Raw genomic sequence first — 72,089 nt, forward strand, 5'->3', positions numbered from 1 at the left:
CAATTTTACAAGACTGATTTTCACAGAGGTTTCATTTATGATTTTCATAGTACTAGATTTTGAGAAATTTTGATAAATGCTTTTGCAAACTTTCATTTGATTTGCATAGTGCTTTGTAAAAGATGTTGGAGAGATTTTTAAAGGCAAGTAGCATTTCGATCCATCTACTTTTCAAACTTAACGTTATTTTCCTTAAGAGAGATGATAGCTGTAATTGTGAGTATGCAAGCGCCATACAATCACTTTGGAAAAAATGAATAAATACGGAACTCACATAAAAAAATTTGGAAAAAATGAATAAATACGGAACTCACATAAAAAAATTAATTTTTTAATAGTGCTCGGCATTTGCGCACTTCACGACTGTATGTAGCATTACTATATTCTTAATCCTATGGATACGGTTGTTACATATTATATTACATATGCAGAGCAAATGGGGCTCAAGGATTGAGAAAGAAGCTCCGATGGCGAAGACGATGTGAAGCTAAGATACTTCACATTTGCATACGTTAGAGAAGGTCCATAAAAAAGTATGTCATCCAATAGTCTAAGGCCAAGACCAGTGGAGATAAAAAATGAGATCTAAAACAAAGATAAACGTGGCTTTAACTCATGACGGAAGATATGCCTTTATCTACCGTTATTTGAACACACATGCCTCAAGCTAAGGAAAAACACTTTTTTAGATGCCACAAGAAGTTGGACTCGATTATGAAAAGAAAATTTGAAGTGGGAGACGAGGCTGCATGGAATCGATTTGGCTAAGAATTTTTGTTGACAATGCTAGAGATAACAATCTGAAGTTCGAAGAGAGAGATTAACGCAACTACAATGATAAGGCCAGGCAACTTTAGCTTGGGGTCGGAGGTGCTGAAGCTCTCAATGGAAATTTTAAGAACTGTGCATGTAGCTACAGATAGTTGGGTGACAAAGAGAGATAATTGCTACTATGTTATCTTCACTTTATGCCATCTTCTATAGTTTCTTATTTATTTTTTTAATGTCGGGAAATCTCTCCAAGTCAGAGCCTTTTGGACTCATCCTTGCAAAATAAACCTCGGTCCCGTGTACCGTACTCTCAGAAGTTTCCCTATACGAAACCGGTTAAATTGATAGCTTTTTAACAAGAGGTGTAGCTCCAAATGATTGTTTGCACCTATGAAGTGTTGAACTTTGGACCTTGAAGAGAGTGATACTCCAAAACCAAGGCTTTAACCACTTGGGCCAACCCCTTGAGGTTTATGTCATTTTCTATTGTTAGACTTATATTGTTAATTGGGCCACACCATTTTTTTTATTAGTCATAATTTAAGTAGTTTTTCACAAAGTAGTTGCAGTCTAGTACTTTAGTTTTATTTTATTTATCCTTCTTTCAGATTACCCTCAAGTTGTCATTAGTCTTTAATTTTTCTTTATTTTCTCTTATTTTCTGTTAATCCAAACACAAGTAACCTGGTGTCTTAATGAATGAATATACGAATCGCCAACAATCTAGTACTTTCGACTACTCATATATTATAAGTTTTATCAATGGCCAAGAGTTTAAAAGATGTAAATTGATTGAAATGATCAGTTGGGGTTTCAATTCCATGTGGGCAGGATGTTTGGCCCCCATAGCTGTATTTTAGCTGTCAGCTTAATCTTTAATGAATTTTACACTTCATTTATCAAAATATTCTACCAAAGCATATATACATTATACATCATGATCAATAGTTAAGCAAGTAGAATGCCTATGCAGCCGGCTTTGAAACATTCGAGAAAAAGAAATTTATCATGAAAGCAGCTACTTTGGCCAATATGGTTCGGTCATTGCATTTTACTTTCCCATATACTATGGTTGCTTAGATGAGTGGAAGTTTCCTATATAAGAATATTTTGATGCATGTCGAACATAAGATTTCTATATTTGATGAGAGTATAATGATGGTACATGATACTTTATTTTCAAAATTATCAGCAAAATAGGGTTAAACAAATGCATGAGAACTATTGAATGCACGTGGTTTGGCTACTATGCATGTTCTACAATAGCCAGCTAGAAATCTTTGACATGAACTAATAGAGTTAGGGTTGAGTTTAATTGGATCCAAGTAATTTGATATGAACCCGGTTGACTTCGATTAATAAACGTATTATTTTCGAGTCAATACGTAGGATTCGTGAGTTAATCCGAGTGTCCCTTTTATTTGATACACTATTTTCATAATACACAATTTTATTTGATAGTCTTACAATACCCATAGTACAAACCTTTTTCAAAACATCTTAATAATTTATGAATAACACTTTCGTGATCTTTTACTCTAAATATTGATGAAATTATAAGAATACCTCATGCATACATCCTAATAATCAAGCGAGTTTAATAAAATTACCATTGTTGAAAAGTGAAAACTAGGGCCCCGTTTGGATACAGAAATACTCTCAACCCATCTCATCATTATAATTTTCTTAAATTTTCATATAAAATATAATAAACAATTCAACTTTTTCAAATTCTAAAACAATAATAATATTAAAAAATAATATTTTAACATTATTTTATTTAACTCATCTAAAACTATCTCATTTCATCTTATCTCAAATTCCAAACAATAATAATATTAAAAAATCGTAAATATCCTTTTGACTAGTGCAAGAGGATAACCAAAGTCCAATTCGATCAATTCTCCCTCCACCGATCATGAGGAATTCAAAAACTGAAAAAACTAATATATTCTCCACTTCTTTTTTGGATTTGTTTTTTGTAAGAGTTTTATTGGCTTTCAAATTTATAATATATTTTTAATCTTGTGGATGTCGCCATAGTAGTAATGTATGCTGAGTGATGAAGCAAATGAGAAAATATTTCGTGAAAATATAAATAATAATATTTTTTTTTTATTTTTTGAGTTGGAGGAGGGGGTTTCAAACTCCAAACCTTCATTTTGAAGGTTGGAGTTATGTCAATCAGACCACATGCCTTTGGCGCGAATAATAATGATTTAAATGAAGTATATTCGTTAAAATACTTGCTTCAATTCCTAGAGAATAATAAAAAGAAGGTTGATTAACACAAATTTGATGAGTCAACAAAATTCCGAATGACCCAAACCCGGTTGACTCATATACTAATTCAGAAGTTTAAACGCAAAAAATATACAGAAGTAGGAAATTAGAAGAGGATGGAGAAACACTTTATCGATCACATTAAAAAAAATTTCCTTAATTTACACTCATTTTCCATAAATGCTAATGATCCACAGACTTTACAATAAGGTTCTTGTCGAGGTCGATCAATAAATTTACTGTATTTATTGATATGGCATGCGCAACTATGTTGCCACAGTACAAATTAATGGGAATTTATACAAAAGGCTAATGCAATTGTGATACAACAAATCACTTGAGAATGACCTGTAGTCATTGATTGCTATTAACAAAACAACTTAACAGACTTTCACAGAACTCCGTCGAAGCCACAACTCATACATAACCATGTAAAATGCATCATAATCAACCGCGGGAAAATGCCACTGGAAATGTTTGCGCACCTTCAACACATTACTTCGCAACATCAAATATTCTTCAGAGCTAATCCCTTTCAGGATTTCTTTAAGCAATGGGATATCTAAGGTTGCAACAACGATCGAGAAGCGTTTCCAGTTTAATATGTCTCCAAATGGGAGATCATAGTAATTGGCAATACTGACAGGAACACAACCATAGTATAGTGAATCTGCAATGCGAGCTGTATTTACTTCAAAGCCTTTAACATGGAGGCAGAACTTGCTCCCAAGCAACTCATCAGCATAAGGAGTTTTGAGACGGCCAAAGTGGGCAAAGATCTCAGTGTCATTTCTCCACACTTGGATAAGTTTTTCTCGGACTGGGGAGTTAATTTCTCCAGCAAAGAATGCAAGCTTCTTCCTGTAATTTCATTTGTGATGGCAGAAAGATGTGTTTCAATTGATTTAGAAAACACTGAAAATCATAATATGCTTTCTTTTCTCCTTGACAAATAAGGAAATTCTTGATGAATAAGTAGATGATGATTGATCCTATACTACTAGCAGATATGTTTAATCTACTGAACTGGGAGAATTCTTAACTGGTTCTAACTCCTCTAGCTGTGAAAAGGATCGATCATAACTAATTGCACAGAAATATAACAAAAGGCAGGCCAAGTCAGACTTTTTCCTATAACTAGAATGATCATGAACGCAAGGAGCCTCTGCTCCAGTTTCAAATCCACCAGTTTGCTACTGTTTCTAAGTAGATGATGCCAAGCCAAAAAATATACAGCAGCTTGCCCCATCATGTGCCATACTCTCCCTCTCTACTGCTTCAGGATGAACCCCACTTCTCTCCCTCTCTAGCAGTACCACTCAGTCTATACTGTTGCTGTTTCAAACTAAGCTCTTCCACCTAAAGGTATAGTACTAAATAGGCAAAAACAAGGAAAACCATTCTCCATGGTTGACACAATTACTAGTGGAACTTTAATCCCAGACCTCAAGAGCCTTTCCTTTTTTATAAGAGCCTTTTCTCTATCAGAGCCCATACTCCAAAAGGACTAGTCAAAGTAATAATTGGAGCCTTTTTTTTTCGTCCTATACTTAACAAAGCATTATAATCTCCCCCCTTAAGCCTTAACCTCCTTGTCACACCATTCTATTATAGCTAGCTAGTTGTGATACCCCACATTCAAGAGTCTAGATGGTGAATGAGATCCCACATTGCTTAAGATAGAGGAGTTTTTGCCCTTCATAATAATTCTAAGGGCTCCAATTGTACCATTGACTTGTTCTTTTGGAGTATGGGCCCAAATGCTTCCTTGGGACCCTACAAATGGAATTAGAGTCAAAATGTGGGACTTAAGCCGTGCCACCTATGATGGAAGGGCCTGACGAGGACAAGAAGAGCTTAAGAGGGAGATTTTGATACCCTATATTGAGTAAGTGTGATCCCACATTACTTGGGAGAAAGAGATTCTTGCTTTTGATTTTGATTTGCATCACAAAATATTAGTGTATTATCTGCAAAGAACAAATGTGAAATGTTAAGAATGTCCATATGAGTATCCCCACTGAAAAGCCCATCTAAATCCATCTCTAACCTTAGCAGACGAGATTCTACTTAAATCTTCCATGACCATGAAAAATGGTGAAGGAGATAGATAGTAGGTCACCATATCTCAACCTACGGGAACTATTAAAGAAGCTAAGTGAAGTGTCGTTCGCCAAAACGGAGAACCCAACAATGGAGACACAATGTGATCCAACAAACACCATTGTTTCCCAAATCCACACCTCCCTAATAATTGTAGCAAAAAACCCCAATTTACGTCATAGTCGTTTTCTATATCCAATTTGCAAATGATGCCTAGATCACCAGATCTCGAATGAATGTCCAAGCATTTGTTGGCAATGAGCATTGAGTCAAGAATTTGTCTACCTTTACCAAATGCATTTTGAGGTTTTGAAATAGTCTTCTCCAACATCTCACTCAAACAGTTAGCAAGAACTTTGATACAACTTTATACACCTCAGTCACAAGGCTGATAGGGCAGTAATCCTTTATATCTAATGCCCCTACTTCCTTGGGAACAAGCACCATAAAGGTGCAACTAAGACTTTTCTCAAACTTCCCAATTGGATCACCTGGAACACCTTCATAATATCTTGCTCTAACACATCCCAACTGGATTGGAAAAAAGCCCTAGTGAAGCCATTCGGGCCTGATGCACCACTTCATGAACTTCGTTTTCTTCAAACAATCTCTCCAACCATACCGCTTTTTGGTGATCAATCGTCTTGAATGCTAAACTGTCAAGCTTTGGCCTCCACTCCACATCTTCGACAAGCATATGTTCATAGAATTAGGCCATGTGGTCCTGAATCAAATAATAGTATAAAGGGATAAGACCATCAATGTTAAGCACCTCAAATAGCATTGTTCCTTTAATGGGAATTAGCCATACAGTGGACGTAATTAGTGCACTTGTCCCCCTCCTGTAGCTATTGTTACCATGATGTCTCCTCCATCAAAGTCACCCTCTCAAGTTCCAACACAACTTGGCCTTTCCATGAATTTCTTGGCATCAGAGAGAGCTCTACACTCTGTCACACTATCTAAGCCTTCTAGTTCCTCCAAAGGACTTCTTTTGGCTATCCAAGTTACCAAATACTTTTTTTTTTTTATTGGTAAACAAAATTTTATTGATCAAAAGGAGGTAAAAAGCCCAAGTATACAGGACATATACAAGAGCAACGCATGTGCCTGCTAGTTTAGAGATACAAAGAATTCATGAAAAGACATGCCATGAAAATCAATTACAATCGACCAATGAAGCAAGGTATTGAAAAACAAATTTCTAAGCTCTTTCATCGATCGCTCTTGATCTTCAAAATTTCTTGTATTCCTCTCCCTCCAAATGCACCACCATAGACATATAGGTATCATTTTCCATATGGATGCAATTTGAGGGTTGCCCCGAATACCTCTTGCTCCTTCCATATCTTCAAGTCTCTATTTAAAGCCTTCAATTCACCTGCAAGGATAAAACTTGGGGTGCCAAGGACCTAATAGGAGGACCACCACTGTCGACCACACAGCCTTTTGCTTTCAGCCACATATTCTCAAATTTAATATATCTTCAACCCCTTCAATGCCCCCTGTAACATCCAGACCCAAACTTTATAGGCTTTGATAAAGATTTAATAAGTTTGGACCACAGGCTCAATTTTGTTAAGGCTAGGATAATTATGAACTATTAATCCGAACCTATTATTTGAGGATCTAGTATTGAGGAGACAGGATTGGATTGAAATTATGGACCTATATTAAAAATGGAGTAGGTTCGGCCCAATACGATGCCTAGCCCATTAGACATATATGGATGTATTTTCTAGCCAGAGCGCATTTGATTTGTTGGCTGTTAAATTTGTGAGAATTGGAAACCAACAATTTTTGGATAAGTTAGAACTAGATTTGGTGCCAAGAAACCCTCTAGATGAAGGTTATCCATACTACGATAGTTTTAGAAGAACTTATCTCTAAGGGGAAGTTCACAGTACGCTCCTTCAACCAATCCATCTCTAAGCATAATGCAAATCCATTTTTGTGGATAAACACTTGGAAGACAAAGGCCCCTTAAAGGCATCATCTTTTGTATGGACAACTTCTTTGGGAAATGCCGTATCATAGTATTGGATTGGTATTGTATGTGTAAAAAGAGTGGAGAATCCATCGATCATCTACTAATACATTGCGAAATTGCCACAACTTTGTGGAATGACTTTTTGGCTAGGGTGGGTGTAGCTTGGGCCATGCCAAGAAGGGTGATTGACCTCTTAGCTTCGTGAAGAGTCTTCAAGGCACTTCTCAGATTGCCACTATTTGGAAGATGGTTCCAATCTGTCTATGGTGGTGTCTTTAGAGGGAGAGGAATGAGCAAAACTTCGAAGATCGTGAGCGGTCATTGGATGAACTTAGAACTTTGTTTTTTAACACATTGTTCCAATGGTCGATTATAATTGATTTTAATGGCATGACCATTCATGAATTTTTTGTATCACTAGAACATCACTCCGACGCATTGCTCTTGTATATGACCCGTGTACTTCGGCTTTTGGCTATTCTTACAATCAATAAAACTTTATTTACTGATCAAAAAAAGAACTTATAAAAAACAGGTTGTTTTAGAATTCTGTTACAGCCTGCTAGGACTATTTGAGATAGCATTAGAGCTGTTCCAGATTCGGAGAAGTATAATTCAGCCCCATTTATGACTCTTAAATAAATCCAAGGATTAGAAACATATTTTCCCTATAACCCCTAGCCGTTAGGATTCATAAAACCTTTTAAAAAAAAAATAGAGTTAAATTCGTACAGCCCTATTATTAGGTTTTCCAGGTCTCATTAAATGCACTGTATGGCCTGAAAACCAGAAAAACAAAGCCTACTGTGAGTCTAGAAAGTTTTTATAGCAATCCCGCGTGGTTCTTCAAGAAAACCAATCCCTGACCCTAGATAACTACTGCAAATACCAAGGAAGATGCCAGCCTTGTTTCTTGAGGTTCTTGCTTATTTTTCAAAGAAAACCCTGGGAAAGTTGCTGCAATTTCAGGATATTGAAAAACCAGCCTCACCCTATCAATTCTAACCCTTTTTCAGCAACTTACAGTAGGTGATTATTGATGCGCTTGTTATTGCTAGAAGCAAAAAGGTAAGTAGCATGATCATACCCTTAGATGTATGGTAAACAATGTTTATTTAAAGTATTCTGTATGTATGACCCTTTATTGAAAACTCCTTTTTTATGTACCAAGGTATGATGAAAGTGACTTTTGAATGTCATATTATAATATGTTACATGCATCATGATATGTTTTCACTAATGATATTATTAAGAGTTACATGCATCATGATAAGAAAGATAAAAGACAAAAAGTTTTAGGAATGTCCATAAGGGATGCATGGTACCAATGTAGTTATCGGTGGGCGTACAAGCTACAGACCTAAGCATGGTCCACCCTAGCTATGTTACTGATTAGTTAAGCGGTTCCCCTTATGGCTGCATGTAACGCCCCAATGGAAGGCCCATCACACTGCAAGCAGTGGAATCAGTACACAACCTTGCACATGGGGGGTTAATGTGGGTTGGCCATAAAGATAATGATATGATTAAAGCAAGGGAAAGACAAGTTTTATGAGTTATGCATATTACATGTTACATGTTTATGTTAGTATGAGTATTAAGTATGCACATTTTTCAAGGAAACCCTGTGTTTATTATGTTTACTGTATGATGCACTAGTTATCGAGTATTCGACTCATTTGGGTTGTTTCTTTATTTGTTTGTTTTTATGTTTTTAAATTATCCAGGTAAGAAGATGGTGCTGATAACCTTACAGCCAGGCATAGATCATGTTTCAAGGGATTTTTAAACTTAGTTAATAAGTGGTTTTACACATAAAGAACAATTTTAAATTCTCTTGCTATTAGACAATTTTGATTTAATTATTATTCAAGGCAATTTTTATGTATATTTTCCAGTTTATCTTTTAATGAATGAGATACTTTTTTTTATCAAGTTGGTTCTCTTTACTGGGCACAATTAAGAAAGTATGTAACACTCCTAACCTACAGGAAGAGTCTGAACATACTGAGGTAGTCTTCTTTGGCATAGTTCCGGATAATGCATTTTCCAAGCTAGAGAGTAAAAATCTGTCCAATCTAGACCCAACATGATTATTGGGCCATGTGAATGTTCCACCCACAAAAGGAATATCTATGAGGTCCAACTTGGATATAAAATCCAGAAACTCCACCATAGTTGGGCAAATACAAGTCTCTCCCGATCTACTGCTTGGGAATCAGGTAGTATTGAAACCCCCTTGGATACACCAGGGCATATCCCACCAACGATACAGGCCTGCAATCTCTTTCCACAAAAAGCATCTTTCATTGTCCCGATTTGACCCGTAAATTCCAGCAAAGGCCTACATAAAGCCGTCTTCTACATTCTTAAAAGAACATGCCACTACATAATTCCCAAGATAATCCTCAACTTTCTACACTACCCTTCTATCCCACATAACTAAAAATCGGGGGGTATTACAAGTTTACATGGACAGTATCAACTGAGAAAATTACAACAGCCCTTGACAGGGGACAGCGATCTGGCAAAATGCAACTGACAACCTTTACAGATGAGAATGATATTCCTAAGCAGACAAATGCAGCTATCTCTCTCCCTCTCTCTCTTGAAGGAAACTCTAATGATGCAAACACTCTCATCTACCCAAATGACTTTTAAATTAAAAATAAAATTATAAAGTCAACACAAGCAAAAAAAGGTACCAAAAACAAGGCTACTGAGATTGCAAACTATCCACAACCTTAGTTAAGCCATGACATAGAGGATGAGAGTATATTCCCAGTTCAAATAATGTCCACTATAAAAATAGATAAAAATTGAGAAACAGAAGTTTAACTAAATAAATAAATGAACATACCTCTTAGATGAAGCAAGATTGGGAGGGTCTCCTTGTCTCGGCCAGATTTGGGGAAGGCACGCATCTTTATGAGCAATATACCCAGATTGATAATAGCTTGAAGAACACACAACTTGAATGGAATTGAATTTCACTTCATTTGCTTTATCCATTGCTGATCGTCCTATAGAATGACAAGCAACATAAAAATGATCTGCTCCACCTGTCCGATTCCAATATGGGTACTTCCGACTAATATTGAAGATGTAGTCTCTTACAAAATCTTGGATACCTCCAACACCAACTCTGGGGTCATGTCGCAGCCTTGCAATTGAGAAAGGCAGAAAGAAAAGATCTGCCTTGGTTGAATCATTCGTGATGAAATGGCTTTTCAAAAGCACCTTTTTAAAGTAACTTTCACTTGCATAATTGCCACTGGGTACAGAATCCACCGGCAACAGCACGTTTGCAAAAGGATCATTTCGCTTGTGAGGATAAACATATATCTTAAAGCTCCTATTCATTTCCTTGTAGTCTTCCTGGAAGACATCTCTATCAAAGAACACCTCGTTGTTAGTCGCATGGTTTCCTGAAAAAAAAACAAAAACAAAAACAAATTTCAAGAATTTTTGGTTCAAGAAATAAAAGCTCATACACTAATCAAAGTTTCTCCAACCACCCCACACTGAACCCACAAAATCTGTTTGCACTTCACATAGTCAACTGAACTGTAACACCCTTTTCCCACTAGGGATACAATGCTATATATTGATCATAACATAGCACAAAATTCAAAATATTCTATCAACCAAAAACCTATGCAACCTTCATTAATAAACTTAAACAGGGTAACATGTTGATTCAGCCAATAAAAAGAAACTCATCTAGAATAGTAAAGACTCCAAGTTGAAAAGCATCCTTTATGTAAAGACTCCAATCCTAAAGTCCATGACCTGTAGAATTAGCTCCAATACCATATAGAATAGTAAAAACATAAAGGCACAAGTGAATCTAGTACGTCATACACTAAAAAAGAGTTTTCAAAATATACTTTACTGTTTTTAAAACCATAAAAACACAATCAAAACATTGTTCACTCAAAAAATATTTCATTTAAAGTCTTGGGTAGCCTCCACACAATTATACCCCGTGTGTGTGTGTTGATGATCACAAGGAATCCAACTCCAGTACAGTGGCCATACAAGTGAAGTCATGTCTAAAATAGGGACACCACTTGATAAATGATGGCACACTTGAGTGGACCAAACTCGAGTGAGTTGTGAATGGCGTTATATGATGTAAATGAATTGTGAACGCTATGGCATGATGCATGTAATATTTATTATGCCTCGAAAAACCATGCAAATGTTTGATATGAATTTTAGGAAACTCATGTCACTTCACATGTTCACATGTTAATACTCGTCATCAAAAGCTTATTTAAAAAAAAAAAAAAAAGATAAAAACCATGATATATGAACAAATGACTCAAACATTAATCTGATGGCCATAAGAGATGCATGGTACCAATGCAAAGAGAGCTGGCTGTGCAAGCCACATGGAATCATGAGGAGGTGTGTGGTCCACCACAGATAAGATTATTCGCTAGCAATCTAGCGACTGCCCTTGTGGCCACAGGCTGTGAAAGCAGTGCAGAGCCTCACACATAAGAGTGGATTGGACATAAAGCAAGTGAAAGGCAGATTGGTACTTGCATGCTTAATATCTTTGTTTATTTATTGTTGCATATGCTATGGACCTATTCATTATTTTATTATTCCTAGGTCATGAGGGTGTTGGTGAGCAGGCGAACAAATTGAAGATGATAATACCTAGTCCAGTCAAAAATATCTCACACATAGGATAGTTTTGTTCTTTCATTATGTCATGCTATTATCTAAATTTTTTATTACATTCTGTGACTGCACGGTTCAATATTTCTAAGGTTGGAATATAAATAATTTTACTGGGACTAAATTAGGTTTAATGGGCTATTTTGGATAAGCCCACAAGAGAATTTATTTTGGATGGCTATGAATTTTAATAGGCCCATAAGCCCAAAAGTTTGTTTATGAGGGCTCGTTAAGGTTTAGTGGATGATTTTGGATAGTATTAATGGGCAATTTTTTTGGGAAGCTCAATGAGATTTTTTGGATAACTTTGAACAGGCCACAAGAACAAATTCTATTATGATGGGTTAATGGTTTTATTGGGCCCAATAATTGGATTAAAGCCCACTTAATACTTATGGACCAAGTGGGCCCTATTTAATTGGTATTGGGCCCAAGAATTTATTTTAAAAGCCCAAAAATATTTATTGGACGAGTTGGAGTTAGTTTGGACTCAAGACCAGACCCATTGGAATTTATTTGATACTTGACCCATGAAAATATGGGCAAACCCAAGAGATTATTTGGATCATTTAAAGTGGCCCAACCCATTTGTTAAGCCAATACAATGCCGAAGAAAAACTCTAGATCCCGTATAAGCCCCTCATGCATGTAACCTCCTCCATCACAAATCTTGGGCTTTCATTTTGATAGCAGCCCCCTCTCACCTCCTCTCCTCACTGTAGCTCCCTATCCTCCTCTGGTTTCTCAAACTCATAGCCAATCCAGTCGAACAACTGAAACTAGAGCAACAGAAAGTAGCGAACAACAGCACAATTCTCTCTTCCAAGCCGCTCCTCCAGCCACCTCCAAGGGACGCTAGACGCCACTGCAACCACTAGAAACAGCCTGAAACATCTCCCATGTTCTTTCCCGTTGCACAAAACTGCCAACCGCCACTACTGAAAGCCGCAACTACCACGTCTAAGTTGCATCGCGGTGGGAGCTTCACGTATGAGCTGCTCCGCCTCTGGCACCATCGGATGCCACCCCAGGTCTCCACAGCACGTCAGAAACCAGCCACTCAGCCAGCCCAGGTTCCTGCACCGTGAATCACCTCTCAGCCTCTCTCCTTCATGGTCATGGTAAACTCACTTGCACCACTCTACCGTCGCCTACACCACACTGCCTCCTCCACAACACCGTGAGCCAGCTGAAATGCATTGTGAGGCAACCTGAAGTTAGCCATGAAAGCCCCTATTTTTCCTCCTCAAAGCAGAGCAAACCAAGCCACTCACTTGGTTGTTGCACTTGAGAACTGCCATTACCCAGCCGGTTGAAGACCAAGCCGCAACATCATGACCATGGCCTCTCCTCTACTCCACCAAGTAAACATTGTCAAAACACTGAGAAACCAAGTTCTAATGGAAGCACTGTTATTCTTACAGTGGTTGATAGATTGACCACGTTTGGTCATTTCTTTCCTTTGTCTCATCCATATACTGCAGCTAAGGTGGCAGAGATTTTTTTCTCTGGAGTTTTCAAGCTTCATGGCTTACCTAAAACAATTGTCTCAGATTGTGATGTGGTGTTCACAAGTTTATTTTGGCAAGAACTCTTCAAGATGCATGGCACAACCTTGACTATGAGCTCAGCTTACCATCCTCAATCTGATGGTCAAGCTGAGGCTTTGAATAAGGCTGTTGAAGCTTACTTAAGAGCTTATAGTGGTTCTAAGCCCAAGAGTTGGAGTACTTGGCTTCCTATGGCTGAGTGGCATTACAATACATCTGTGCATACCTCTACAGGTATTTCTCCATTTCAAGCCTTGTATGGGATGCCTCCATCAAGATTGCTGTGTTATGTAGCAGGCACCACTGCTAATGAAGCAGTAGATCAGCACTTGAGGAATCGTGAGCAAGTATTATCCTTGTTGAGAGAGAACTTAAGGAAAGCTCAGAGTAGAATGAAGTTGTATGCTGACAAGGGGAGATCAGAGAGATCTTTTGTGGAGGGTGAGTGGGTTTTTCTCAAACTTCAACCTTATAGACAAAAATCAGTAGCCATGAGACATAATATGAAGCTTGATCCTCGATATTATGGTCCCTTTCAAGTCATTCAGAAAATTGGGACAGTTGCTTACAAGTTGAGATTGCCTTCTACATAAAAAATTCATCCAGTTTTCCACGTTTCTTGTCTTAAGAAGAAACTAGGGGACTAGATTTCCCCTTTGCCCACATTGCCTCCAGTTAATGGAGAGGGTGCTGTTCAGCCTGAGCCTGAGCAAGTTCTGGAAAGGAGAATGAAGAAAGTAGGGGGCCATACTGTTACTAAGGTCTTGATTAAATGGGTGGGAGCAGATATGGAGGATAAGTCTTGGGAATTGTTATACAAGTTAAGGTCTGTCTATCCTCATTTTATAGGCACTATATTGTGAGGGTCACGGGTGCCTTGGGGGCAAGGCCTTGAAGAGGAGGAGATTGTCACGGGTGCTTGGGGGCTGGTCCTTGAAGAGGAGGGAAGGTTATAATGTGAAGGCTTGTTTGTTGCTTGAGGGAGGTGGAAAGGTAGCAGCTGGGAATGGAAGCAATGGTTTTAACTGAAGGGGTTGATGAGTAACGGCTGTAACTACTTTTAGAATAAAAAGGGGAAGTTCGTTGCTTAAGTGAAACGGTACACTTTGTATTAATTGGTATAGTGTCGTTTTGTTTGCCTAGTTGTGTTTTGAGCCTTAAGTGAAACGGTGAGTTTTGCTTTTAAAGGTTGTAATGTGCGTTTTAAGTTTCAGTCATGGTCGTTTTAAGACCATCTTCATGCTCTGTGTGTATAAAAGCAGTGCAGCTCATGTGTAAAAGCCATTGTTTGATCATTGGGATTTTAGTACAATTTGGAGGTTGAGAATTCCTCGAAAATTCCCTGTCAAGATTCACAAATGGAATCTTGCGTTTGAGAATAATTCGGTTTTCGGGAGTGGATTTCTCTTGCGTGGATTCTGTGCATTTCATTGTGGTGGTTGTAGTGTTCTTGCTAGCAGGCACATTACACCCGTTTGGATACAGAAACAGTTTCATCTTATCTCATCTCATCATTACAACTTTTCCAAATTCTCACACAAAATATAATAAACAATTCAATTTTTTCAAATTCCAAAACAATAATAATATTAAAAAATAATATTCTAACAATATTTTATTCAACATTCAACTTTCATCTAAAACTATCTCATCTCATCTCACTATCCAAATGGGACCTAAGATGAGATGGGCTAAGAATAGACATTAAAAGCGTTAGGCCCAACTTGGATGATATAAGACTAGGCCTTTTATAAAGGACACGAGACATTAGGTCCAACTTAGTAGATATTAGACTATTGGGCTCAACTTAGTGAGATTCAAGACTTTGGCCCAATTGAGGAAATATCCAAAGATTGAGACCCACTTAGTGGACCATTGAGGCCAAGGATAGGCCTAATAAATTTGGACGTAAGACCCATGGATAAGTCCACTCCTAGGCCCACAACCAAGGCTTGTTCATATGGCCCAATAAAAGCTCAACCCATGAAGCCCAACCTTTGTATTTTATTTCATTCTTCCAAATGGGACCCACATACACCATACTATTTGTTTCCATTTGACCCAAGCCCCAAGCACACGCCCCTAGGGTTCCCAATTCAACCTTGGTTAAGTTTTTAACTTGAGTTAAGATCACTATTCATCTCACTCATGAATAGTAACTCAAGCATCATGAATTTGCATAATTTTTTTGAAACCTTTTTCTTAATATTTTTTTTTTTTTTAAATCTGAAATTATTGTCTTTTGCACTTGTTTTGCATCACTCTTAGACAAGTCTTGAAGACTAGGATTAACCCAACCCTTGTCTCTTGAAACCAAGGCATGTCAATGCCAACTAAACCACCAATCGCCACCCAACCAATGTCTCTAGTAAAGTGCTTACATGACATAATTTGATCTGGAAAAGAAATCTTAAAATTTGAATATAACAAATCAAATCATATCATTTAAATAATGTGGATGACGTGCTCTACATACTTGTTGAAAGTAGAGAACATTACTTATAATAGGGTGCTTGAGCATAATTATTACCCGAATATCTGCTTCTGGGATTTGCATAAGGCTGTAAAGACTCTAATGTCTTCTCAACGCCCCATATCTTCTTATTCTGGCTGAACTGTAACATTGCAACCAAAACAATCATAATTAAAACAACACATCAATACCTTTATTAATACCCAAAAGAACACACATACATATAAATGAGGACCAGTAAGACACTAACATAAAGAAAATCATAAAAGCATACATGTGATCCTGACACATTAGCAAAGTCGGCACTCAACCCAGCCATTGCACTGTACTGCACTAAATCAGCAGTCGAAAACCTTGTGACAGAAAGCTGGGCCAGCAGGGATAACAAAGACAAGATGAGGAAGGAAAGAAAAACCCATTTCATCTTAGATCTGATAACCATCTATCCTCATCAAACACGGAAGCGCATTCCAAAAACCTTACATCCGGTTCCAATTCCCAATCGGAAATCAAATTCAAAACAACCTCTGCATTTTGAAGAAAAGTCAGAAACGGGTATCAAAGTCAAAGCCGATTAGAACAACAAATTAAATTCAACGATCAAGTAAAATCACGCAACTCCTCTTAACTACGTCATGTTTGGTTACCCAGAATACGTTAGGAAAACAAAATAACGAGTCGACAGGGATGAAGGAACAGAAGAAGTAGGTTCAAGAAGCAGAAGTAGATACAAGAAAGTGATTACGATCATTTGGAATTGATGAGAGATAAATTTGAAAAGGGTTGGGAGAAACCTGAAATCCGATGGTTGCGTCGCCTCGCGCGTCTCTTTCTTTGTTTTGACTTTGGTACATCAGAACTGTATCAAGTCCCAACTACGACAACAAATGTAGTTGTACTGTTTCTAGTCCAGGGCTGTAATTAGGAGCCGTACTAACCCACCGGCCCGAGAATGCGTCTTCCGACAAGGCGATTTGGTTTATTTATTTATTTATATCTTTAAGTATTTTAAAAAAAATCATAATATTATTAAAAAAATTACTTTATTAATTACCAAATGAAAAAAAATATATATCGCAATGGATTTTTTTTTTTTTTTGAAAACCTCAACCTTCATTCAAAAGCCATCATTGTGGCATTGTATTACATTGTTCATGACATGATCAAACATTACAACACCTTCACCATTTACAGAAGGTTGTTCTACATCTACTAAACTTGGACAAAAATCAGATCTACTTTTATCAGCCATCACTAATTCACGGACAAAAGGGTTGACAAACTTAGTATCTATAACCTCAAAACTTTGGTGGATTACTTGCTAGGCTAGCTGATGAGCAACTTGGTTGGCCTTCCTTCTTACATGTCTAATCTCTCATCTTATATCTGTCAATACAGAGTGAACATCTTGCACTAGGCATTGTAGCAAACCATTGTCTTGTTGATGATGCCTTACTGCATTAACAACTTGAAGTGAATCTCCTTCAAATACAACTTTCTGTAAACCAAGTTCTTTGCAAAGCTTCACAGCTGATATTAAACCTCTTGCCTCTGCCATAGTAGCTTGTGTGCAGAAACTTAGTGGTTGCATGCATGAAACCAGTAGATCTCCCTCAGAATCTCTAATAGCAATCCCAACTCCAATTCTTTGGCTTCTTTCCCTTATTGCAATATCCCAATTTATCTTGATCCAATCTATCTCAAGAGGCAGCCATAGATCATCATGTATCTTATCCAAATTTCCATTATTTCACAAGGTGCTCTGTTTGTTATGCATTAGTTGAAACTCAGTGCACACCTGTTTTTCTTTTTACATCAGAATGGAAGGGGCTACAAAATAGTCTTCAAACATCATTTTGTTTCTTCTTGTCCACAACATTCTAGCCATTTCTGCAAACACACATATTTCCTCTTTACCTATTCTTTGTAGCATATGCATAAAGATATCCCTAAAGTCATCATGAGTGATTGCAGCTTTTTGCATTTTCCTGCTTCCAACCATCCATGCATCCTGTGCAGATGAACAAGTCCACAAAACATGCACTGGAGTTTCTTTTGTTTGGTAACAGATTGGACAAAAGGGTTCATCTACAATCTTCCTCTTGTATAAATTTTGCTTTGTTGGTAAAGCATTATTACAAGCACACCAAATGAACACTTTAACAACATTTCTGGTTTCCATTTGCCATATGTGCTTCCATAAATCTTTATTTTTCCCTGTTGTTGAAGACTTCCCTTTCTCCTGATCTTGCCTTTGCTTACACAATTGATAAGCACTCTTGACAGTAAAACACCCATTACTTGTGTACTTCCATACTGTATTGTCCCTTGAAAGAGTGGTCTGTGCTACAGGTATCTTGATAATCTGTTACCTATCTTCTTCCCAGAAAATATCTTTAAGCAACTGTATTCTCCACCATCAAGTATTAGGATCAATAAGTTCTGCTACTTTGGCATTTGAATACAAAGTTTTCACAGGAGACACCACTTTGCTAGAATTGTTAGTTGGAATCCACTTATCTTGCCAAATTTTAACATCTTCTCCATTGGCAATTCTCCAAATCATGCCCTCTTTAATAATGTGGATTGCTGAACTAATACTTTTCCATGTATAAGAAGATCTGAAACTGCTTTGGCCTGCAAAATAGAGCTATTTGGGAAGTAAATAGCCTTGAGAATTTTTGATGCTAATGATGTGGGAGTATTAAAGATCCTCCAAACCTGTTTGGCCAATATCAGAATGGATCTTGATGGGCTTAGCTTTTTCTCATATTTTAATGATCTTTTACCCTAAATATTTGATGAAATAACAATAATAACTCATGCATACATTATAAATAGGCGAGTTTAAAAAAATTGACCAAAGTGAAAAATCATGAATATTTTTTTACTTTTATATTATAAGAATATTAGATCAAAAGATCCTTCAAGATTGAAACATCAAAGATCAAATTTCTACAAGATCGTAGAAACTCTATCTCAATATATATTAGTGATTGGTGCAAGAGGATAATCGAATTCCAATTTGATCAATATTGTTGAAGGGGATAAAATATCACAAGTCCAGATAAATCAAGTTCAGCCCATTAAAAGGCCTCCACTAGAGGACAACAGAAGGAAAAAGGAAGAAGAAAAAAAAAGGAGACAAGAAGAAGATAAAGGAAAAGAATATGTCAAAGGGACAAGATTGAAGTAACGGAAAAGAAGAGAAAAAAGAGGAAGAGGTAATGAGTGGAATAAAGCTGTCATCTCTCACTATGCCCAAGGCCAGGATAAAAAGGGATCAGATCGGACGAGAAAATGGGGCTTCCGGACTTCTTCAAGACTTCGACTTCTCCTTTAACTTCTTCTGTAACGTTCTGTAACGCCCCGATTCCGGAGGTCCAGAGAGTTAACTTATGTTACCTAAAATCATCTCCAATAACACAATTATATATACTCCAGAGACTCCATTATAATATTAAGTTATTTGTTTACCACAAATATTCATGTTCCTCCACATGGACACTAAAGAAATACCTTAATAAAAATAAATTAAACTCTCAACAAAAAACTCGGGAATTGTAATATTCGAGTCCTACTATATGGGTCCTTACGTCATTTTATTAATTTTTTAAGTTAAATATTTTGAGATAGATATTTTTATTACTTTTAATTATTTTATTTTAAGATGAGTATGCTTTATTTTTTATTTTTAAATATGATTTATTAAAATAAATCAATGGTATTATTTTTAAGACTTTGAAATATTTTCCCTAAAACCCTTTAATTTTTTTCATTAAGGAAATGACCCAATTATTCTCTACTATTAGATTGGTAGGTGAAAAGTATCCTTAAGGTGGACAGATCTCCACCATCCATCTTCCAAGCTTATGTGATAAGGTTTGATAAAAACAATTAAACCCTTTTTCCCTTTTCACCCGTAGGCTTCTAAGACAAGCCATTAAGCTCCTTTCACCTCTAAGCTTCTCATACAAGCCACTAAAATTCTTTTTCCTCCTTGCACCCGTCGGTTCTAAGGCAAACAAAGAGAAAATTCATCAAGCCCTCACCCGTGCGTCTACGTCCCATTCTCTCTCACTCCATTCTTCTTCCAATCTCAACCCAAGTATCCATCGTTCCTCCTTCTCAAGAGGAAAATAGTAAGGTAAGAGTATCCTTAATCTTTCACCTTTGTGTATTTTGAACTTGGCCATGGTTAATCAAATGGGTTTTTCTTTTGATGATTGTTGATGTTTTGGTTTTGGGGTTTTTGAATTTTCTTTGTTGGCCGATTGTTGTATGGTAGTTTTTAGACTGATTTCTCATTTGTCTACTTTAATATCTATTCTAATTGGGTGGTAACCGAGTAGCAAAATGATAACCCATATGTGTTATGCTCTACTCTGTTTTTGTTCTCAGCCGTGTGTTTTGCATGGCATTTTTGTTGTAGTCTTATCTTGTATTTTCTCAAGTTTAAGCCATGTTTTAATTATGATAAGTCTTGTCTTTATGTGTTAAATTAATAGAGTTGAGGGTTATAATTTTAGACATACTTTTCCTCAAGGTTTATGGTCTAAGTAAGCCACTAAGAATTTTAATTAAGCTAGTAAGCTTGTTTTGAGAATTTTGAGTTGCCTAGTGTTGTACCCATTATTTATGCTATGTTTTCCAAAAAATGTGATGATTTTTTTAAGTTTTCTACAACTCTAGTATTGTTTAAATATGTAGTTGAGATTTTTGCTTAAGTGAGGAATGTTTAAAAGTATGGATGTATTAAGGTTATTAGCTGTCCAAGTGTTGCAGAATGTTTCTGCTATGCATTCTGTTTTGGGGCCAACCCTCTTGTGAGCATTAACCCTTGGGTTGGATTTACCTTCCATATGATGTTACAAAGCTATCAAATGCCCTCTTGAATGAAAGTTTCAAATTTGTAGCACTTCTTGTTCCCTTCCATTCTTAAATAAATCCCTACTATTTATATATTTCTAACCTATGATTTCTACCTATCCTTCATATAGAAAACAATGGCCTTTAAAGGGACAGCAAGCATGCTATTTACTTTCATGAGTTTGTTTAAAATATTTGGAATGAAGATTTTAATGTTTTGGCTTAGTGCCATGTATGGTGGGTAGCTAAATGGGTTAAGGTTATACATTGTAGATAATGCTCATTAAGTGAGAATGGATTAAGAAAAATACTTTAATTCTAAATTGGAATTAAAGTGAGCGTGTAAGGGTGTCAGTTAGTAAAGCTTAAAGTAAGATTGATATTAATGTGTTTATTCCATTTCATTGAATATGAGTTTATTTTCAAGTTCAAAGGAACTCACGTAAAGCTCGCAGGTAAGTAGCTATGACCATGCTTTTTACACCAAGTTCTCTTTATGAAAGAATGTCTCTCTCTCTTTTCAAATGTTCTTCTAAAGAAAGAGTAAATGTATATAGTATGTACAAGCCCTTTCTTGATAGCCCTTGTTAAGCACCCTATCGATCATAATTGTGTGTATATGTATAAGGTAATGCATACACGTAGGTTCTAAGTCATGAGATTTCCATATGTGCTCTCTCAATAAACTTATTGATTATTCCTATATGTAGTATAGCATGAAAATGTATCTTTTTCATAAAAATGCATGTGCATCAGAGTAAGAAAGATGATGAAAATGTTTTAATTTCAAAGGAAAGGAAATAAATGTCTCATGACTTATGCTTTAAGTGATGCTTTCAATGACGTGAAGAAAGTGTTTTAAAATGTCCCTATGAACTGATACTTTAAATGATGCGAAGAAAACGTTTTAAGATGTCCCTATGAACTAATGTTACATTGTCCCTATGAACTGACGCTTTATAGATGCCGTAAAGAAATGATGTTCTTGCTCATGCTTTTAAAATGATGTTTTTTCATGAATGCACTGTTAAATGAAAAGATGATGTTTAAGTTCATGCTTTTAAATGACGTTTTTCATGAATGAACTGTTAAATGAAAATAATTGAAATAAATGAAAGAAATGACTGAATGAATGAATGTCTTATTGTATGAAATTACGTAATGGCCATATGAATGAAAATGGTACCAAAGGAATGTGCAGATTGCAATGCCGGGTAAGTAATACTGGTAGTGCACCCAGTGTTGCCCCTGATTGAAAGAGATTCCAAACCTGTGGCCCTGGGCAGAATCCAGGTCCAAAGAAAGACCGCTAACCCCAACACACGGGGCGTAATAGTGTGTACCAGCCAAAGAAAGTGAAATATGAAAGTATGATTTTTTCTTAAAATGTTTATACATGAAAGCATAGTTATTTTTTAAATGTTTATGCATGAAAGTATTGCTTATCCTGTAACACCCGTCCTTGTGGTGGGACTTTTTATAAAATGAATTTGGAAAAGACGACGGGAATTACCATTCGATTTTTAACTTTTTACTTTTATACCCAGGGTGCAAGACTCTACGTTATAAAATAAAATGTGATTTTAGAATAAAAGAGGTTTACAGCAAAAAACATCAATTTTAATAATAAAAATGGCTCTCATACATTTAAACCCTCATGCCTAGACTTCCGTGCTCTTTCCCATGGGTCGTGTCCGTCCTAATGCGTACTTCTTTCGGTTCCTGTGGGGGGAGGGGCATGCATAAAAATTAAAATGAGTCGATGACTCGTAAACTTTACTTCATATAGTTAAAATATAACAACATAGGTTTTCATTCATGCATTCGTCATTCATACATACTATACGACAAGTAAGAAAGTTCAAGCTCCTCCACTAATGGAACATTTTTAGCAACCTCCCTCCATACGTTATATGAAATACGGGAGCAACTTATTTTAGCTCGAAGGTATTTGAGGCCCCTATAATGGTAAAAATGAAACAAAAAGGCATAATAAATGAGCGATCACCACCACATAGAATGTAATTTTATAAAGAGAATAAAGTATCAAAGAAAATTTTTTCAGTGACATGTATATATGTCATTGGGGCTATAGAAAAATTATATTTATTGTTATAGGGTGGGCATGCAAGTGTCATATATATATATATATATATCTCTACGAGCATTACACATTTCTTTAAGGATTGGGTGGCAATGCTATATCTATTTTATAATATGCACAAAAAAAAAAAAAAAATCCAAGAAATTAGATGAAGCACAATGTGCAATGAGGAGTAATGTCAAAACACCAAATAATGACCTAATTTAATTAATCAACAATGCACAATACTTTCCGCATGCAAGCACGCACTGGATCAAGCCATTAACAAAAGCCATCAGCATCATTATAAATATAACTCAAAAGCTTGAGTTTTCAAATCAATCCCAAACAATAGTATCAGAAATTAAATAACATATGAATTAAAACATGCATAATGAAAAAGATGAAAATGAAATTATAATACCGCTCAGTTATAATGTACTTGAGGAGATTCCCATCACAAAAGGTGCCGACTTCGATTCCCACCAACTGGCCGCAACTGAGATCGACAGTGTGGCGACACATCTTCTTGATATCATAGGGCATCATGAAATCCCAGGAACCAGAGAAGTACCATAGGTGGCCCATGTTGAGGGCGCCTCACATGGAAGGATTCATGTAGATGTTACGCCAGAGCAAGCACACCTTTTGTGCGCTGGCTAGGATCTCAATGAAGGAAAGCCTTTTGAGAATCGACTCCGTCACTTCCAGGGGGAGATCCAGCCAATTCCTGTAACGCCCCGATCCCAAAGGTCCGGAGAGTTAGCTCTTAATACTTAATATCAACTTCAATAACACAACTATGAAATCCATAAACTTTCAAAAAATATCAATTCATTTACTCAACCCAAAAATCTATGTTCCTTCATAAGGACAATAAAGAAATTCTCAATAACATAAATTAAAAATTCTTCAAAAGCTCAAAAATATCCTTAATTCATCAAATCAAAATAACCAAAAATAACTCAATTTACTACTACAACTCTCAAATAAGCGTTTGTACCCTCAGACACTTATTCCACTATGATCATTACACCTTGCTAAAATTTTCTACTCTTGTTCTCTAGCTGGACCATCAAAATTATCTGAAAAAATATTTGGAGATAAGAAGTGAGTTATCAACAACTCAGTAAGCAGATGACATATACTACTAGTGTGTAAATATGAGCATTTATAGAGTTCAGAATGCAGAACAAAATATTTTCTTTCAGAATATAGAATCAGAATATTATTTTCAAAATGCAGCGTCAGAGCATGTTATCAAAAATATCAGAACGAAAGTTAAAAAATATTCATAATCAAAATCTCTTTGGCATAGTATAAACTAAAACATCACATCTTATCTTATCATATTAAAACAAATACCATGTTTAACCCTCGTGGTAGAGTTGTGCAAACCCTGGTAGCTAACCGAACAGAAATAGAATGTGAATATTCCCCTTATCATTCTCGGAGCCCCGAGTGTGCACATAGGAAAGACCACGTAGAAAACCACTTTGTTTCCAAAGTGGGTGCACCAGAAACAAAAAAGTTGGTACCAACCCGAACAGAGGCCACAGTTTAGAATGTTATGTCAGAGGTTTTCAGAAATCACATCAGATCATATCAGAGTACAGAAAATCTTCAAAATAGAACAAAATCATATCACAACATAATTTATGCACAAAATTTCATATTCGCTCTCTTTTCAAAGTTCAGAAATAGAATGTCAAAAATAAGCTCATGTCTACACCAGTCATGACAAAAAATAATTTCTTCTTAAACAGAATCTCATGAGTAATGCAGAACAAATAACTGAGGTAGTTCAAATTTCTTTTCAAAATCAAATATGTATATTTTCCAAAAATAACCTCAACTCATATTATTTTAATACAAAGTCTAGCATAGGAACCTCTGCTTACCTAAACTTCTTAGCTTTTTTCAAAATTCCTCAAAAAATGTCGAACAATAATTATTCATCACCTATAAAATAATCACGTAATTTTCGTAAATTTTCAATTAATTACGTATTTCAATATTTAATCCTAAGCTTCTATAATAACCTATTTAAATCCTCAAATCCAAAATTCTCATTATTCCTAAAATACCAACACCGCTTTCTAAACTCATCAATATCCAACATAATAACTTCGACTAAAACATTAAATTCTAACTTATTTACGATTGAGATCTTACTATAATTTATAAAACTAAAATAACATAACTATATCAAAGTCATTATAAATAGATAATCATACTTTTGTTTAAATCAAAAATATTCTTTTGAAAGGATTCAAAATAAGATTTTGTACTTACCAATCACTTCAAAAAAATTCATCAGTATTTACAAGATAAATATTCCGTTAAAATATCAGTCTCTTACAAAAATCAACTTATCAAAATCATTTCTGTAAACATGAAAAATTTTAAAGTTTACAAATACTTATTAAAGGTTTAAAACACAATAATAAAACTTGTAACTCAAAGATAATAATGTAAATTTATTTATTTATTAGATCAACTATGCAATAGCTTTCGAAATTTTTCATCATTTGAAAACATGATCAGAGGGCATAACAGTTATTACTCCTATTCTATTAGGTTACAGACTTACCCATAAATATATATATATAGGAAAAACCTTCAGGCCGGATGGGTGCCAAACGTCTATTTGCACCAGCCAATAAGAATATACCACATAGGCATTTCATGAGAGAGTAATATGAAGTGAAATACACTGGATCCCTCTCCCTCTCCCTCTCACTCCCGATTTTGAGTTCTGAGTTCTTAACCAAACACAAAATCATCTCTCTCTCTCTCCCTCTTGACAGAACCCATTGGTACGACGGAACCCATCTGTGCGACGGAGCCAGCCTTCTTGAGCCCTATCTGCTCTTCACTCCACCACGCCGAAAGCCCCAAAAAATAATCTTCAGGTTAAAAGGTAAATAAAATTTGTTTTCCTTCAATAATCTTGCCTAATGAAGCCAATCTTCTTTCGTGTTTGTTTTCTATTCCTTTGTAATTGTTTTTTTTTTATTTTTTTGCTTATTGCTGCTACATCGTCAATGACGTTGCCGTAGAATCTCGTCCATCCTTTTCGGTTGCAATGGATTGCTTCTTCCTCTAACTGTTCATATGATTGGCTCGTATTTAGCCATCTTTAGGCAGTTAAAAGTTTTAGTATTTTGTATAGTTTTTTAAAAGGAATTTAGAATTTAAAATGAAAGGTTGTTTACAGAGAATTTGAATAAAGCTTTTACGAAGGGCACTTTATTTTAAATTATGGTAAAATTTTTCTTAGTTTAATTATTATTTTTTTGTTTCTATGCAAAAGTTTTTCAATAAATGAGTTTTTCAGTATTTGAAAATGGTGTAAAATACTAAAATAGTTTTTTGATATTCTTTTATTTTTAGTTTCTAATTTCAATTTTTTAAAGACTATGCTTTTGATGTTGGGTCTTATCTGGGTCTTACACTATGTTCAATCAAAGTGGAAGAAAGATCTTGTATGCATCTTTAGGGTGAATTAATGCTCCTTTTAACTATAGCGTGTCAATCCAACTGACCAGCACCTTATATTACCTCCAGAGCAATTCTTCATATTAATGTTTTGTCCTTTATTGTATATAATGCTGCATTTTATAATGTTGACTAGCTTATGAAATTGTATGATTAACTGCTTTCTATTTTGTTGAGTTAAGTGTAGTAGAATTGTCAATTTAGAAAATCTGGGTGTTTGTTTGGAGTTTACACTTGGGAGCAATCAAAAGCTGCAGTAAATAGTTTGCATTAAAAAAAAAAAGTGTTGAGTCTGCTTCAATATAGTGGTCTCGATTTTTTAAAAATTTTGTGGTTGTGTTGGTTGGCCATGTTTTCTAAATGTGATGCTCCAGCACTGTTTTGGAATGGTTCTTTTGTTTCTAATCTGACATAATTTCATTTTTTTTAATGTTTGATTCTAATGTTTGATATATAAAGGCTGAGTGAATGATGAGTACATCAAGAGATCATGTAATGATGAGTACATCAAGAGATCATGTTGAGATTGTAGACAGTGATAATTCTAGCGCCGATGAAGTTGAGATGATTGTAGAGGATGGTCAAGTTGAACAAAACAAGAACATGCCCAAAGAAGGCCATACAATGTCATCTTCATATGTGGAGCCGTATGTGGGGCTAGAGTTTGATGACGTAGAGGATGCACTAAGTTGCTATAAAGCCTTCTCCAGACGAACTGGTTTTAGCATTCGAACAAATCACACTTGGTTGTCAGGCATAGACAAATCATTAATTGGTGTAGAGTATGTGTGTTCAAGAGAAGGATTTCGTCAGAATCATTCTAAACTTAAAGAGAGAGCAAGACCCGAGGCTCCGGAAACAAAGTGTGGGTGCAAGACAATGATGACAATAAAGAAGAATAGAGACAAATGGGTTGTGTCAAAATTTGTACCCCAACATAATCATGAGTTGTTGACACCTAGGAGTACAAGTTTACTTCGTGGGCATAGACGGGTGACACCAGCGCAAAAAAATTTAATAGACACACTAAATGAGTTGGGGATACCAACATGGAAAATAATGTCTGTGTTGAGTAAGGAGTCGGGTGGTGATTATAATGTTGGTTGCATTGCTAAGGACATTCAGAATTATTTGGGCAATCGAAGGAAGCAACTTCTTGATGAGGGAGACGCACAAAAGTTATATGAATACTTTTTGGAAAGCGAACGTAATAATCCAGGGTTTGTATATTCGATCCAAGTTGATGCAGATGGATCGATGGGAAATTGCTTTTGGGCAGATGCGAGATCAAGAGCCGCATATCAATATTTTGGCGATGTTGTTACGTTTGACGCTACGTACCTAACAAATCGCTACAAAATGCCATTTGTTCCATTCACTGGAGTTAACCATCATCATCAATCTATCATGTTTGGATGTGCGTTATTGATAAATGAGACAGCTGAGTCTTACACATGGTTATTAAAAACATGGTTAGAAGCGATGCTTGGTCGTGCTCCCTCTACAATAATAATTGATGATGACAAGTCAATGGCTAAGGCCATCGCGAATGTATTGCCCAATACAACTCACAAATTGTGTTTATGGCATATTCTACAAAAAGTTCCTGAACATTTAGCCCATGTTTATAATAGATATGCACAATTTAAATATGATTTTAACCGCTGCATTCATGAGACATTAACTATTGAGGAGTTTGAGTTGGAGTGGACTGAAATGTGTTTGAAGTACAAGTTAGAAGAAAATAGTTGGTTGCAAACTATTTATGTTAAGAGAGAAAAGTGGGTGCCTGCTTATTTGAGATCAACATTTTGCGCTGGAATGTCCACAACTCAACGAAGTGAGAGTATAAATAAGTTTTGTAAAGACTATGTTCGTTCAAGTACGATGGTAAGTGACTTCGTCCATCAATATGATAAAGCTTTGAATGCCCGTTATTTAAGTGAGAAAGAGAAAGGTGTGAAGACAAAAACATCGAGGCCTATTTTGAAAACTTCCAGTAGTATTGAAGAGGAAGTGGCCAAGCTCTACACGAGAAAATCCTTTTTGATCTTCCAAGATGAGTTATTTAATAGCCAATGGTTCAAGGCACGCAAAATACGTGAGGAAGATGGACGAAAAATTTATTTAGTGGGCATTAATGGGTATGAAAAACCGATATATGAAGTAGCACTTGGGATGGAGAAAAATGTTGTTTCTTGCACATGTTGTAAATTTGAATTTATTGGCTTCCTATGCCGGCACATCCTACAAGTTTTGACAAAAAAAGATTGTTTGGACCTTGTGCAATCATATGTGTTAGAGAGGTGGACGATCAATGCAAAGAGTCGCATGGTAGATAGGATATGTGTCGATGAGGAGCCATTGGAGACTGTCCCAACTGCATTAGTCTTGAAACATCGTTTGATGAGACAGTTTTATATAGTTGCCGAGATGGGGTCACTATCTATTAAGAAATATGAGCATGCTTGTAAGGGAATAGAGACTATTCATCAAGAGCTTCTCTTGATGAATGAGGATGATGATGGTGGTAACAGGGAGGGACATCCAGTCCAGAGCAAAATAGTCTCAAACTTTTCATTGCAAGATCCTCCAATCATTGTATCTATAGGAAGGCCCAAATCATTACGACACAAGAACCCAAAGGAAAATGCACCAATGAAGAAGCGACGATGTAGCATTTGTAAACAAGAAGGTCATGCTAGAACCAACTGTCCTTCACATAGGTAATTGCCGACATATTTTATTATGTTTCTAATTATGTCGTATGTTACTTGTATGACCTTTTAACTTGATAAAATATTTTTTTATAGGAATATGGGCGAGCCAAGTTCAAATATATTACCTTCAAACCTGGCCTCTATGTCAACAACATTTAATATGTACAAATACTAATCTTATCTTATTTATTTTATATTTAAATGTTTGATTTGATCACTTATTGTCACACCTTTGTGAAATTGTTCTTGGTTTGTAGGAATATGCAATTCCCACAAATGTCAGAAAATGAAGAGTATGGAGCATCTTGGAATTTTCAGTTTTCACAAGAAGATTAATTATCGGGCAGCTGATTTTTTGTAGCCATTATACAAGTTTTGTGGGCATCATACTTTTGATTTTCTTGTTTTCAGTAGAAAAACTGACCCTAAAATATGTATATGGAGTAAATTGAAATAGGAATATGATTTGTGCTTTCATTTCTTCCTTTGGAAACTGCTTCTTGTACTTCTGTTTCTTCATATCTAAATTTCTGCAAATTTTGGGATTCATTCAGTTTGTAGAGCTTATAAATAGGCTGTTGGATTGCTGTAATCTGGATTGTTGTAATTATTTGTAGGCCGGTGCTAGTTTCCACTCTTTTTACTAGCTAGATGTTTTAGTTTTTCCATCGATAGGCTCTAAAATCACATGATGCCATGCAGGATGAATATAATAATATTGAAGTTTACGTGTGACTCAAAATATATATACATTAATGTGCTAGATCATGACTTCCTTAGAGAGAAACCGACAAAGAAGCAAGACAAAACATTAGAGTAAAGTGAAAAAATTCGTGAGGCCAATTTGCATACGAAACCTCATCTCCATTCATCATATAATATTCAAATAGTCTTTTACAAAAACTGATCTTGAAAATAAACACAACTTGTTCCGATAAGTCAAGTACATCTTAATGTAGCATTAAATGATTTACAGAGCACAAATGCTCATAAAATTTACAACTAAGCAATAACGCAATAAATACAATGGTCGTCCAATACTTTTTGGATTATCCGACGTCCGCATTTTGGAGGGAATGCCATAATAACATAGAGGTCTTTGTCCCGAGATCACTTCGTCTCTCTTGCCCTCATAGACCGTAAGCTAGATATGGTATCTCCACTACTTTCCATATTGCTGCAAAAAAAAAAAAGAAAAAAAATGAAACACTGCATCAAAGATTGCAAAATCAAATAGCTAAAACATCGAGTACCAAAACGGCAATAATAACATTTCACATTTTGCAGTCCTAATGAGTAATCTGGATATATGCTTATCTCATGACATCATGTTGTAATCTGGATTATTGCCAGAAATTATACTTCTACAACTCTCAATCAGTCACAAATTTTATATGAAATAGTTAATCAATTAGTAACTCCATAATTTGTTTGTGCTATTTTGAATTTGGCATTAACATTAGGCTTCAAACCAGACAAGCCTTGCCCGAAACATTCCTAGAGCAAGCCTTGGAGAAATATAATCAGGCCACAAAAAAAAATTAAAATTAGAAACTAAAAATAAAAGAATATAAAAAAACTATTTTAGTATTTAACACCATTTTCAAAGACCTTTCATTTTAAATTCTTTTTAAAAAACTATACAAAATACTGAAACTTTTAGCTGCCTAAAGATGGCTATATACGAGGCAACCATATGAACAATTGGAGGAGGAAGCAATCCATTGCAACCGAAAACAATGGACGAGATTCAACGGCAATATCGCCTACATCGTTGAGAAATGGTAAAAGAAAGAAATCAATGGTGTAGTAGCAATAAGCACAAAAAAATAAAAATAAAACAATTATAAAGGAGTAGAAAACAAACATGAAAGAAGTTTGGCTTCATTAGGCAAGATCCAAATTTTATTTACCTTTCAACATGCAGATATTTTTTTTTTGGGGCTTTCGGCTTGGTGGAGTGGAGCACAGATGGGTTTCGTTGAGAGAGGTGATTTTGTGTTTAGCACCCCAGATTCGGGAGGGAGAGGGAGAGAGAAGGAGAGAGGCGATTTTGTGTTTGGCTGAGAAATGAACTTAGATTCAGGAGGGAGAGGGAGAGAGAAGTGATGTTTGGCCGAGACTCGAAATGAACTGGGAGGGGGAGGGAGAGGGAGAGGGACGGAGAGAAGTAATTTTTTTGACAAGATTCAATGCATTTCATTTTATTTTACTCTTCTATGGAATGCTTACGTGGCATATTTCTATTGGCCGGTGTGAATACACGTTTGGCACCCATCCGGTCTGAAGCGCAACTCATATATATATATGTATATATATATATACAACTCTTAAGTCAGCAACATGAAAAACAAAAGAAAAGAGGTGCAGCGGCATGGAACTTACAACTAAACCGAGAATATGCGTGGAGGGGCAAGGTGCAACGATCTGGCTAGAGGAACTGTGGTGGTGCAACTGGAGTGCAGAGGAATGTGGTGGAGGTGCCGTTGAGCTGGGCTGAGCAAGAGAGAAAAAAAAAAGGGAGAGGTGAGCGCGAGAGAGGGTGAAGAGAAAGGAGGGAGTAACCAAGGGAGGTACTCACTGTGAGGGGGTGCTATGGGCTGAGGTGGCCTGAGGGTGTTCAGCGCCCTTTTCCGTGTTGGTGGCGACCGCTTGGAGTGGCTGGTGCAGTCCGTTGCAGTGGTTCAGTGGGTGAACCTCTGTTTCGGGTAGCTAAAAACAGGGGAATAAACAGCTGGGTTTTCCGTGAGAGGGGTGGCTTGCGGTAGAGTTAACCGTGGTGGTTTATGTGAGGTGGGGTCACAATGTGGTGGGGCTCTTGGTGGAGGGTATTGCAACAGTTTATGGTGGCTGAACGTTGCTCTATTTTCGGATACAAAAACATAGGAAACCGAAGCTTGCAGTAGAGGCTACGGGACGTTAGGCGACAGCTTCGTGTGGTTGGGTAGTGGGCACGATGGGGAGGTCTGGACTGAGGTTCACAGTGGAGAGTGGATGAATTGTGCAGTAGCAACAAGTGGGTGCAGTGGGTGATGGAGGCTGAGGAGTGAAAAAGAAGAAGCGGCAACTCTAGGTTTTCGTTGAGGATGAAGAACGTGCAAATATATAAATGAATGGATGACCAAAAAAAATAAAACCCTAGAGAGCCGAGAGAGATGTGTGCTCGGATGAAAGGCTGTGTCATGTGTGTGCATGGAGTGGACGAGAGGAAGACTTATGGGTGAATAAGAAGTATAGATGGAAAGAAAAAAAATAAAACATATGGGGAAGTTAACGTGTGGAAAAAGGAAAAAAAATAACGTGTGAAGAAAAAAAAATAAAATAAAATGAACTAAAAATAAACAAATAAAAAAAATTGAGCTTGATTGGGTCCGGGTGTTACAATTCCTGTACTGCTCCAAGGGCTGAGGACGATGAGGATCAGTTTAGGGTGGCGGAGGAGGAGAGTCCATTGCCGGGTGGTATTTCTTTCTGGAAAAGTTGGTGCGTGCATTCATGGTGAATCGGCGGTGTATGGGTATCAGGGAGTAGTGTTTGCTTAAATAGAAAGAAAGTTCCCTTTGGAAGTGAAATTAATATGGTAACAAAAAATCAAAGCCACGATTGACGATTCGAACATTTTATTTCATAAAAAACAAAAGCTTTTCAAAAAGACTCATATTTGCTCCCTTTCAATTCAGAAATAAAATGTACAAAAATAAGCTCATGTCTACACTAATCATGTCAGAGTACTTTCTGTTATACACCTTTTTATGCATATGCAAAACAAATATGCACATTTTCAAATCTAACCTCATTTCATTTCTTTTGTGTCAAGCTAGTATATGCCCCCGCTTACCTAAACTTCTTAATTTTTATGAATCTTTCTCATAATAGTGCCAACAGAAATCTGATCATCACCAATAAAATGGTCAAGCTTAACTTTCTTAAATCCCATCGAATAAATATATTGATACTTAAAACCCTAAATGCTAACATTAACCTATTTTAATTCCTCAACATCTAAAACTCTCATAACTCTAAAACGTCATCGCTTCTCAAATCCATCAATATCCACTTAATTTCTACAACAATGCCCATAAAAATACTTTTCCAAATTAAACAATTCTCTTAACATAATTATAGCAAAATTATTAAAGTAAAATAGAAAGATTTTGTTTAATTAAAACACCAAAAAGATTTAATTAGTTTCTTTTTAAAAGGCTTAAAATACAATTTCACTCATACTATATACTTCTAAAATTCATATTTTGCAAATATATATATTTGCTAAATAATATATTTCATATCTTTATTTATTTAGTACAAATATATGTATAGATATATATATATATATATACATAGACATATATATATATATATATATATATAATTAAAACCCTTATAAAACTAAAGTTTAGACTCAATGTAAAACTCTGCATTTTAGTAAATACATAGAACATATTAAGTGCATGGCCTCTAAGGGAGCATACAGAAACAAAGAAAGGGCTTAAAGTCTTACACTTCCCGACCTAACCATGCGGCAGGCATGCTCACTGTGGGGAAGGACCTGCGACGAAGTTGGGAGGCTGAGGTGGCGTCGAAGATTTGGGAGGCTACGCACGGAGAGGGAGAGTGAATGTAGTGAGAGAAAGAGAGAGAAAACATGGCATAAAGGGAAACAACGGAGACTGACAGTTGGCCTACTGAGAGATATGGGTGGCTTGGGGTTGCGCAAGGTGCTCGGCGGCACCGTCTGTGCAGGAGGCGACAACGTGGTGGGGGCTGGCGATGTGCGGTGGCTTTCTCCAGATAGGTGGTGGCTGGTTCAAGTGGTGGCTATTACTCTGCCTCGGTATAGTAAAATAAGGGCCTTTTCTTTTGGTTTACAGCGGTGGTGCACTAGCAATGGTTGGGTTGTATTGCGGAGGAGGAAGTGCTCGGTTTCGGTTTGCTTGCTGGACGGGTGGTTGTTAGAAGAGCATATGTGGCATTGTTAGACAGATGAAGGTTATTTCCGTCACTGGGTTGCCATGTGGGTTGAAAACATGGAGGAGAAGTGGCTATGGAGGTGCGACTGGTGGCTGTGGACTGGAGTAACTAGGTTGTTTTCGGATTGGTTCTGGTGGCACTGGTTGTTGGCTGTGAGGATGAGGTGTTTCACAGCAGACTGTGCGACGGGAACCACTAAAATGCAGTGGTTGGTCTCGGTGTTGTAAGGGTGAGGTTTAGACTGTGGGTTCGATTTCTATCGCGCAGGGTGATCTCGGCACGTTTGTTTCCGTCCGGGGTTGTTGGGCTGCGAGATGGGGGCGGCGTTGCTGTTTATGAAAGGGAACAAGGTGGTAGCAGTTTCTAGAGGGGCTGGGCAGTTTGGGTTTATGTTTGCAGGGGCACAACGACATTGGTAGGTTTTCTCCAGAGGAATGGGATTTAAACATGCATATATATGAATTAAACCCTAGGGATGAGGACAGAGATACGTACATGCATGAGAGTTGGACATAGGTGGTGAATGGCAACCGAAATTTGAAAAAAAATTATCCCCCACAATCATGTATATATCCAAATAAATAAATAAAATAGATACTAAAATAAATAAATGAGAGGTTGGGTCCTTGTAAAATAAATTGGGCCTTTGCTCTAAATAAAAAAAAAAATTACTAAAAAAAACTCATCTGGATTTTCATACGTATAAACTCGGAAGAAAAAAGTTTTGAAAGCGGGCTTGGAGATGGGCTCGGGTGGTACATTTGATCCCTATATGTGAGGCCCAAGTATGTTTTAAAAGTGAGTTTTCCCTTATTAAATGGTGTGATCATGTGTGTGCAGTAGGCCAAGCTGAAGAAAAACAAAATCTAGCCCCTTTACAAAACGGTGTCGTTTGGCCTAGGATTAAAATCCTAACTTTTTTTTTCTTTCATCTTTTCCTTTCTCTCCTCCCCTTTCTTCTCCCCAACGCCACTTCTTCCCTGAGCCCCCCTTCTCTTCCTCCCTCGTTGTCCCTCACCTCTTCGTCTCTCAATCTCTCATTTTGTCACTATCTAGGCAACCTTACAAAGAAACCCCCTTCTCTGACCATCTTCCTCTTCAGTCTCTTCGCCCTCTCTCGCTAACTCTCTCTCTCTCTCTCTCTCTCTCTCTCTCTCTCTCTCTCTCTCTCTCTCTCTCTCTCTCTCTCTCCGCTTCTCCCCCTTTGGCTTGGCATTACAACCACCATTCGCCATCATTCGACCTCAAGAACAAGCTTCTTTACCATGGATCACAACCAGCCACTCAAATCTTTCGTCACTCGGCATCCTCATCAACGTCGATCGCTGTCTATTTTGTTTCTCAAATTCGTTTACCTCTGTCTCTCGTAACTCCTCCGTCGCACTCACCCCGCCGTCCAATGTTAGCCATGGTGGGCTCCTCGATCTCGACCTTCATCCCACATATCCCTCACTTTTCTTTCCTGGACCCTCTCTCCCCCTCTCACTCTGTTTCTTTTTCCTAGGGTTCCGTCATGCACCGCCGTGGTCTGCCACCTTCAAGTGCTCACTGAAGGTTGTCCAAACACCCACCACCTCCAAACTACCTCTGGGTCTCACCCTTGTAAAAAACCCTATTTTGATTTTTGCTTTTTCTCTCTCCTAGGGTTTTCTGATGCTGCCACCAACCATCGCGAGCTTCTCTCTATTAGACCCTCTGTTCACACTAGATTGTCTCCATCTCGTTCCTCACTATAACACCACTATCATAACCTAGATTGGCCACTGCCACTATGCCCTGCCACTTTCACTACCATATTTTTCCCCTTCAGACAGCACCACTTGACACGTGCACGCACACATGCACTGTTTTCTCTCAACCTGACAAAAACCACCACAATCAGTAGCTTAGGACTCAACACACAACGATCATCCAAAAATCTCCTTCGCATTGGTAAGTAAAACCCTAGATTGACCCTTGAAATACTGATATTGAAAAACTATGATTTTTGTTGCAGTATGGTTGTGATTGGTTAAGTGGCCAAGGGCATGTGAAGCGTTCGGATAATAACTGTAGTTGGTGAGAGATTGTTGCACGAGGACTGGTGAAGCATTGGTTGCAAAAATGTGAAACTGTGAAATTTGTATCATTATATTGTGTTTGTTGTCATACTTTGCTATGACATTACATCCAATAACTGCTTGTTACATAATTACATTTTGTTTATTACATGTCATTAAATTGTATGAATTGTACTCTATTTTGTAGGCGTGTGTATCACGGCCCCAAGCCGAGATAGAGTATTATCTCAATACAGCTCTTTTGGTCACTCGGGAGTGTGTAAAATTGAGTGACATCTTCTTTTCCTTGATATACTTAAAATTTTTATAAAAAATTATACACTCATCTCCCAAAAACTCAAAATAACCCCTTAATGATAAAAAAATCTATAAAAAATTATTTTTTAAAATTATTAAAGAAATACACATGTTTAGACATATTTGTGATATCATGTATTTATGTATATTTTAATTAAATAATTATTATTTTATTTTATTATTAGTCCTCTTGATCTAAAATTTATATGAGTTTTATTATATTATTTTATGATTTTTTTAAGTTGTGAAATTTATTTCAATGTATTGTTCTTGTTATTAATTATTGTTTATTATTTAAATTGCTCTTTAATTTAAATTACTTTATTGTTGGATTTACTATTTTATTTTATTTAGTTACTGTGTTTTAATTTAAGTTATCATTTAAATCCTATTCGTTGGATCAGTTTCAAGACCCGAGTTGAAAGACTAGATCTCATTTCTTTCCCCTCCTTTTTCTTTTTCCTCTTTTTGTTTTTTTTTTCCCTATTCTCTAGTTCTTCTTCTTTCTTCTTCTTCCTTTTTCTTTCTTCCTCCCCTGCCTCTCGCGCGACCCCTTCCCCCTGTTTCCCTCTTCATACGTTTTCCCCCAGCCCACCACCTTGCACTGCCCGTTGCTGTTACCACCCCTCCTATTCTCCTCCCTACCGGTCGGAGACCACCCCCTCTGTTTTCAGCTCCTCCTGCACTGCCAATCTCCCCCAACGCACAGCTTCAAGCCGCGGCTTCAGTTTGCTCCCGCACCACCGTGCCTCCACTGTTCGCCTCCAGTTCTTCACCACACCACCGACGACCTCCCAGCAACCTCAACCATCAAACCCAGCCCACGACAACCACTCCTCCCTTTTCCATCGCACGTACACATCTCCTCTTCAGGCACAATTTTCTCCTCGTAGCTTCCCCTCCATTTTTACCCTGTTTTGGAATCACGGCCAGCCCCTTGAAACAACGGCTTCGCCGCTACTTCGCCACTTTCAGCATCACTGATGATCTTGGTTGGTTGGTTGGTTGTGCTGGACTGAGTCCGAGGAGTAAGGGGATCGGTTAGATGTGAGGATGTGTTGTTCATTTAATTGAATTATGCTAGTGTGCATTTATGTTATGTTTGGCATCATGGCATTTGTTGCATCATTTCATGCATGCTCATGTGTTGTGAATAAAAACTGTATTTTCATATGAGAGATGATTTTGAGTGTGTTTGAAATGAATGAATTGAATGGTTTGAGAGAGTGGAAAAAGAGATTGTAGGGATGGTAGTAAGCAGGGACGATGATAGAGTTCTACCTGCGATTCTCGCCTACAGCGTGAGCTGTAGGGATGGTGGTAAGCAGGGATGGTGGTAGAGTCTCACCTATGATTCGCGCCTAGAGTGCTCTGATAGGTACCCCTTGTGTGGAAAGGAACTGTAGGGATTGTGGTAAGCAGGGATGGTGCAAGGAAGGTGGTAGAGTCTCACCTATGATTCCCGCCTACGATGCACGCTGTGGTAAGCAGCGATGGTGGTAGTCCCACCTGTGATTCTCGCCTACGGTGCACGCGGTAGGGATGGTGGTAAGTAGGGATGGTGGTAGAGTCATGCCAGTGATTCCCACCTACAGTGTTCGATAAATGATTATGTTGGACAATTTTCCGAAAAAATGGCGGTTTATGATTTAATAGTTATGATCACTATTTTCTGGGAAAATGGTTCGTTTATGTTTGGGCTATTTTTTGGGAAAATGGCGATTTTTGATAAATAGATATGTGGACCATTTTCTGAGAAATTGGTGGATTTCTATGTGGGCCGTTTTCTGAAAAAATGGCTATTTATTTTTAATGGAATGATTTTTGATCCATTTTCGGGGATAATGGTGGGATATGTTTTAATGGATATATTTTTAGGCCAAATTGGGATTTTGGTGTGTGTTAGAAAATATTCATTTTAGGAAAAAATGATGTTTTGGGTCTAATGCATATTTCATCATATGCACGCATATTTGTTGGTTGCATTAATGCATTTTTATCTCTTAGGTTGCTTGGTTGATTACTTGCTGAGACTCATAATCTCACGATATTTGATACATTTATGGTATTGTAGATTTTAAGAATTTTGTGCCCAAAATTGATAATTATAATATGAATGTGGTATTTATCAATAAATCATAAATAACTTATCGATCTGTAAATTAGAGACCAACTTACAAATTGTCTGAATTTGAGAATTTTGTAGCAGTTGTAATAAAACTCGTACTAAGTTATGATCTATACCATTTAAGGAAGATATTCATAAAACTCGATCTCTACACGCATGTAGTGTGCATGAACTTTGACCTTTCTATAGTGTCCCATGAGAACCTCTCGCTCTCTGCATCCATAGTAGCTTCGGAAACCTTCCGACCAATGAACACATCCACTCCAATGGACTCACCTATGTTTTATCTTGAGTGTGATAAGGTGGAGATATAATTTTCAAGAGATATTCAACTTTGAATGTGGAGAGAAACTCTCTCAAGTGCTCTTGGAAGGAGTGATAGGAACCAAGGTGGGCCTACTCTTAAAGATCCTTTGCAAGTTCCAGATGGGCCAATTACAAGATCAAGGGCCAAGAAGATCAATGAAGCAATGCAAGGATTGGTGCAATCCACTTGGGATGAAGCCAGCAAGAGCTCAACACTCAAGATGGGTCTGAAAGAAGAAGAACCAGTTTTGATCCACTTGATTCAAGCTGTGGAAGACATTACTTAGAGATATGGCCTATTGTTATTGGAGGCTTCCAATTTGGTTAAATGATTTATTTTATTAGTTTAGAATAAGTGGGCTTGAAGATGCTTGGCCCACATGTTTTATTTCTTATGAACTATGTTTTTTAGGAAGGCCTTGTATTTTGGCCAATGGCTTATTTGGAAAGTTACTTTTTAGGAACTAGGGTTTCATCAATTTATTGTAGGGGTTACTGTAGCCGCGCGTACTGTAGCCGGTACTGTTCATCAAGGGTCATTTTGGGTAAAAGGGGCTTTATTTTGGCTAGGGTTTTGATTAGGTTTGGGTTTAAAAACTCTTTGTAGCCTCATTTGAGGGGTTAGACAATATTGAATTTTATTTATGAGTTGAGTTTTCTCCTCTTTTTCCTGATTGAACTATTGAACTTATCAAAGGTAAATCACAACCTTTGTGGCGTTCCTCTTTTGTAATTTGGGTTCTTGAGACGGGTTTTTCAACGGGTCTAGATTTTAATATAATCTAGGTTCTTGAAACAAGTTCTCTTCGGGTCTAGGTTCTCCATCCGTTGACTTGATTTTGGCTTTCTTGGAGACTTTTCAAATTGATTGTGGGTTCAAGGAAATTCATTCCCACGGGTTCATATCAAGGAGGCTATGTTTTTGGCTCTCTCACCTCTACCAAAGGGCAGAACAAAATGTTCTATTTATACCTCCCAAGAAATGAGGTGCTTAAACCCTAGAAAAAATTAGGTTTTCTGAACATTGGCTCGAGCAACGTTGTACTTCTGAAGCCGCTCGAGCCTCATGTCAAGCGATGATTGAGCAAACTCTCTAGATTGAGTTTCGCTCGAGCATTGTGTCAAATCATGTCGATTGAACTCTCTGTTTTGATATAGCTCAAGCGGTGTGTCGAGCCAAGTCAAGCAAACTCTTTGTTTTGAGTGTCGCTCAAGCGATGTGTCGAGTCATGTTGACCGAACTCTCTGGATTGAGTTTTGCTCAAGCGTTGTGTCAAACCATGTCGATTGAACTCTCTGTTTTGATATAGCTCGAGTGGTGTGTCGAGCCAAGTCGAGCAAACTCTCTGTTTTGAGCGTCGCTCAAGCGATGTGTCGAGTCATGTCGATCGAACTCTCTGGATTGAGTTTTGCTTGAGCGTTATGTCGAGCCATGTCGACCAAACTTCTATTTGTGTTCTGCTCGAGTCGTGTTGAGCTCACTTGACTCCCTTTTCACCTTGACACACTTCAATACTTGTTACAACACAATTTTACAAAGGTTTTTACAAGAATATGCCAACACACTCATTTTTATATTAACAATATGTTATTTAATTTCTGGTACTGATGTTTGGGATTGATTTGAAAACTAAAGCTTTTAAATAGATCATATAGCATTGCCACCTAGTCCTTAAAGAAAGGTCTAATGCTAGTATATATAACACTTCGCATTTGATGACTACAAATATAATTTTTCTATAGAAAGATTGGCCCCAATGACATATATATCATGGAAAAAAATTTCTTTGAAACTTTATTCTCATTATAAAATCATTCTATGTGGTGGTGATCGCTCATTTATTATGCCTTTTTGTTGCATTTTTCCCAGTTTAAGGGGGTTCAAATACATTCGAGCTAGAATATGTTGCGCCGATAATTCAGTTAATGGAAAGAGTGAGGTTGCAAAAAATGTTCCATCATTGAAGGAGCTTGAACTTTCCGACTAGTGTTATTAGAGTTCATATTGCATTCAAAAAATTCTGGAAGCCTTGGGTCGTAGTTGTACCCCATTTGAAATCACTCAAATTGAGAACTGAGGTTTATTGGGGGATCAAAGGAGTACTGTAATCTTTCGACATTTTCTTTTGCAAAGAACATGCATGATAGGAATAGGCTGACTGATGATGGCGTGCAGGCCATTCTTGAAGGTTCTCCTCACCTTCAATCACTGGAAATTCGGCGTTGTCTCCATGTCACTCTAGAAGGGGATTTTGGGAGAAAATGTTCTGCACGGATCAAAGACATGTGGTTTCAATATTGCAGTAATGAAGAATTTAATAGAATGCAGGAAGATTGTGGAGAATTTGCCCACTTGTACTATACACTGGGAACAACTTTGAAGACATTGGCGTTGAATCAGATTGAGTATGAAGCTTTGAGCGATTTTGGTGCTGCAATTATCATTTCCTGGCTTAAGCTAAATAAATCACTATAAGAAAACTGCTTATTTGTGGTCAGTTAATTCTAGCGAAATGACTATTTACAGCTAAAATGAGTATGTTTTGGTCACAAATAGTCTTTTTGCTATAATTAAATTGCCACAAAAGCCCCTTTTTCTTGTAGTGAATGTTTAATTTCGAGTTATCATTATGTTCTCGGTGCTCCACTTTAATCTAACTATGTTGACTAGGTTCTGTGAAACTATAACACAATCCTTACTCTCTCAACGCTCTCTCTAAATCATTAGAGTACTTCTAATGTCTAGAAAGGGAAAAAAAAAAAAACATATTCCACTCATGACAAGCCAGCTGCTAGAAGAGAAACATGCATCATATTCATGTGCTAACGCTTTATTGTGATAAAAAAATCAACTTGCGATCGATGTAGCTTCACAGAACAATAATGCCTGAGCTAATAAATTCGTTCGAACATAAAAATATCCATTCGAACAAGATATTTTGTGATGAGCAAAATTGTCTTAAAAAAGGAAAACCGTTCGAACGGAACAAAATAGATTCGAACATGGAATTATTGTTCGTTCAAACAGTATATATTTTGTTCGAATAATAATATTGGTGGGAAATTAATTTATTTTTTCTGGGGAAAGTTAATAACCGTTCGAACTTAAATTTCTTTGTTCGAACGGACATTTTTTCAATTAATTTTTTTTTAGTATGAATTTGTGCATATATTTTTTCCATTAAAGTAATAAATATTTTTTCCATTAATTTGTTATCATTTTCAAAATATAAAAATTTGTATATATATATTATGATTTGCAGTGAGTTAAAATATTTATAAATTCATAAATTAATTTTATGTACTCAACTTCAAAACTTTATAGTGATTTCTTTTATGTTAAATTTATTTAAATATAATTTTAAAGATAGTATCATTTTTTATATTATCATGAACGGCAAATAAAATGAAAAAAATAAACAAAGTAGTAAACACGAAAAATAATAACCATACATTAATTACATCTCAAATATATAATGTTCAATACAACATAAAAAAGTAAAATAATAACAAAAACGATCATTGGGTCCTTAGTAGATCAACGTCCTCTTGCAACACTTTTATAGATCCTTCCAAATCCCCAAGCTTCTCCATGATGGGCTGAACGAACTCCACAAACAGAGTTCGTTCCTGATCCAAAGTAGCCCCAGAAGGCTGTCTCTCAACAGCAGCAGCAGTACTAGAAGCTGGATCTGTGGGAGGATCACTAGGCTGTTCTGGTGCAGTCTTCCGCAAGTGCCCCTTACTCTTGCTGAATATGATCTTGTTAAGGGACCCCATCTGTAGCGACCTCCGCTCAGTGGCCGACACTGTAACAGCCCATAAGAAATTCACTGGTAGAATTTTTATTGACCATAGGAACCTCGTGAAACCCCATAAGTTTTTACGAATCGACCAATCGCTCAGGTTTTTGTCTGTCATCATAATCAGTGTTATCACTCATTATGGTGCTAGATTTATGAGTTTAATTATTTGAGATGGTTAGAAGTGTCAGAATGTATTATAGTATACGCCAATAGATTCAGTGGATTATTTAGGATTTAATGGCGCAATAGCCTATTTTTATAATTCCAGACGAAACGTCTGTTGGAAATTGTGAAATTATTTTAAAAGGCACTTCGGGATTGAATTTCGGTAAACGATTTTCACTAAAGGTTAATTTGAATATTTAAAATTTTTCAGTACTAATTTTATTATGCATTTTTTTCAGTGAATAGTAACCTTGATAAGCGCACCTAGTACAATGTTTTCAAAATCACAGTGTAGAATGTCCAAATTAGGTTAGAGAAGTTTTATTTGGACATTTGGAAAGATCTTAACCACACATAGTGAATGGTATTAGACACTTGGCACAAAAAGGAACCATTAGATAAATTGGTGAAGGAAATCAAGGTGTGAAATCATTGCACCTTAGCAAAACTTTGTTTCATCTGTTCAACCAGATTGTGCCAGACCAAAGAAGGTGTCAATCTTAGCAAAACTCTAAATGGTTGGAAGCCAATTGAAACTCTAAAAGCCTGATTGAAACCAAAACCCTAAACGGTTTCTCCAAACCCTAAAGTTGGCCTCCAAACATTTTCTAACCTGATTTCTAGTATTATGTTTAATCACTTAATTAAATCACTTTTACATGCTATTAATTAATCAAATTCTTATTATGACATCATTATTCAACCTTTTAAACCTTGGAAACTTGATTGGGCCAATAAAAATTGGTTTTGGGCTTGATAGTATCTCAAACCCTAACTAAACCCTCTTTAAACCCCAAATTGAAGCCCACTTGGTTGGGGCCCACCAAGGCCCATGAAATTGGCCACCTTGGCAAAGTTTCTTGGAGAAGTTTCCTCCCCCACATGGTAGATAATCCACTGCCATTGGCTGCACCCAATAGTGCCTTGATGTGAAGGAGAAATCTACTCCATCAACCTCCATCTCTCACAATTGTTGTAGGCAGTCCATGCCTCTCACTATTCTCCACTTTATGTCACATAGGCAACTCCAATCAAGGGTCATTCAAACCCACAACTTCCCCCTCCAGGAGTCTAAAGTCGTGCAAGGCACATTTCATTCCATTTTATTACTTTTTCACCCCGTTCTTAGAGAGAAAACCCAAAAGAGCTCCCTTGGGCAAATTTCTGGTTCTTTTTGCGTGGCCATTTTTGACCCTTTTTAGGTATTTTCGCACGATAATTCCTTCACATAAGTTTTTTTTCTTTGAGTTTAGTTTCCATGAATATATTATTAGTCTCATTTCATGCTCATTTGATTGGTTAAAAGTATTTTTAACCATGGCACGTCATCCAGGGCGTAAAACTGGAGAGTATGTTATGTTTTGGGATTTTTAACCAAGCTAATGGACATATATTGGTCTGAAAATTTTATGGAGTGTTGTTAGCTTGTGTTTGTGAATTTTAATTGAGGTTTAATTGCATGACTAAAGCTTTTGATGATAGATTTCTTTACATTTAGAAACTTGAAAACTGAAAGTGGAAACACAGTTTTTGTTTTGTGAAAGTTTGAATATTTCGTGGTTTGACCTTATTCCAAAGGCTTTGATAATTTTATATGATGATCCTAAACCGCTTATATACATGTTAGGATGTTATTTCAAAGATATTTAGTATTATTTTTAAAGAAATGATTTTCTATGCAAAAGGATTTCAGTTAGGCCTAAGATTTGATGTTTTTGAGTTAGATCCATCTTTTATTGAATTTTAGCCATGTGATTTTAAATTTGATGGTTGGATCTTCTTTAGAACACATTTTTAAACCATGTGAGGTTTTATTTTAAAGATAACATTTCTTTAAGCAATGGATCAAGAGATTGATAAAAAGTTAGTTGAGAGAAAGTTTCTGTTTTGTACTAAGTTTAAAACCAAGAACTTCAAGTGTTGTTTTCTGATTTGTGGTGACTTTGTTTGATGATTTAAAGCATGGTTGATCTTACGATGATGTTATGAATATGTTAGAAGTAAGATTTAATTTTTTTTTGGAATTCTTGGAGATGTTTTTATTAAGGTCAAAACTTGTGATTTAAGGGTTTACTTTTGTTAAAACGTTTGGGTCTTTTTACAAAAAGTTTGGTGTTGATGATTAGAATTTTCTTAATGGATATTTTAAGTATGTTTTTAAACTTAGGATAGGAAGATCTTTGTTATAAAATTTTGGTTTAATCATGAGTTTTGAATTTTGAAAGAATTGAACCAAAATCAAGAGAAATGGTTTATGTAAGTTTCGGCCATAGTGAGTTTTCCATAGTTGGGAATGGTTTTAAATTTTTATGAATTGATATTTGAGTTTAGTACAAAATTTACATGAGGAATGTAAATTTTGGTAATTCTTAGAGTTAAGATGTGAAATCCTTAAGTTAGGGGTAAAATGGTCATTTTCCCACATGTAGAGGGTAAAATGGTCATTTTACTATAAGTTACATTTTTTTCATTTCTAATTGTTAGTAGTTACTTTCTAACTTTTAGAATACTCTCTTACAGTTCCTTGTGTTTTGCGCTTATTCTCATAGAAAGCGACTATCGAGGTAAGTTAGCTCTTAACTTACTATCAGATTACTGTGTATGTGGGATGGGTAAGGAAACTACAGTTTATGTTCATATGTTGTTTTATATGTCATACCATGCTATTTCATCCCATGTTTATCTGTTACGCGAATTATTCTATCACAAAATACTTATCTGTTACATAATATATTCTGTCTCATGTTACTACTTGTTGCAAGTATGTCACATTATATATGTCATCTATTACATGTATGTCATGTCACATAATATTCACTGTCACATGTTATGTCATGTTATGAAACATTGTCTGTTACATGTTATTCCGTGTTATAAAATTTTGTCTGTTACATGCATGTCATGTTATAAAATGTTATCTGTTTCATTTATGTCTCGAAGTATGTCATATTTGTCATCTTATGTTCATGTCACGTTATGCTACGTCAGGACTTTTATCTTTTCGTATTCATGTCATCCTGTCTCGAATACAGTTTGTGTATCTCAAGAACAGTCTTGTTAAGTTATTCATGTCAATCATAACCCTAAGCGCTAGGATATGGTAATATCCTAGTAAAACTCCTTTGTTCACACTGGAGTGTCTAAATATGTGTAAAATTTCCTGGGTTGACGAAGTACAGTCAACAAGTTGCTAATGTGGCCTAACTAGCTAGTCACCGGAGTGCGCCAGGCACTAACGCCGATAGAGCCACTTTATTTTACGTGTGTCCACATCAAGTGTGGCACAAACAAATCATGGGGCCACAACAACTGTGGAGCATAAAGAAGTATGGGGCCACAACAACTATAGAGCATTCACTACGTGAGACACAACAATTGTGACACGTAGAATACTTGGGGCCACAGTAATTGTGGAGTACGTATTAACACACTCACAACTGGTATAGACTCCTGTGTTGTGATGTGGTAATTGGCAGGGACACACGGCTCAAGGGGACCCATATAGCACCCGTATGGTCACTTTTTTAATTAAGTCTACTGAGCAAGATTCCAAGTTCATGTATTTCACGTTCAAGTCATGTTTCATGTTATGTTATGATATATTCAAGTTGACGTTCATATCAAGTTTCAAGTTTATGTCACGTCAAGCTAAGTTTCAGTTTCAGTTCAAGTTAGGTCAGCTCGTGCCATGTTATGTCAAGTCACATTATGCTTATTATTTCATGCCATGTTATGTCAAGTCATGTTATGCTTATTATTTCATGCCATGTTATGTTAGGTTATGTTATGTTTACTATTGACTTTGATTGTGCATTCATACCTTTATTGTCATGCATGCATTATTAACCTGTGTGAAAGTTTTTTGTTAACTTGCTGAGATTTGTAATCAAATCTCACTATTGTAGTCCCAACTACCGTTTCCCCCGAATGGTAGATCTTGTTACAGGATCTGTTTGGGTCTTTTTACTAAGCGGTGGTGCAACTTAGATGTAGTTGCCTTAAGTTACTACTTATATTTTGTGGAGTTCAATCTCCAGCACTCTTTTGTTCACAACCATTTTGGACTAGTGTTGTGATCTCAGTTGTTTAGTATGTCTTTATGTATGAAGTATGTTTTAAGTATTTGAGATATTATAAGTTTGGTGCACAGTATTGCTAAAAAAAAAATTATCTGTTGCGAATATTTCATAATGCTAGATGCATGTTAGGAACATTGCATCTTATATGTCATGAACGGGGGCAGGTAACCTTATGTTGCATGTCCTGATGCTTCAGATGTTCGTTCGATCCCAAACGAAATTTGTGGGCGTCATAGGGTGGTATCAGAGCAATACATCTCTGGGTTGTAAATCCACATGTCCTTAGAAAATGCACCAAATATTAGGCTTGAAATTGTTGAAGTATGGGAGATAATACATGTACTCGTGTGTTTCAGGAAGTGACACATGACTCGCGGTAGGATACTTCGGAACCTAGAGGGAGGCATCAATCAAGAGAATTAGAATCTCCCAATGGATGGAGGATTAGCTGAAGTTGTACGTTTGCTGGCTGAGGTCCTCAAACAACAGCAACAACAGCAAGCGCATGTACCCAGACTCGAAGTCAAGGGTTGTTCATATGAGAAGTTCTTGATCCACCATTATCCAAACTCTTATGGTAATGAAGAGCCACTGAAAGCCGAGAAATGGATTATAGATCTCGAAAGAACATACGAGATCTGTGGTTGTACTAAGGACCAAAAGGTTCTATACGCTGGATACCTATTCTAAGGAGAAGCTTTCCTGATGGGATACACGAAGGCAGCTCCTAGTTAAGGAACTAGGAAGTCTCGCTGCACTAACGTGGGAGAGATTTAAGGAAGAGTTCGACAACAGATTCTTCCCGAATTCTACCAAACAGTTGAAGGCGCAGGAGTTCGCGAGTTTAACTCAAAGCAGTCTGACCGTAGAATAGTATGCTGCTAAGTTCATGGCGTTAGGAAGGTTTGCACCACACTTGATTTCTATTCAAAAGATGCAGGCGTAGAAGTTTCAAGTAGGACTTCAGCTAAGGGTCCATAGTCAAGTAGCTTGCCTAAAAATAGAGAATTACCAAGAGTTGGTAAATGTGGCTGCGATAACAGAGGCTGAGCAGAGAGGTATGGCAATCCAGATCAATTCCGAATGAAAGAGGACCATGCCATTTGCTGCAAGCGGTAGTGCCGAGAAGAAGAGGTATTTTTCTAGCCCAGCGAAAGGCAAGGGAGTAGTGATAGGAGGACATATGCCATCTACTTATCTGTTATGCCCCAAATGTGGAAAGTGTCATCCTAGAGAATGTCGTAGTGGTTATGGAGTTTGTTATCGATGCGGGAAACCAGAACATTTGATCAGAGATTATCCCAACACTGCACAAGGTAGTGGAACTGGTGATCACAAGCCAAGGCCCCACATCCCAGCACACGTGTATGTTGTAACCCCAGGTGATATCGATGATGACACATCAGAGGTTGAGGAAGCTGGTGTCAGTCATCACTGGTATTTTTTCCTTAAAGTCTTTATGCTTTTATTATCAACTTGAGTGTTGGAAAAATTTAATAGAATCGCGTTATATTTTATTAGGAAACGTCAATCTGTTAAGGTTCACAGCTTGTGTGCTATTTGATTCAGGCGCATCGCAATCTTTTGTGTCTGCAGCATTTGCACGAATTTGTAGTTTGCAAACTGAGCTATTACCTCGACAGGTTGTAGTGTTAATTCCTAACGGGAATACGGTAGCTTGTACCCGTTTAGTTAAGGATTTTCATGTAGAGCTAGAAGGAAGGACGCTGAAGGCTGACCTACTAGTTTTCGGTCAGATGGAGTTTGACCTAATCTTGGGTATGGATTGGCTATTCAAGCACTATGCTAAGATAGACTGTCGAAAGCGAGAAGTGGTGCTTGAATCCCCAAGTGAAGACATAATTAGGTACGCAGGAGCATCAGTTAAGGCCCCCCCGCCAGTGATTTCGGCTTTACAAGCCAGGAAGTGTATTGAGGTTGGAGCCTCAGCTATTCTGTTGATGGTTGTGAAGAAGATAGTTGGGAGTGAATAAATCCGTGGGATACCCGTAGTTGAAGACGTTTCTAAAGTTTTTGGCAATGAGCTACCTGGTCTACCATCGGATAGAGAAACTGAGTTCAAGATAGAGTTGGAACTGGCAACAACTCCGACTCACAAGGCCATGTATCGTATGGTCCCTACTGAATTGAAGGAGCTCAAGGTGCAGTTGGAAGAACTTTTAGAGAAGGGTTTTATCCGCCCCAGTTCCTCACTGTGGGGAGCACATGTGCTATTCGTGAATAAGAAAGATGGATCTATGAGGATGTACATAGACTACAGAGAGCTGAACAAGGTGACGATCAAGAATAAGTATTCGTTACCCAGGATCGACGATTTGTTGGATCAATTGCAAGGAGCATCAATGTTTTCGAAGATTGACCTATGATCCGGTTATCATCAGCAGAAAGTTCAGGAACAGGTTGTGCCGAAAACTACCTTTAGGACAAGGCACGGCCACTACGAGTTTTTGGTAATGCCTTTTGGGTTAACCAATGCTCTAGCAACATTCATGGACATGATGAACAGAATATTTAGACCTTATCTAGATAGTTTTGTTGTCGTATTCATTGATGACATCCTAATTTACTCAAAGAGCGAGGAGGAGCATACAAAACATCTAATTATGGCTTTGACTATACTCAAGGACCAAAACCTATATGCCAACCTTAGCAAGTGTGAGTTCTGGCTTGATGAAGTGAAGTTTTTAGGTCACGAGATCTCTAGTGCAGGAGTAGCAGTGGACCCAAGCAAGATTGAAGCAGTAATTAACTAGCAAAGGTCGACTAGTGTGTATGAGATTCGAAGTTTCTTAGGACTGACTGGTTATTATAGGAGGTTTGTTGAAGGATTCTCTAGTTTGTCTGGACCACTCACGGCCTTGACAAGAAGAACGTGAAGTTTGTTTGGAACGATAGGTGCGAGGCAAGTTTTCTTGACTTGAAGAAAAGACTTACGACTATACCGGTACTTACACTGCCGGAGCCTCTTAAGCCTTTTGTAGTGTATAGTGATGCATCTAAACCAGGACTCGGATGTGTGCTGATGCAAGAAGGGAAAGTAGTTGCTTATGCTTCACGTCAACTGAAGAATCATGAGCAGAATTATCCTACACACGATTTGGAATTAGCTGCAATGGTTTTTGGTCTTAAGATTTGGAGACACTACTTGTATGGCGAAAAGTGTGAAGTTTTCACAAATCACAAAAGCCTCCAGTATCTGTTTGAACAGAAGAACCTTAATATTTGGCAGAGAAGATGGTTGGAATTAATCAGAGATTATCAGTGCAACATCAAGTACCATCCCGGAAAGGCCAATGTGGTAGCTGATGCTTTGAGTCGCAAGAGCAAATTGGAGGAATCGTCTATCTTGTCATTCGAAGTAAATTCACTCTTATGTTGTATGAGGAAACTGTTGATCGAGAACCGTAATCGAGAAGTCGTCTGACCACAGTTCAGGAGTTCATTCCATTGGATTGGGAAGAACTGAAAGATCATCAGAAGAAAGACAATAAGCTTGCAGAAGTCATCGGGAAAATTGAGAAGTCAGAAGGATCGAAGGACTTTAGCATCAGAGAGGATGGAACTTTGTATTTCAAGAACCAAAGTGTCATCCCAGTAGACCAAGAGTTAAAAGGAAAGGTAATGGAGGATGCTCATAACACACCTTATACTGCTCATCCCGATAGTACAAAGACTTACCAGGATCTGAAGTAGCGTTTCTGGTGGGAAGGAATGAAGAAGGACGTAGCAGAATTTGTGAACAAGTGTTCAATATGTAGATTAGTTAAAGCGAAACACCAGAAACCAGCAGGTGATTTGCAGCCACTGCCAATCCCGGAATGGAAATGGGAGGATATCTCGATGGAATTTGTAGTGGGATTTCCAAGAACCTCAGCCGAAAATAATGCTATTTGGGTGATAGTGGACCGTCTGACAAAAAGTGCTCACTTTATACCCATCAAGAATACAGATTCTTTGGAGAGATTAACGAGGACTTATATAGCAGAGATTGTCAGATTGCATGGACTGCCTAAGACGATTGTGTCCGATAGAGACCCTCGTTTCACGTCACATTTCTAGCAAAGTTTGCAAGACTTGATGGGAACTAGATTGAAGTTCAGTAGTACTTACCATCCACAAATAGATGGGCAAATAGAAATGACGATACAAACTTTGGAAGATATGCTAAGAGCCTGTGTATTCGAAAATGAGGAGAACTGGGAGAAGCAACTACCTCTGATAGAATTTGCTTACAACAATAGTTTCCAGGCCACCATTCAGATGGCACCTTATGAAGGCTTGTACGGCCGAAAGTGTAGATCACCTTTGTATTGGGATGAAGTAGGGGAAAGCAAAGTGTTTGGACCCGAAGTCTTGCAAGAGATAAAGGATCGAGTCCACATGATCAGAGAAAGGATGAAAACTGCACAGAGCCGACAAAAGAGTTACGCTGATAATCGAAGGAGGAGTTTAGAATTCGAAGTTGGAGATTGAGTCTATGTGAAGGTATCCCCTATGAGAGGAGTAAGCCGTTTCAGAGTGAATGGAAAATTAAGTCCAAGATACGTGGGACCCTATGAAATAGTGGAGAAGGTGGGAGCAGTTGCGTACTGTCTGGAGTTGCCAAACTGAGTTCCATGGAATCCACGATGTTTTCCACATGTCCTCATTGAAGAAGAGTTTTGGGAACTTGGTAACGGCAGTGGTGGATCCCGCTAGTGTACCTTTACTGTCCAACTTGACCTACGAGGATAAGCCAATATAGATCATTGACGGGAAGGAAAAAGAATTATGGAACCGCAAGATTCCATTGGTCAAAGTACTTTGGCAAAACCATAATATTCAAGAGACAACTTGGGAGAAGGAAGTCGATATGAGAGCCAAGTACCCCCAATTATTTGATACCTAATCAAGTCTTTGTTTTTTTTTTTTCGGCTCAATCAATATTTTTTGCTTCACTTTGTATGGGACTGCTATATCAGATGTGGTACTTCGTTGTTTGGATACTAATAAAGTATATGTTTCCATTACAGAGTTTTATGGGCCATTCTTAGTGTGTATGCTATAGAATGTTCTCCATTTTGATTTTATTCTTTTTGCAGTTCCATGGCTCGATTGAGTGTGTGAGATGCGAGAACAACGTCGTAGAAGATGTTTAGTTAAACTGAATAGGGAGGTGTCCACTTATTGGCATAAGATGGAACGCCAAGAGCACCAATGCACACACATTTCAGACATTGATAGTAACGGAGTAGGTTATGAGAGGAGAGCCTTATCTCATGAAGAGCGTTACCCTCTGTTGCACCCGACCACATGGCTTGATCGAGATAGTTTCAAGGCTAGGATGGCATGGGACCGAGCAGAGTCTAGCAGAATAGTTGAGGAGCGTGCTGCCGCCATGGACCCTGAGCCTACTACCTCAGGCTCATCTATGTCGTCGACTCACTGTGGGCGTTTTTTGGATGATGGTTAGGAGCTTGATAGCAGTGATGAGGAGGTCGTGCAGCTCCCCAACCCAGGTCATTTTGAAAATTTGGTGTATGATTCTGAGGACGATGTGTTCTACTACTTACCCCAACACACCGTGCCGACGGACACCAATGCACCTCCACCGGAGCCGACCAGTAGTGATACGTCCAGTGATGGACAATAGTTCTGGTGAACAACATCTTTTACTTAGCTTGTTAATGTTTGTACTTGCGTCGATTTCGAGAAAGAAATCTTTTTTTTAGGAGGGGAAGTGGCCAACACTATAACCCTCGATCGGAGTAGGAGGTTAGATATTAGCAGTGCAAATGGTAGACTACCTCCACTAGAAAAGCGTGACTCCGATCGAATGCAGAGGAATAAATAAAATGCCAGATCAATGGGATCCCCCCGTACTATCCACAGCAAAAATCTGGCTCGATTGATCCCGAAATCAGTCTTGTATTTTTTCGGATCGATGTTATAGCCAACAATCAAATTAAGCATTCTGAAAAATGCTATACAATCGACCTGTCAGATCACCTTGCTCCCATCATATGGAGGAGCCGATGGGTCTCGCACTAGCTGACGCACCTGATCGTCTGTGACACCATCATCAGGTAGATCCTCATCCTCACTACGATCCTCACTAGCATCTGAATCTACATTCAGAGATTCGGATGCTGCTGGTGTGTCGGAATCAGATGGTGCAGCCGCTAGTCCCCATGTAGCGTTGCAGGATATGCGTCGGCCACGCGCGGGATGTCAAGGAACTCAACAATAATGCGGGGAGAGAAATTAATACTCACTCCTCGGACCGATAGGGTGTAGAACAGAGCATCAGAGCTAAGTTCTCCCATGGCACGGTAGAACTCACCGACCATCTCTGGATAAGCAGTCCCTCGCTGCTCACAGATCGGTATCTATCCCCGCTCGGTGAAGATGGACTGTATGCTCCATCCCTCCCATGAAAGATCGGAGAAGTCAGACAAAATGATTGGACACTCTACAAGTATAGGCATCGTCTCTTGAGCATGAGCTGCTCCACTACTTTGGCTGGGCTGATCTCTCACATGTTTTCTTTCATTAGATGCCATTGATATAATGTTAACCATAAGGAAAGTAAGAATATAATTAACCATAATAGTTAAATTATATTATTGAAGAATTATAGTATATTGAACTGAATTGAAATAATTTGTTTGAAATTGAAATTGAATGGAACATATTATGTTCGAACTAGTCAAATCTATTTGAATGGACTATTCTGTTCATTCGAACCGGAAATCTTTGTTCATTCGAACGAATTTATTTTGTTCGAACAGAAATAATGTTGTTTGGCAACTGAGCGTTCGAACAAACTAGAGTTAGTTCAAACGGGAAGAAGCCAAACAGCCATGACTAAATCGACTCAGCTCCGAACTAAAAAACTTTCTATCTAGATGTTATCATTTGTTTTAATCAGTAGAAATGATTAAGGAGTGAAGTCCAATCATTTCTACCAATTATTTTGATGTTATTTTTATAGAATACATCAAAATGGGTGGATTTTGGATTCGAAATACATACCCCCCAAACACAACCCATTCGTGCAAACAACTAAACAATAAAGGTGGAGAGTTGACCCATACCTCTTAGAAGTTCAAATATGGGGTTGCTACGGCAGTTGAGTGGCGGTTTTCGCGGCGGAGATAAGGGGCGAACTCAGAGGCTCTCGGCGGTTGTTAGTTCGAATGAGAGAGTTTTGTAGAATTGTATTCAAACTACGTCTATAATGATCGTGGCGTCTCATTCGAATGGGATAAATATCCGTTCGAACGGTTATTATATTAATATATTTATAATTATATTACAAATAGTAATATATAATAATAATAATATTACAAAGTACAAAAGTATAAAAATAAAACTAATAATAGTATTATAATACTTTTAATTAATATATTTAGTATATTATTTATAAATATATTTATTCTATTATACTAAGTACATACTAAGTACTTAGTATAATTACAATGGCTTAATTTTATAGCTACTATATATAAGTTATGATAACTATACTAGTATAGTTTATATAATATTATAACACTAACTATAGTTACTAGTTATATATTTGCAATGTAAGTATTATATATAGTTACTATATAGCTATAGCTATTATAAGTTATAATAACTATACAAGTTAATATAATTAATATAAATATAGATATAGTAGCTATTAGTTATATAGCTACTACAATGTAAGTATTATATATAGTTACTATATATCTATAGCTATTATAAGTTATGATAACTATACAAGTTCATATAATTAATATATATAGTAGCTATTAGTTATATAGCTACTACAGTGTAAGTATTATAAGTTATGATAACTATACAAGTTAAAATAATTAATATATATAGCAGTTATTAGTTATATGGCTACTATAGTGTAAGTATTATATATAGTTACTATATAGGTATAGCTATTATAAGTTATGATAACTATACAAGTTAATGTAATTAATATATATATAGTAGCTATTAGTTACATAGCTACTATAGTGTAAGTATTATAAGTTATGATAACTATACAAGTTAATATAATTAATATAAATATAGATATAGTAGCTATTAGTTATATAACTACTATAGTGTAAGTATTATAAGTTATGATAAATATACAAATTATCATAAGTAATATAGTTACTATAGTTATTATAGCTACTACAGTGTAAGTATTATAAGTTATGATAACTATAGTAACTAGTTACAATTATAAGTTACTATAACTATACTTATTATATTTTATATTACAAGGTTGTAAGTTATATAATATATAGTGCAAAATTAGAAGACCAAAAGTATATATATATTAATAAGTACTATATATTAATAGTTGGTATATAATATAAGTATTATATTAACTATTAGACTTTTAGTACATTATATATTATCAATTATAATATAAAATAATTGCTATAATATATACTTATTATATACTATATAATATTAAAATATTTTGTGATTGGTTTGAACCCAATAACGTCCCGTTCGAACGGTTTTATCTCGTGTAATGTGTTTGGAGGGAAACTTCGCGCCAAATACTCTAAATGTTTATTTATTCGAATGTGAAAATTTGTCATTTGAACGCACTGGTCGAATAGTGTTACGAAAATACCCTTTGAGCTTATCTACATTTGAAGAATTTGCCAAGAAATATTCTGATTCATTAGTTCGAACAACAAAATTACACATTCGAACCTGAAATAAATCGCGGCAAATTTGGTGCCTACTCGAAATTTTCTTGTTCGAATGCGTAAATGTCCTGTTTGAACGGGACTTCACATATTCAAATACCTCAACCTCCAGTTCATTTTCACAATTGTGGAGAGAGAGAGAGGAACAGACTTAGTGAGAGAAGGGATTCTTGAGAGAGAGAGAGAGAGAGGTTTATAAAAGGTATTATTTTTTTTGTTCTATGTCTTTTTGTATTTCGAGTTTCATTAATGTTAGTTTATTGCACATGATTTAGGTTTTCTCATAATGTGTTTTATGCTTATGTAGTTATTGTGGGTTGATACTTTTGTTTGGATTGCTTCAATTTGAGGTAATATTTATAATATTTAGATTTTTTATAATTTATAGCTTTTAATTAATTATGTCAAGATTTTTGGTATATTTGTGTTTGTGCAATCCCATTTAAAATGGGCACTCTGCCAATATACATCTTATGAAATTGTGATTGTGAAAATTGTATTTTGTGGCAAATGTTGTCTCTGTTTCGTGTTTGGAATCTGGGTTTGTTCCGTTCAAACGCTATAATGTTAGTTCAAACGGGATATTGTATGATAAGAATCTTGTTCGAACAACATCCTAATATAACACAACAATTATAAAATTATAAGATATAAAAATATAAAATAATATAGTATAATTACAAAATATTTGCACTAAAAAATATAGTAATTGCTTAAATTATAATATAATATAATTATATAATATAGTAATTGCTTAAAAAATAATATAATATAATTAAAAAATATACTTACATATAGTAAAATAATATAATATTATTATAAAATAATAATATATATAATTATAAAATAATATAATAATTGCTCATATATATGATACATAAAGTAGTATTGGATTAACATTCCTAACCCTATGGGGAAGGGGTACTACAAAATTAACATGTAAAAAGCTAGCATGGAGATGGGGTACTATAAGTTCAAACAAAATAAAATTGACAGCCACTACAAGAAATCTGGCCTTTCCCAGCGCTCAAAATCGTCGCAAATACCTTTGCCAATCGCTGCATTTGAGCATTTTCGACGATTTATAAATCGCTGCAGGTTCGCCGCAATCCTAAAGCCATTTTTGATCAATTTCGGCGATTGGCAAAAATCGCCACAAAAACTCCTATTTCCGGCGATTTTAGTCTGCCGGAAATATTCAAAAAATCGACAGAAATGACCTTCCGATTGACCTTTAAAATCGCTGAGAACTACTATTTGCGGCGATATGTATCGTCACAAAAACTTAATAAATCGCCGCAAATAACTTATTATTTTCGCAGCGATTTAAGATCATCGCCACTATGAAGTATTTCCAGCGGGGTAAGTTTCGCCACAAAAAACTTTTTCTGGCGATTTCATGTCGCCAAAAATATGTTTTTGCTATTAAAAAAATATTTGCGGCGATCAAAAATCGCCGCAAAATATGTTTCAGAAAATTTAAAAAAATGCACAAAACAGTACTGTTTTGTGCATTTTTACAAAAAAGATATTACACTATGGATTGCCCTAATATTCTTTTTACATACTCAAAAAAGATCCAAAGTCTGAGCTAGTAATATGACCAAAATTGGCATGAAGCCTAAAAAAAACGTATTGATCTAAAATGCCACTGCACTAAAAAACATGGGAAGCACATAACAAATGACATGAACCACATTTACATACTCTACCTATCACTGCACTAAAATCACCTACATGTTAAACACATGTAGAGCTCTACCTATCAGCAAAAGCAGGTTCTACCTGCAAGCGAGAAAAGTGTAAGATTAGGATATGTCTTATTTTTACAAGTAACTACTTATAACCATATGATAAAACTTTTTCCATTTTTCAAATTATATATAACTCTTCATACATTAATTAGCACAGTTTTATACTTGAATATTATATAGAAAACATATTGATATATTCCTAAAACATTGAGTATGAGTATGAGAAGGCAATGTTCATGACTATGAGAAGGCAATGTTCGTGACTACTAGTCACAAAGGCTAGTAGAATGCACAAAACACAAGCTGAACAAAGTTCCAATAAATTAGTTGTCAGCAAGGAAATAAATGACAGCACACAACTTATGTTAATTCACAAAGTAAACGAGATACCTTTTCCAGAAAATATGGTAGGGATGTTCTACTAAATATCTTTTTTCCCTTTGATCCAAGTGAAAGCTGAAAGTAGAAGCATTAAAGTGAGGAGTTAAATGCAGTACAGCTTATAGAGATGTTATTTCCAAGAAGGCACAGCTTAGAGATTAAATGCAGTACATAAGGCTAAGGAAACCATAGAGCAGAAATCTGCAAGTCATATTAGACTTATGGTAAACTGTTTTTCATTTCAAACTATTTATTTCCTACTGCTTCTAGAGCAAGTGACCGTAGACTATGTCCATATTATTGTTAGGTTAAAATAGATCATGAGTAGCTCTAGATAGTAATAGTTTTTGGAAGCATAATAAAAGTAGAATCAAGAAAGAGACTTTTAAGTGTAAGAAAGAAAGAGATGGCTTAAACTATGATTTTTAACTTTGGGGAAGTTCTACTAAATATCTTTTTTCCCTTTGATCCAAGTGAAAGCTGAAAGTAGAAGCATCACTTTACGTTAAACAAAGAGGCAAAACCATTTCGCCCCTACATAGAAGCCAAGAAATCAGAATATTATTCCAAAATCCCCATTAAAAGCTATTAAAAGATCTCACTTGGAAATTTATGCAAAACCAGCCACTCATTAAATAGTGTCAAACATAAAGAGAAATATTGGAATTTTTATGGATCACAATCTAAGTAGGTCCTCCAGAATCAGTGATTCTACCTCACTATTCTGTTTCGCACAGTCACCATACGACTTTTATCTTGATGGTATTCAAGGTGATAACCTATGAGTTTTAGATATTACTTCCTATATCTCTAGATAGATTGAGCTGGTTAAAGTACTAACATTAATATGATATCCTTGTTTATAAAAAATAAAAACAAAAAGATGCCTAACATTACTGTAGAAGACAACTTTGTGAAATTGTAAACTATATCAGGAAAGAAATACCTGCATATATATATATTCATGACAGCCTCGGCCATTTATACTTTTTCAGCGACACAGAGGTTGAAACTTTTTTATATAATCTGAAAGGAAAATGGGTTATCAGATTTGGGTTATGGGGATGTGCCTCTGGATGTATCTGTTTAGCTACGGCTTCATTTCCGTATACTCGCAGGGTGCCAAGGGTGGAGAGGGGACTGTTTTCATTGATGGGAAAGCAGCCATTGGGAGGATTGATGATGATTTTGTTTGTGCAACCTTGGATTGGTGGCCTCCTGAGAAATGCGACTATGGAACATGCAGCTGGGGTCGTGTTTCTCTCCTCAATTTGGTATGTTTCTGCAATGTATACACTTGTTAATAACATAACGAGTATTTATGAGGAAAGTATGATGATTGATAGTTGCAATGAGTATCAGACCTTCATGGTAATATCTCTCTGTTTCTTCTCTAATTTGTTGTTGCTGTTGTTGTTGCTGTTGTTGCTGCTGCTGCTGCTGCATTGGTAGTGTTTCTTTGTGTAATTGTTTGATATGAGGCATACCCGCATACATGTTCCAACCACATTTCTTGGCCATCTGATGCGGTTGATTCATTTTTCACTTTTTCGGATTTATTTATCTTCCTTTCTCTTCTTGCATCAGTTTTAATGTGCAGTCATATTGTTTTTGCTTTTTCATCGATTTCTATTAAATTCTCATCATGTTTTTCATCTGTCATGAAAGCATTCTTCGTTCTGATAGTAACGGCATTAGCCATGGGTGAAACATTGGCTATGGCCCCAGATCTCTTGAAAGGGAACCAAATGGTGGCATCAGTCTTTGAAGTGATGGACAGAAAGACAGAGGTACTGGGGGATGTTGGAGAAGAGCTGATGACAGTGGAGGGAACAATTGAGCTCAGGGGCGTCCAATTCAGTTACCCATCAAGACCAGAAGTTCTAATTTTTAAGGACTTTAATCTAAGAGTTCGCTCGGGGAAGAGTATGGCACTAGTAGGGCAAAGTGGTTCTGGTAAAAGCTCTGTCATCTCTCTTATACTGCGATTTTACGATCCAACGGCTGTGAGAGTTATGATAGATGGTAAGTTTCTAGGAATATCTAGCAATATATATATATATATATATATTTATAGATATAGGCAGATAACTGAAAGTTTGTGCATTGAGGAAAATGCTGCATGTTTTGCCAATATAATTCTCTTTAACAAACCTCTCCATGAGAGGTTCTTTCCTAAACAGAATGTCAAAAACAAAATCTAAAACAGAATTCAACATATGAATATTTAAAACAGGTTTTTTACAGTATCATGGTTTACTTTCTTCCAATTTTGTAGGTGTATTCTTTGGGTTTTGATTGAGACTTAAATGACATGTTTATTTTGCTTGTGCATGGATTCCCTGTGGTACCTTCTCTGGGGATTTTCTATTTACATTTTTTTGCTAGGTTGGTCTAACAGGAACTCATTAAATTCTCACAGGGAAAGACATAAAGAAGCTCAAGATCAAATCACTTAGGAGACACATTGGTCTAGTCCAACAAGAACCAACTCTTTTCGCCACATCAATATACGAGAACATTCTTTACGGAAAAGAAGGAGCCTCTGAATCTGAAGTAATTGAAGCAACAAAGCTTGCTAATGCTCATACCTTTGTCAGTTCGCTTCCTGAAGGCTACTCTACCAAAGTGGGTGAACGCGGAGTGCAACTGTCTGGTGGTCAGAGACAAAGGGTAGCCATTGCCCGAGCTATTCTCAAGAACCCAGAAATCTTGTTATTAGATGAAGCCACTAGTGCTTTAGATGTGGAGTCAGAGCGTGTGGTGCAACAAGCTCTAGATAGATTGATGAAGAACAGGACAACAATTGTGGTAGCACATAGGCTGTCAACAATAAAAAATGCAGACCAAATATCAGTTTTACATGATGGGAAGATCATAGAACAAGGGACTCATTCATCACTTATAGAGAACAAGAATGGAGCATACTATAAGTTGATCAACATTCAGCAATAGCAACATCAATACTATAAGTTTATCTTCGGTTGGTGGGCTCGATGTAGTTCAGGAATTTTTTTTAATATAACACAACCATTTCTTTTCTGGAGGAATTTATATCCAGAAATTTTTGAAAAATGATGCACTTTTAGTTGACCACTATAAATATGTAATGCAGAAATTTACAGTTTTCGTTTGAGCTGAAAACCTGTTCCTATTCAATATGAAAAAGGAAAATCTGTCAAATTGGTGATGGTGTTTGCATCATTGTCGTGTGTAGGATCTTGGCAACAATATTCTGTTGAATGCCATAAAAGGTGAGAACACCTAAACATTTGGAGATTTTTATTTATCACATGATTTTTCTTCATGGCATACTCATTTGTTTTCTCTAATGGTTCTATTGGAATCTAAAACTTTCCTTCCAATCTTACTGCAGCCTTTTCCCCCTTGAAACTTAGACTAGGTGGCAGTTTGCAAGATAGGGTCATATATGGTACTGAAGATAATCAGCAACCTTGTATTCCTTTTGTTAAAAATACTTCAGAGATGTTTGGTTTCACTCAAGGTTGCTTACCCATGCATAGATGGGATGAATTAAACACCCTTTTCGAGAAAGCCGGATGAATTAACCTATATATGTACTCACTAATCATTCAGCTAATCATGTATTAAACTACTAATGTTTGAAGTTTCATATATATATATATATATATATATTCAAACCAGCCATTAATCTAAGTACCACATGTATACTGCACTACTACTACTAGGATTTATAAGAGAATTATTAACCAAATATAGATATATATATATATATATATTTTGGCAACATTAATAAAGTCACGAGTCCTGGCTTAGTGATCATACGCATTAATGGATACACACACATGACATACTTAACTCCCACACTCTAGAGTTCAAGCCGCCCCAATGAATTCCCATGACATACATAACCCATGGTGCTCAAGTAAAATGCAATTCCCCCAGCTGGCTAGAGGTCAGCTATATACATCTCTTTCATACCAAATGATCCAAAAGTTAAAAGTAAAAAAATCAATATACTTTGATATCATGGATGAATACAGAAAAATATTGTCCAAAACAATATATAAAGACAGAAAATTAATAAATATTGTCCAATGCAATATATAAAGACAGAAAATACCCAATAAAATTGGCAAGCCTCAGTTGCCTCATCTGCCCTACTCCCCGCGCCTCCTCCTCATTTGGTCGCAGTGGGTTGCAAACAGAGCAAGGGAGGGCCTCGGGCTGCTGGGCTAGGCGTAGAGGAGAAGGGGCTCCGACGGAAGACTGGCAACGGCGTTGAGGTGTGGGTGGTTGCGAACGGCGCCCCCAGCGACGGCGATATAGAGAAATCCGAGAGAGAGAGAGAGAGAGGTGAGGCCAGAAAGAAATTGGGGTGGGGGATGGGGGAGAAGGAGGGGGTGGCCGTCGAGGTGAGGTCGCAGAGGGACTGGGTACGTTGGCGACGGGCTGTGCGCGGCGGAGGCTTGAGGGAGAAGAGGGACTGGGTAGAGAGAGGGTGAAGGGGGAGAGACGGCTGCAGGAGGGAACGAAATGAGGGGAAAACCTAAGGCGGGGGTTTTAAATTTAATGATTTTTTCCGGTGCTTTTGACTCGCCGCAAATAAGTTTAAATGGGCGCAATCTTTTTTACAGCGACAATGTTCGTCGCAAAAAATACATATTGTGGCGATTTTATTTAATCGACGGAAATTTAATGAGCTACAGTTAATAGAACATTATTGTGACGACACAAATCGCCGCAACAGGTACAAATTTCGCCGCAAAAAATAATTTGTACATTTTCCCTCAATGATTTCCCATCATCGCACCGAAATTAAGCGGCGACTTAAAATTCGTCAGAAATAACCAATATTTGCGGCGATTTTTGTTGCGACGATTTTAAAATCGCTGGAAAAAGCCAGATTTCTTGTAGTGAGCTTACCTTTCTCCATTCGAAGCAATAAGCTTTAGCAACAATGTAAAGAACTGCAAGCATATTATCAATATGTGAGCATGAGAATTAAGCCATGGTGGAAACTTATGTTATGTTGTAACGGCCATTTGCTTAAAAAGGATAATTAATATATTAATTTTACCAAATTGATGATATCCCAAGCCCTCAAGACATTTCATTGAATTAAAATTTCAGTCCAACCGAGCAGAGGTCTTAAGATAATGGAACGCGTTCCAAGCTCATCCGTACTTTTCAATATTTGTGATGGGAATCAAAGTGGACCTAGTCTTAAAAATATTTTACAAGTTTCAGATGGGTCAATCACAAGATCAAGAGCCAAGAAGATCAATGAGGCGATACAATCCACTTGGGACGAGTCTAGCAAGAGCCCAACATTCAAGATGCGCGCTTGAAGGATGAAGATCTAGTTTTGATTCATTTGATACAAGCTATAGAAGAGGGCAACAATATGACTTAAAGGTTTTGGACACTTGAAGGCTTTCAACTTGTTTAATTCATTTAAATGACTTATTTTATTAGTTTAGAATAATTAGATTTATTATAAGAAAGACTTAAATGGGGCACCTATTCAAGGGCATGTTGGGAAAGTTATTATTTTTTATGAATTAGGATTTTTGGGAAGGCCTTGTATTTTGGCTAAGGGCTTATTTGGAAAGTTATTTTTTAGGAACTAGGGTTTCAAGAGGTTACTGTAGCGTTACTATAGTCGCGGCACTGTTCATCCAGGGGCATTTTGGGTAAAAGGGGCTTTATTTTGGTTAGGGTTTGATTTGGTTTTGCTTTAAATACTCTTTGTTGCCTCATGTTAAGAAGTTTATGAAATTTGATGAATTTATTCATTGTGAGTTGAGTTTTACTCCTTTTGTTCTTGATTGAACTTTTGAATTTATCAAAAGTAAATCACAACATTTGAAGCGTTACTCCTTATAATCTGGGTTATTGAGACGGGTTCTTCAACGGGTCTAGATTTTAATATAATCTAGGTTCTTGAAACGAGTTCTCATCGAGTTTAGGTTCTCCATCCATTGACTTCATTTTGGCTTTCTTGGGTGAGTTTTCAAATTGATTGTGGGTTCAAGGGATTTCATTCCCTTTGGTTCATATCATTTGGTATCAGAACCAGGTTTCCAATCAGATTTGATTTATCTTTTAATTTTTGTATCTTTAAATTTAATTTTAGGGCTTCATTGTTCTAGGGTTGCAAAAAAAAAAAAAAATTGAAAAAACAAATAGGCTGTCAAAACTCTTAGGGTTTTTATGGTTTGGCTGAAATTTGCATCTCCTAGTATTTCAAAATTCTAGGATTTCTTACAACTCTAAATTTTCCAATAGCTTGGAGTGTCGTTCCATTGATTCTCTTCTATTTCATTATCAATTCTTGTGTGTTTAAATTCAATTGCTTGATTCTCACAATTGAATATTGTTGTTTGTGATTGAATTAGAGAAAAGAAGAGAAATGAAAGGAAAGGAAAAGAAAAAAAAAGAAGAAAAAAGGAAGAAGAGGAAGAAGAAAAGAAAATGTAGCATATTCAAAAGTTACTACATAGTTACAACAAAGAGAAAAAAAGACCTTTGTTGATTGAGCTTTATCATCAAAAGGGTTGAATACATCTTTCTAGTTGGTATCGTGTTTTATAATTACTCTTTCTCTCGTATAAATTCCTTGAGTCTCGTGTTATTTTATTCCTTCCTTGTTTCTTGGATCTATATTACTTGTTAAAATAATACAAGGTTGTATCGTCTTGATTTTAGTTCAACTAGTTCTTAAAGAACTTGAGCGGGAAAACAATTAAGGTAAAAGATAAGAGAGTGTAAGACTATTATCGGGAAAAAACCAATTAAGAGTGAAACACGAGTGGAGTTCCATTATTCCAGTCTAAACACGTAAGGGAGTGTGTGAGGTTTTTCACTAACATTTTTTTTGTGCAGCACATTATGATGTCTCATGGGAGTGACTTATCACCAAAAGGGATGTCAGATAACTCATCCTTTATGTTGCAAACCATGCAACAATAGTTTGAGCGGCTGAACTTGGTGTTGGGTGAAGTGATGGATTGTATGGATCATCAAGAAGTAGTGATTCGAAATCTGCAAACCTTGTTGAGCACTTGGAGACATTCAATACCCACATGATGCTACACATGTTTCTAGAGGAGATCGCATGCCAAGCTTGACTCTTAAAGGGGTGACTAAGGGATGATTCGGAACGTTGCAGCCAAGTTCCGTCAGTAGCTTTAATGAACTGAGTAGGCAATTTTTGATATAGTTCATGTCAGCAGACGAAGGAGGAGACCAGCTACATACCTTCTCACCATAAAACAACAAGAACACGAAAGTGCAAAGTCATACTTGGCAAAATTGAACAAGAAGTGAATTACATCAGATGATCAAGACGAAAAAATCATGCTTTGTTGCGCTCCTGTGAGAGATTTCGCCCAGAAGCCCTTTTATGGCGGAGCTAGTGAGGAAAACACCGATGAATCTACATGAGTTCATTGACAAGGCGGATGACTTTCTTAATGCGAAGGACACTTTAAAGGTGCTGACCACCCCTAGGAGATCCAAGGTTGAGCAAGTGAACATGATGTTGAAAAATGAGGAGAATGACAAGGGTCACAAAAAGGAGGAAAATGCGAGAAAAGGCCTATACAAGAGAAAGAGGGGGAGGGAACACCCTATCAAGAAGGTAAAAGTCGAGGCCAGCGTGTTCAAGTTTAAGCAACCAAGCAGAATGTGAGAGATAACCATGAGAGGACGTTGATTGAGACATAAACAGGCGAGTCACACACCTTTATTGCCCCTACCATCGAAGAAAAGGACATAGAACAGAGGATTACCACAACCTCAAGAAGAGAATAGAAACCATTCGAGGGACTAGGGAGCTAGATAGGTTTGTCGCCCGGTAAGAGCCCCTAATGGGGCAATCGAAAAATAGATAGCAGGAGCGGGTTAGGGAACCTCGGAGAAGCAAGAGCCCGAGACGGAGGAGGACCACATAAGATGGTACCAGGAAAAGCCTTCGCCGCAGCTTGGCCAAGAGAAATGTGCCTCTAGGTGAAATCTAAGCCATAGTAGAAGGCTTAGCCAGAGGTGGCCCTGTCACCTTCAGCAGGAAAAGCTTATGCTGGAGGGCAAGGTATGGGAAAATCTTTGCAATAGGAAAGTCGCCCAAGCGGGTGCGAACTCGAGAGGCTACCACTATCTCTTTTGGCGACAAAGATTGTGAAGGTGTACAATACCTGCACAACAATGCTTTAGTAGTAACATTGTTGATCACCAACTACACCACCCGAAGGATTTTGATAGACAATGAGAGTTTGACCGATATCTTGTTTTGGGGCGCTTTTGTGAGGATGAGAATCGACCAGAGCAGGCTATGCCCTTGAAAGGCTTCTCGGGGGAACTATACAACCTATCTACACTATCGCATTGCATGTGTATGTCGAGATGGCACCACGTATTGCTACAATCATGACAAATTTTCTAGTGGTTAAAACCCACTCATCATACAATGCGATCATTGGACGTCCGACCTAAACAGCTTACAGGTTGTCACCTTCACCTATCATCTAAAGATGAAATTTTGAATGGAAGCGGGCAATGACGAGCTCCATGGCAAGGGAATGTTACGTACAAGAGCCCAAGAACGGGAGAAAGGATGTATGCACAACAGAAACGCCCTGGTTGAGTGGAATCCCTCCTCCCCAGCTACTCCAACTCATTAAATAGGGGGTGGAAGCACGGGACAAGCAACGCCCGAAGCAAGGAGAAGCCGACGAGCCTTTAGAGCTGATAGTCCTGGACCCAGACCGGCTGGGAACGACAACATGAATTGGGACTAGATGACTCCCGAAATCAAGTAGCAGTTGGAGTATCTCTTGATCAAACACAAGTACATATTCATCTGGAGCCACGAGGATTTGCCGTAATAATGGACAACGTCTTTGCCTGGACCCTGAGGTTAAGAAGATTCGACAAAAATGAAGGCGTTTCAGCATGGACAAGTATGATGAAATTGTGGAGGAGATTGAATGCCTCTTGATCGTGGATTTCATCCGAGAAGCCCATTCTTCGGAATGGCTCTCTACTGTCGTGCTAGTGAATAAGCCCAATGGTAAATGGAGGATGCACGTGGACTTCACTGACCTAAACAAGGCATGCCCAAAAGATAACTTTATGTTACCTTGCATTGATTTAATAGTCGACACTAAGGTGGGCCACCGAATGCTAAGTTTCATGGACACATACTCTGGCTATAATTGAATGGATTGGAGTGATCAAGAAAATGGCTTTTATCACTAATTGGGGTCTATATTATTACCAAGTGATGCCCTTTGGTTTGAAGAATGGTGGAGCGATACTAGAGGCTAGGTTAACTACATGTACAAGGAACAAATCGGGTGGAGTATGGAAGTTTATAGAAATGATTTGTTAGTCAAAAGCGATAAGCTCGACAACCATGTGGAAAATCTTAGAGAGGCCTTTGCCGTCCTTCGACAATACATGATGAAGCTCAATTCAGCCACATGTGTCTTTGGCATAGAATCGGGCAAGTTCCTAAGCTTTATGGTCTCAGAAAGAGGGATCGAGGCTAACCCAGAGGAGATTGGAGCAACAGTGGACATGAAGCCCCCCCCAAGAACCTAAACAAAGTGCAGAAGTTAACGGGCAAGATAGCAGCACTTAACAGGTTCATGTATTTTGAGTGCTGAGAAATATCCACGCCTCAAATGAAAAGTGCGATAAGGCATTCGAAAAACTTAAGGCGAACTTGTCCAGTCCCATTTCCTAAGCCAAACGACATTGGGGGAAGTCTTATACCAATACATGTTGGTCATGCCAAATGTAGCATCCACTGCCTTGATAAGAGAAGAGGAAAGGGTGCAAAGGCTGGTTTATTATACAAGTCAAGCCTTGAGTGGAGTTGAAACATGTTACCCATGTATGGAGTTACTAGCGTTTACCTTGGTAATGGCGGCTCATCGACTACGACCTTACTTCCAACCACACCCGATAATAGTCCTAATTGAAGCACCCTTGAAGAAGATATTGCGAAGACCAAATACATCTTGTCGGTTAGTGAACTAGTCAATCGAGTTGAGCAAATTTGATATTGACTACCTCCTTCAAATTGCCATGAAAGGGCAAATGTTCGCAGATAGGGCTATCAAAGTTTTGCTCTAGACTGATAAAATCAACTAGACCGGACTAGACTGAAAAATCTATTTGGTTAGTTTCAGTCCTCTATTTTTGAGGAATTCGGTTTTTGGTCCAATTCCAAGGTGGGTATTTATGGACAGGACCGAAACCGACCGAACTATATATATATATTCTTAAGACATTTTTAATATATATAAATATATTATTTTATATAGTAATTATGTAAGTTAATTATGTAATTTTCATCTATTTTATTATCATTGACTATATAAAATGTTAACTAATAATATGTACTATCAATTAATAATATATCATAATTCACATTAAGAATTAACTTAATTTTAATTTTAGTAATTTAAATAATTTTTTTATTAATTTATCTACCAAAAAAATAAAGATTAATTTATTTATTTGCTATTGGGCCAGACCGATAACTAACTGTCTGGTCCATATGGATGTTCGGTCCAGTCTAGGGTGGAAAAACACTAGACTGAAGGGGTTCGGTTTGGTCCCAAGAATCCCCTATAGACCGACTGGACAAGACCGAATTCACCCCTATTGGCAGATTTCATCATTGAACTCACCGGTTTCCTATATGAGATCCGGTCAGGACCCACAGGGAACTCTTGGCAGGTTTACGTCGATGCCTCCTCATGCCATGTTTGAGGCAGGGTGGGAGTACTCCTGATAACCGAGGCTGCTGATGAACTCTACTCAGTAAAGCTTGCATTTAAGAGTACAAACAATGAGGCTGAGTATGAGGCACTACTAGCAAGACTCGCAATAGCCTAGGGATTGGGAGCGAAAGAAGTCGTGTACATTGATTCTCAGGTAGTGGTGAACCAGGTAAGGGGGAGTATCTAGCAAAGGGAGAAAAGTTTTAAAAAAATACTTGCAACAAGTATGGGAATAGTGTGACCGTTTTTGATACTTTACTGTCAGGATTGGATAATGCACTTCCACTGTGGGATGTATTGGAGATAAAGTCGGGAGCTCCTGAGTGAGGACATGATATGATGAAGTGTCTCACAACCAAAGAACTTCCTAACGAGAAGTGGGAATCGAGAAAATAAAAAATAAGGCAAACAGGTTCAACCTTGTGGAAGGGGTATGATATAAATGGGGCTTCTCTAACCCGCACTTGAAATCTATCTCATTGGAAAAGGTGCAGTATGTGAAGGAAGAAATACATGAGGAAGTGTGTGAAAACCATTTTGACAGAAAGGCCCCGGCAGGAAAGGTCTGAAAGGTAGGATATTGCTGGCCATGCGCGTTGAAGGATTTGGAAGAATTTGTCAGGAAGTGCGATCAGGGTTAGCCTAGTCCAATGGGCAACCAACAAAGTCAAGTGCTAGCAATGCACATGTGATTAGAGTTAAAACTTGCAACTATCTAGGCGATGATGGCTAACAACGCACCTGTGATTGGGGTTAGCCTAGCCTGATGAGTTTCAAATGAATCTCCCACTCCTCAACAAAGTTGGGTGTTAGCAACACTCATGCGATCGTGGCTAACACTTACACCCATGCAGTTGATGACGGCTAACAAGATGCATTCGATTGGGGTTAGGCTAGTCTAGTGGGCGACCGAGAATATACCCAATGGGTGGCCTAACATTCACAACACCAAGAAAACTCAACCAAAGGCACAAAATTAAAACATGAATAAGATAAACCAAGCAAAAGGAAGACCGACCAAGTTAAGAAGAATAAACAAAGCTATCCAAAGCGAAGAAGGAGAACATGGCATGACCTTCATACAAAAACGGAGAAAAACAACGCCCGAAATCATGGCCCATGAGTGTTCACCGAGGGAGGAAAGGCATCTAGCATCACGTCGGCACCCAAGGAATGTAACCACTAATAAATGCTAGGATTGGGGTGCACAACACCCAATTGTAAGGTGTTGAGATTCATTCCAAGTTGTTCCAGCAAAAAATCCCGAAATGTATGAAGATCAAAAGCGTACCCTGCTCCCCACACTCGATCACGGATGCTAGGCCTCACCACAGAGCCCTAGAGAAAGAACGGTGAATGGGAGGGGAATGTGCTTTCTCACCACCTCCTTGTGCCTCCGCAGAATCCCTCGACACCAATGGCGAAGTCTCAGATCTCTCAACCTACACCCCTGCGGTGACTTGGGAACTTTGCATGAGAGCGCAAAGAGCTCAGGGCCTAGCATCATAAAGACGTCCTCTTTCCTCTACTTGAAGATCCCTCCTAGATGGCCATAGCTAGTGGGAGACTTGGGCGACATTCAAGCGTTGATGAAGGCAGGAAGATCTTTCAACTGACAGCGACTGGGCACAAATTCACCCTTTCGACTGGTGGTGTCATAGTCTGTGAGTGGCTTGCCCCGTACATTATCAGAACCAAGGTCATTAGTGACACCACCAGGGCCCAACACCATGTTAATATCCTCCTCATCCTAGAGAAGGATCTTTATCAAATGATCGGCATTGGGCAACAAAGCCTAAACTGACCCTCGTGCTCTATATGGGGGGAGTATGCAGCAGAGATAGCGTGGGACCGCCCCTAGGATGAATGGTACAACAACCAGAGTGTGACCCACCACGAGCCTCACTTAGATCATGAATGACTGTGAGCTTGAGATGCCCTTTCTTCCCCTTTTGTCACAAAGGGATAATAGCGGTGGGCCATTTTTTACCACGAGGTGGAGAAATTTCCTCCTCACTAAAACTAGGGTAGTCGATAAACCACAACCGGTTCGAGGAGACCAAGAAATGGAGTATGTTCTCCTTGGAAGGGAGTGCGTTGAACCAAATCGCCTTAGGATTCTTCGTAACTCATGAGTAAAAATCTAATCGATTGTCATTCCTCCTAGAGAGAGGCCACATTGAAATCCCCATTTTCTAAAATGCAGCCCCATATGGCTTGAATTGGAAACTCATGAAGGTTGGCCTCATTTGTAGAATACTCCCATCCAAAGCTAGACACGAAAAATTCTTGTGCCAATCCATAGTGCGGGAAAAGCGAGGCTCCAAATGCACCACCCAGGAACCCATCCACGAGTGAAAACTACATTGGTTCCTTTCTAATAGGCGGACACTTTGAGATCTGGGTACTCATCACCAGTGTGCTCTAATGCCAGATGCCATGCCATGTAGAAAGAAAGCAAGATACTCCAAGTGTTAGGAAGAAGAAGTTGGGATGAGGCCAACCCTAGAAAATCCAAAACCTCACAAATGAGGCGATAAAAGGGAAGTTGTAACCTTATCGAAAACATGTTGATGTACAAGGCCATGTGCCTAAGAATCCTTTCGAGTCGACCGCCAAAAGTAGAATCAAGTCAACCGAGTCTAGGATCCCATACAGATCCTTCACCGAATCTAGGTCCACCGAGGTAGCTGTTATGGACTAATGACTTCTTTCAAACCTCTCAACCTGAGGAAAGCTCACTCTGCCAAACCCATCTGGAGACTCGCGAGAAAGAGTAGGACAGGATTCGAGGGCGCTAACGTGGAAAGTATTACGAGGAGCCATGGGAATGATGGAACAAAAAGGGCCCAAGGAGAATGGAGGTAGACAAAGTAAGAAAAAGCTAGGGAAAGCAAAAAACTGATGTGTATGGAAGAGATGCAGAGGGTTAAAGGGATAACATCGATGGTTGACAGACAATGGTTTGGCCCAAGAAAGAAAGCTCCGCATGTTGCCAGCAGCTGGGATGGGACGCACAAAACGCGATACATGAGGGGAAATGAGGAAGCCAAATCGACAAGCATCATTCTCAACATGGGGAAACGGGTCCTAATTACAAAATTCAAATCAATCACCAAAAAGGAAGAATTACTCTCATTTTGCGGGATAATTGTTAGACCCAATTCCTACCATACTGAAAGACTTATTCCTACCAGGTTGACTGACCTGCATGAGGTCTAGTTAAATTAGGTACCTTATATGCCAAAACGAGAGTAAGGGGCGAGCCCCATAGGGTTCGTCTATCTAGGACGAGACCTAACCGATCAAGGATTAAAATAACAGACTAAGACAGCCATTCGGTTGCACCCAATCAGGGAACCCCAGGATGAAGGGGTAGTTTCGAAACTAGTCGACATTCTTCAGTTGACCGGGTTGGTGGTCAAATCATATCAGAATGGCACCCTTAAGCTTGGAATCAGAAGGGGTTACCGCATTAAATTTGCCCCCTCAGGGAACGTGCTTATGTCTGGTCACACTGATCCAAAAATCCTGAGGGGTTACTACATTAAATGTTGCAACATACTTCCTCAAGGGTAGGAGCTTTTAGGCCACCCATAGTGGGATAAGTTACACCAACCT

The 72,089-nt window shown here is 37.5% G+C and overlaps 3 protein-coding genes across 4 annotated transcripts; 2 read left to right on the plus strand and 1 right to left on the minus strand.

Annotated features, from left to right (window-relative positions):
- Nucleotides 1-3,181: 3,181 nt before the first annotated feature.
- On the minus strand, nt 3,182-16,828 carry LOC108997934 (probable glycosyltransferase At5g03795). Of its 2 annotated transcripts, none has more exons than XM_018974319.2 (5): nt 16,657-16,828; nt 16,137-16,389; nt 15,920-16,004; nt 10,008-10,575; nt 3,182-3,915 (listed from the first exon to the last, which is right to left on the minus strand). In XM_018974319.2, the coding sequence occupies exons 2-5, from the start codon at nt 16,302-16,304 to the stop codon at nt 3,435-3,437; spliced, it is 1,302 nt and encodes a 433-aa protein (XP_018829864.1). In that variant the 5' UTR covers nt 16,305-16,389; nt 16,657-16,828; the 3' UTR covers nt 3,182-3,434. The 2 variants fall into 2 exon arrangements, with proteins under 2 accessions (XP_018829864.1, XP_035545482.1); XM_035689589.1 differs by lacking the exon at nt 16,657-16,828 and adding an exon at nt 16,482-16,626.
- Nucleotides 16,829-26,813: 9,985 nt separating this feature from the next.
- LOC108997910 (protein FAR1-RELATED SEQUENCE 5-like) lies at nt 26,814-29,045 on the plus strand. The gene has a single exon (XM_018974294.2). The coding sequence runs from the start codon at nt 26,814-26,816 to the stop codon at nt 29,043-29,045; it is 2,232 nt and encodes a 743-aa protein (XP_018829839.2).
- Nucleotides 29,046-59,367: 30,322 nt separating this feature from the next.
- Nucleotides 59,368-60,645, plus strand: LOC108997924 (ABC transporter B family member 10-like). The gene is made up of 2 exons (XM_018974306.2): nt 59,368-59,715; nt 60,113-60,645. The coding sequence occupies exons 1-2, from the start codon at nt 59,391-59,393 to the stop codon at nt 60,643-60,645; spliced, it is 858 nt and encodes a 285-aa protein (XP_018829851.1). The 5' UTR covers nt 59,368-59,390.
- Nucleotides 60,646-72,089: the final 11,444 nt, after the last annotated feature.

Source organism: Juglans regia, chromosome 4 (assembly GCF_001411555.2).
Source record: "Juglans regia cultivar Chandler chromosome 4, Walnut 2.0, whole genome shotgun sequence".
In the NCBI taxonomy this organism is placed as follows: Eukaryota; Viridiplantae; Streptophyta; class Magnoliopsida; order Fagales; family Juglandaceae; genus Juglans; species Juglans regia.

What these genes read in the sequence shown, in the direction of transcription:
- LOC108997934 (XM_018974319.2), bottom strand. Translation starts at nt 16,304, where the DNA reads ATGGTTATCAGATCTAAGATGAAATGGGTTTTTCTTTCCTTCCTCATC. An exon ending in CTAATGTGTCAGGATCACAT is followed by an intron (nt 16,005 to 16,136) that starts GTATGCTTTTAT and finishes GCAATGTTACAG; the next exon opens with TTCAGCCAGAATAAGAAGAT. An exon ending in AATCTTGCTTCATCTAAGAG is followed by an intron (nt 3,916 to 10,007) that starts GTATGTTCATTT and finishes ATGAAATTACAG; the next exon opens with GAAGAAGCTTGCATTCTTTG.
- LOC108997910 (XM_018974294.2), top strand. Translation starts at nt 26,814, where the DNA reads ATGAGTACATCAAGAGATCATGTTGAGATTGTAGACAGTGATAATTCT.
- LOC108997924 (XM_018974306.2), top strand. Translation starts at nt 59,391, where the DNA reads ATGGGTGAAACATTGGCTATGGCCCCAGATCTCTTGAAAGGGAACCAA. An exon ending in TGTGAGAGTTATGATAGATG is followed by an intron (nt 59,716 to 60,112) that starts GTAAGTTTCTAG and finishes AAATTCTCACAG; the next exon opens with GGAAAGACATAAAGAAGCTC.